The 65,731-nt window shown below is 43.7% G+C and overlaps 1 protein-coding gene across 1 annotated transcript; it reads left to right on the forward strand.

Annotated features, from left to right (window-relative positions):
- The first annotated feature begins 36,728 nt into the window (after nucleotides 1-36,728).
- Nucleotides 36,729-58,014, forward strand: Echdc3 (enoyl-CoA hydratase domain containing 3). The gene is made up of 5 exons (XM_027944804.2): nucleotides 36,729-37,068; nucleotides 41,019-41,140; nucleotides 43,034-43,131; nucleotides 49,246-49,446; nucleotides 57,183-58,014. The coding sequence occupies exons 1-5, from the start codon at nucleotides 36,899-36,901 to the stop codon at nucleotides 57,492-57,494; spliced, it is 903 nt and encodes a 300-aa protein (XP_027800605.1). The 5' UTR covers nucleotides 36,729-36,898; the 3' UTR covers nucleotides 57,495-58,014.
- Nucleotides 58,015-65,731: the final 7,717 nt, after the last annotated feature.

Below are 65,731 nucleotides of genomic sequence, written 5' to 3' on the forward strand. Positions count from 1 at the left end.
TCTCTGGTCTCATCTACTCTTCTTCCCGGATAACTCTGCTCTATCCACAATGGCCTGTTTGCCTCGCTCAAACACGTGACACCATGATCACCCCAGGGCCTTTGCACTGGCTCTTCCTTCTGCCCGGAGCATTATTCCTCTGGACAACAATATGACTCAAACCTCCTGATGTCTGTCCAGGTATCACCTCACTGAATTCTCCCCTGATCACCCTATATGATGTCATAACACCCCCCCCCACACACACACACACACTCTACTCCCTAACTTCTTCTCCTATTTAATTTTTCCCAGGCTCTCACCATTAAGAAAGTACATAACATACTATGTGTTCCGTATTTCCTTTATTGAATATCTTTCTCTAGATTTTAGTGGCAGGGGACTTTGTGTGATATATTCAGTGTTCTAACCCAGAGCTCAGAACTTTGCCTAGCACACAGAGGCCAGAAGCAGGATGGACCACATGGTTTCATCCCTCATTGTTTCTGGTATAAAATATTGAGAAGCAGTTGTTGCCCCTAGCAGGCTGGATGGCTCTCAACCCTCGCTGCACACTGCAACCACTGGGGGGATTTTTTTATTAACACTTATTAATTTTACAAATCAACGAATCCGTGACACAGTGATAAAAGTCACTGTGACATTTCCATACATCCATGATACATTGAAAATGTCCGTCTCCCATCCATGGGGAATTTTTAAAAATACCGTTGTCCAGTTTCCCTCTGAAATAGCAACAAGAAAATCAAGTGAGACACCATATTTTTTTTTCTTTAAGTGTCTTAGATTATTGTAACGTGCAGCTAGGGTTGAAACCATGTTTTAGACATAGAGAGAGACAGACACACAGAGACACACAGAGACACTCACATCACTCAACGACAAATATTAATTCTCAAAAAATATATTCTAAACCCACGAGGAGGAAAAGTGACATTTTCCTAGTTGCTGCTATACTTTGCAATGTTGCCTTGCACTGTACAGAGTAGGATTTCTACTGTCTCTTTGAGCCAAAAATTCCCTCTCCTCCCCACTCTCATTTCAATCAGGCTCCTTGTATCCTGCTGGAAATAAAGGACCGCCTGATGGCTACTGGATTAAATATAGCAAAACTGGGATAGTCTGCTAAAACCTTAAAAATACTTCTTTGTGTGGGTCAGACTAATTGGAGCATCAATGTCCGTCTTCCATCCGGGCCTCTCTCCAGAAGGGGAGCTGATCAAGAAGGACTTTTATTCCTCTGGTTATTTAGCTTAATTCTTAACACAACTTTTCAAAATTGGTGCATCCGCTCCTTGTGCTGATGAGGAGAAAGGCTCAGAGAGAAACTCTCCAGTCTTGTAACTAGTGAACACTGGGACCGGACACACTCACACACTCACTGCTGACCTCCAGGGCTTGTTCCATTTTAACTACACACCCTTGGCCTCTGGGACGCTGGGCAGCAGGTAACACAGGATTGGGGTGCCCAGGAGCCAAAGCTGAGTGGCCAGAAGCAGGATGGACCACAGGGTTTCATCCCTCACCTCTTAGAAGTCTTTGCTGACAGATAAGAACAAGCTGTACCCAGAGGACGCAGCGCCACAGTGGCGGATGCAGAATTTCATCATCAAATCTAAGTTGCAAGAATGAGAGAAATTCCAAAATGGCCAGAAGCCCTAGGGACACAAACAGGGAGTGAAGGGAGAGGATCAAAGAGCAAAGAGCTATTACGAGATGAATTGTGTCTCTGGAAAATGAATATGTCAAAGTCCTCAGAAGTTGATACTATTTGGAGATAAGGCCTTTAAAGAGGTGATGGAGTTAAAATGAGGCCCCTGATGGTGTGCCCTGATCCAATAGTGTGGGTATTTTTATAGGGAGAGGATACATGTGCAGAGGAAAGACCCTGTGGGGACACAGGAAGAAGGCAGCCATCTGCAAGCCGAGGAAGGAGGCCTCAGAAACCAACCCTGCCATCACCTTGGTCTGCCAGCTTCCAGGGTCAGGAGATTCCTGTTGCTTAAGCCACCCACCTGTGATATTTGGTTATGGCAGCTAAACCTACTGATGCAGAGGTCAAGATGGTGCCTGAGAACAGGTTGGCAGAACCTGAGCCAACTTCTCCAGACCCTGCTTTCTGATCGCTGGCTGGGCAGGCCCACCAACTTCAAAGGCCCATGTGGAGTGGGTAAGTTTGGAGCACGTGGAAAGCTCCAGATTGACTTCCTAGAAATTACCTTATACCATCATTACAACAGAGGTCATGACAGCAGGTGTTCCCTTCCCAAGACGGTGGGTGACTTAGGATCTGGGGTTTCTGTCCCATTTCCCATCAATGGCAGGCAAAACCTGGTGCTTCTAAGTGAACACCCCACTGCACTAATGCTCCCCAGCTAAGGGGCCTTAGAGGCTCATGGCCTCCACTTCTCAGCTGGCTAGAGTCAGGTTTACTGCATTAGATAAATCGCAGGACCATGCATGGAGCTCTAAGTGGAGAGTGGGCTCCCATCCTGGCCCCCCGAGAGCTGCACAACGTTGCAGCCCAGAAACCAGCCCTTTCGTAGGCTCCCCCCTATCATTTTATTCCCCTTCTATCGGTTGGTTCCTCTCCTAGACTTGGCCCTGGGGGTAACTGCCCTGTCTTCTTAGTTCAAAGATTCTGCCATCCAATGTGAGATACAACATCCTGTTGCCTTTCATTCTTTTTTTTTTTTGGTCCCTGGAAGAACAAAGCCCTATTTGGTCTGAGCACCAGCTCTCAGTTCTCACAGCTTCACATTTAAAACCATTTTCTCCTTAAGCAACAGATTCCTTCCCTCCTTATTTCCTAGGTTGTTATTAGGGAACAACACCCTGCTCAGCATCCCCAGCTCAGGTTTCCAACTTGGATTTGATATCCTTTGACTTCTTAGTGAGCCGTATTCTCCTGGGCCACAGAAAGCTCTATGAAGCTCTCCATACCCCATCCTCTTTTCCTCCCTAGTACAGGCCCCCAGAGCGGCCTAAACTCCCAACCTCCCACCTGGGGCTACCATCACCCCTCTCTCTGCCCGTGTGTCCAGATCATCCACTCTGTACCGCTTTGTTATAGTTAATGTTTGTGTTGAACAGTAGCACACCTGAGCCTCGATCACATCTCAGTTTCTCTAGCCAGACGGGACATAACCCCAGATTGTTGTGGATGGAAACAGAGACTTTTGATTGGCTGCATGTTCAGGGACCAGGAGCGGTTGCCATTCTCTTTTTGAGTTCTGGCCATGGTTTGCAATTCCAGTTTGCCCAGACTCTCTTCTTCAATGGGAAGGACCACAGCTGGAGCGCAGTTAATGCTGCTGATGGGGCGGGGGACCATCCAGAAGGTTCCTTCTAGTGCACATATTCCCGAATCCTCCACTCTGACAGGATCCCATGAATGAGGGATCCCATGAATGAGTGGAGGAAGAAAAACAAGTTTTTTCTCGTTTTCATTTTACAGAGCAACTCTCATTTCAATAGCTTCCAATAACTGAAGTCACAGGCCACAGGATGAAGTACTATCTTATGGAAACCACAGTGAGTGCTGACTTCAGGTCTTAATCCCACATCAGTTTTCTAGGACAACATTGACTTGGTCACTAAATGTTTTAGAAGGATATAAAGAAAGGCTATGGCTAATTATTGAACACACAGAGAAAAAAAACAAAATGCGTGCATGGGTACACTTTCTTATCATCGTAAAGTCAAAAAATCTTAACTTGAACAGCGCAAGTTGGGAGCATCTATATTTACATATGTTTTTTAAAAATCATGACCATGGGTTACAAGCACAAGAATAGATCATACGGAGAGGGAGAGAAATGGAATTGGAGATGAGAAATAAAGGGTGAATAAAATTAAATAGAACACAATGGTAGCTAATAATAAAAGCTCATAATCGGAGACAGCTACACCGCTGTGCTGGGCACTGTTCTGGGATATTTTTATACAAAAATTCATTTAGTTTTCACTGTGAGGTGGGTACTGTTAGATACGTTTTTTCCAAAGAAGGAAACTAAGGCACAGAGAAGGTAAGGGACTTGCAAAAGGTGGCACAGCAGGTGGTGAGAGTACCAGTTCTCCAAGCCAGGAAGTCTGGCTCCAGACCTGCACTCATAACCATTACACCATCCTGGGAGGGAAATATTGACGCAGCAACACACCCATTTCCCAAGTTTGCAGATGGAGTGGGCAGGTTTCTTTGAAGTAAGAAGTCATTAGTGGAAACTAACCCAGGATTTCACAAGGTGCCTCACAGATCTCATCTGTCAACGCCATGAGTGCTAAGCTCAAAGGCGAGGCTTGCTCTCTTGATTTTCAGGAGAGTCAACAGCCTCTGAGACCTTTATGATAAAGTTTCTTCTTGTTTTCATTTAGCATATTTAGTGGCAGAAATGAACTAATCTGGTTTGGGCATTAGATGGATGCAGAGACTAACAGTAGTAACTAATATCTCTGGTCCCCTTCCTGTCCTAGGCACTGTGCTACGTGCCTTTTACAAACATGGCTGGACTCTGTCCTTACAGTAGCCCTCTGACCTGGACAGAAGCTAGAAAGCCCAGCTTCGTAGAGGCCAAGTGAGGTCTGGTCAAGGTTAAGCAGACGTCAAGTAGCAGAGCTGGGCCTTGAACACCAAAACCTGACCCATCACATCATCTACCTGCCCGGGGATTGAGGCAATGACCAAGTGCCTTTTTAATAAGCCACCAGGCAAGCTATAGGAACACTGAGGTTTAAGACTTACTGACCTGAGTTTTGTACTCCCAAAATTCATATGATAAAATCCTACCCTCCAATGCCTTTGAAGCTGCACTTATTTGGAGAGAGGGTGTTTGAGAGGTAATCAAATTAAAATAAGGTCATCAGAGTGGGCCTTAATCCAATCCAACCAGTGTCCTTACAAAAGGGTGCAGTTTGGACACAGTGACATGCACAGAGGGAAGACTGTGTGAAGAGACTAAGGAGAAGATGACCTTGACAAGCCAAGGAACACACCCTTCCTCACAGCCCTGACAACACCCTGACCTTGGACCCTGCCAACATCCTGACCTTGGACTCTGACCTCCAGAACTGTGAGACAGTACATTTCTGTTGTTCAAGGGGCTCTGTTTGTTACAGCAGCCAGAGTTGACTGATACACTGGCCCCACAGGGTGATAGATCTACCATGGGGCTGGTGTGGGTACACTCAAAATATCCATGACTCAAAGATAGAAATAATGTTCCACTTTCCACAAGCAAGGGAGGAAGCGGCTCACACCAAGTTCTTCCAGTGAAGTAATCAGAGAGCAGCAGAAAACCAACCAGGGTGACACTGTCTGTCTCCTGGGGCAGAGAAGGAGAAATGGAACAAAAGGCTCTGGCCCAAGGAGCTGAAAATACTGGGAGAGAAAGAGAGGGATTAAATGTCAAAAAAAAAAAAAGGCAGAAACCAGATGCTGGGAGATCATAGTTCTCATTCATTATTTGTTTCTGACTTGCCCTCTGATGCAGTCGGGGGTCTTCTTTTCTCTACCTGCAGGAGTTTGAAAAATAGGGCTCTTCACTGGTTTTCTAAGCAAGCATGTTACTTTATAAAATAAATGCTCCTCTAAAAGTCTCCTGCATTTGAGCAAACATTTTCAGGGTTCCCCAAGATGCAAGATTGCTTAACCTAACTATTGTCCCTATTTCAGGGACAACACCAGGACGGGGGCAGCAGTGGCAGGAAGTGGTGACATCTGTTACAGGACTATCCCTCTGGCCTCCCCAATGGCTGTGAGAGCTCTTTGTCCTCACTACAGAGTCCTTGAGGCTTTGTGCCCTGGAAATCCTGCCTTTGAAAAAAGTACTGTCTTTAGGTTTCACTCCCGACTCAGGGCAGGGCCCATCTCCCCTTCAACAACACTTAGCAATTAGCAGCTAATCAATAAATTTGTGTAGATGTGAAGTCCCAGTGAGCTCATGACTTCTTACTTGGGCACTGTATTTGTCTGTTTTTCTGTTACTATCATGAAATACCTGAGGCTGCATGACTTATAAAAAAAAAGAGGTTCATTTTGACTCACAGCTCTGGTTCAAGGTTGGGGACCACATTTGGTGATGGCCTTCCTGTTGGCAGAGTGCCATGGTGATATAGGGCATGATATGGCAAGAGACAGGGAGCATGCATGTCTGTCTCCTCTGGTCGTGCTTCCTCTATTTATAAAGCCACCATCTTTATTCATAGATTCTCCACCCTGCTGATCTTATCTGATCCTAATCACTGCCCAGAGGCCACACCTCTAACACCAGAGTTGGATGACGGTCTTCTTACTCCCTCACAGAGATTAAAAACGTCAACACATGTTGCCTTAAACCACATCCAAACCACAGCGGCTCCCCTAAGACTTAAGGATGGCGACCACATCACATGTATTTATCCCACTCTCCAGGAGCTGAATGATTACTTTGTTATTTATTTATAACTAATAATATTATATTTGTTATAGTTTATATATTTATTGTTTCCTCTCCAGCCTAGAACTTCCCCCATTTATAATTAGTTCTACTTCCCTTTTCTCTGTACCCTAAAAAATGGAAGAGCATTCCCAGGAAGTCACGAATGCCAGGCCGGAAGGAATCTTAGCAATCGCATTGTCCACCCCTAATTTTATGGGTAACAAAAGCAAAGCTCAGCAAAGTTAGGTCCATCGTCTCCCAAGCAATTCACGGCAGTGTGTCAACCCCAGCCCAGCCTCTGGACTCCCTGCCAGGCATCTTTCTCTGCCACCAAAGCCCAAATCCAGTCCATGCCATGCTGGAGGCTGGGAAGGGGTGGGCTAAGTGGGTCCCTGGTCAGATTTGTTTTCAAAACATTGTGGACACCTGTAATCCCAGCAGCTCGGGAGGCTGAGGCAGGAGGATCTTGAGTTCAAAGCCAGCCTCAGCAACTTAGCAAGGCACTGAGCAACCCAGTGAGACCCTGCCTCTAAATAAAATACAAAAAAGGGCTGGGGATGTGGCTCAGGGGTCAAGTGCCCCTGAGTTCAATCCCAGGTACCAAAAAAAAAAAGGTGGATTCCAAGCACTTTGTACTCAGGGCCTCTGTGTAAACAATCCCCTGCCTCAAAAACCCTGCACGGCTCTCTTCCACCTTGGAAACAGCTTTTTTCCTTCTTCAGATCTTAACTTGAACATCAGTCCCCCAGAAAAACCTTTTCCGAATCCCCAGACTAAAGGAGCACCTGAGGACCAATGTCTTGTCAACACCCTCTTTCCTCCTTTGTAGCTCCTGTAATTGCATAATTAGTGGGTGGGTCCTTGTGTAGTACCTGTCTGCTGCCTGCTCATAAACTGCGTGGAGACAGGAGCCCTGCCTTTCTCACGTTTCTGCCCCTGGCACCTCCCACACACGTGTTGGGCAGGAGGCTGGCATGGGCTGATTTCATGGTGTCATTAGCACATGAAGAACTCTGAAAAGTTCTGCAGTTTTAATGGAGCATTTCCCAGACTTATTGGACCGTAGGACATTTTTCTTGAGAAACAACGTTCCATCTGAGATCCAGACCTATTCCTATAATGACGCCCTTTGGGAAATCCCATGCCGGACTATTCAGATTGTAATAAAAAGAAAAACCAAACCAGAGACAGAAAAAAAAAAAATGCTGATGTTCTCTGCCCCCCCCCACACACACACACACTCCCCAGAGAGCTGCTTGTGGCTTCTATATTAGAGATGGAATCAAGTTCAAACCATGGTCCCCAAGGCCATCCAATAAAATAAAGCACACGGCCATCATCCCTCATCTCCACTGTCAGATCCTACAGATCTGCAGAATCTAGGACTCTCTAAAATCACAAGTGCCATGGTCGGGTTCTCACGGCAATAAAAGGGGTCTTAAGTGCCTCTCCATCCGCCACTCTTTCAAAAAGGGCAGAATGTTTTTCCACTTCACAGGAAATTAGCACTGACTGGGAGTTCTTCAAAACCAGGGCAGAACCTGACTCGCAATCAACAAGGAGGAGAAAGGCAGACAGTTCAGACGATAATGCCTGCTTGAGGGAACCATGTGCTCTCAGTGGGTCGCCACCCGGATTCAGTTCTGCACAGGATTCAAACAGCACCCATAGGGTGGGCCTCAGTGTCCCAGCCCGCAGTGCCATGAAACCAGGAGGGACAAGGCAGGAGCCAGGCAGAGGTCAGAGGGAAGGACCAGAAGCAATAGACATCTCCCAGGGGTCTTGGAGATCAGAGCCAGCTGAAGGGCCACAGGTGTGGCAGGAAGTGCCAGTGGGGACCTGGCCCCGCAGGTGGCTTGTCTCTGTCCAGTGGTGCCTGGAGAAAGAGAGGACATGGTAGGATGCCAAAAGAACCTTGGTGCAGACAAGAAGAAGCTCATGAAAGCTGGGCTGTCCCAGGAGGAGGGAAAACCACCCAAGAGAGGAGGGGATGACGCTGCCCATGACCTTGGTAAAGGGCAGCTCCCTGATGCAGAGTGTGGAGATGGAGGGAGGCTGGGAGACTCGGGGAAAGCGCAGAGAGATGAGCGTGGCTGATGTGGACCACTCCATTGATGAGTCCAGCACAGAAAATACAGTGTGGAGGTCAAAGAGGCAGCAGGTTCAAGTTCAGGTTGCTCTGATATTATGGAAAGCCTCAATGTTTTCCAGCTGAGTGACTGTGGACCTACCAGGTTTCCTGTAGGTCCTGCTCTTCTACCCAAGTGCAGGGGTTAAAAACATCTGTCACTGGATTTAAAGCCTACCCTCCCCACCCCAGGCTGATGTCATCAGACCTGCAGCTTAACTACATCTCCAAAGACCCTATTTCCACATAAAGTCAGAGTCACAGGTTCCAGGAGTTAGGACGTAGACAATATTTTGTGGGACTCAATTCAAGCCACTACTCAACACCCACTAATGGGAGAGTCTCAAACAATGACCTTATGGTTTATTAATAATAATCTGAGTAACAACATTTGAGTAATACCATAAAAGCCTGAAAGTTTTCTCTCCATGAAGAAGAAACTCAATGTTAGCAATTCATACTGCAGAAAGGATTAGAGACTACCTGGGAGTTCCAGTCAGTGCATTAAATAATAGGTCTTGTGAAATAATTCCCTGTGCAAAGATCCCCATTTCCAAAAGAGGTCACATTTGTAGGTCCTGGGAGTCGGGACTTGGACATCTTTGGGGACCTTTGAGCCACTACGCTAGCCCCAGGCAACTGCACAAACAGGTGAGCCTCAATTTCCTCCCCTGTAGAATGTGAACCTTAACTCAAAGGCTGCTGTGGAGGTTTAAGAAAAGATTAGGCTGTCATGGGACAGGGCGGATGAGTGCTAGAGGACATGCTCAGTGGAAGAAGCCAGTCACAGCAAGACAGGTACCGCAGGATTCCACCCATGGGAGACATCTAAGTAGTTCAATTCCTAGACACAGGAAGTGGACTGCTGGTTACCAGGGGGCTGGGGTGTGGGAGGAATGGAATGGAGAGTTGTTGTGTAAGAAGTACTGACTTTCAGTTTTGCAAGATGAAAATATCCTAGACATTGCTTATACAACCCTGTGAACGTATTTGACACGACTGAAGAGAACACTTAAAAAAAAGTTTGTAAACGGCAAAGCATTTTGCATCTGCCAGAACTTCTGCCTGGCATACCCCTCATCTGAACAGTGCCTGATACATAATAGATGCTCAGTAAATACAGATTCCATGAATGGTTATTGTTATCATGTTTATTTATCAAAGAAAGAGAAAAGAGAATGTGAGAAAGGGGAAATCGGCAGCCAATCTTGCCCTGGGGAACAGAATATAAGATAAAACCTGCTGTGGCCTTCAGGTAGGACTCATTGCCCAAACTTGAGCCAAATGGAAGAAAAGTGATTTGTGGTGTGATAATATATTGGAAGTACTGCCGAGTCCTGCAATACCCAAGAAGAAAGCCTTGAAATCCTGTGGTCACCACCCCTGGAGGTGGAGGTGGAGGTGAGGGGGAGAGGGAGGAGCAGTTTCTGAAATCCCAAGGAAGAAAGGCAGATGCTGGGCAGAGGGGACTGCTTGGGGACCAGCAGGTTACATTCTGGTTTAAGTCTGGAGAGACCCTCAGGAACATCTATCTCTGGACATAGCAACTAGGATTCAAAGACCACTGTACCCTCCACGCAGCACCCAGAACCATGCAGCATCCAGAGACAGACTGGAGTTGGTCCTATAAGAGGGAAGCATTTGTTCCCAGGACCTCCCAGCTCTCCCAGGGCAGCCCCACTTTCCCATCCACTTTCACACACCCCTGCCAAGGCCTGTGAGACACAGGGCACGGATGGTGTCTGGGTATTCCTTTTACTTTGCATAGAAGCCTCCGTGACATCGAATCACTACCAACACCAACTTGCATTTTTGCTCTTTACCAAAAAGGCCCTTTAAGCCAGGCACGGTGGGGCACACCTGTAATCCCATCCACTCAGGAGGCTGAGGCAGGAGGATCACAGGTTCAAGGCCAGCCTCAGGTGAAGCCTTAAGCAACTTAGGGAGACTCTGTCTCAAAATAAAAACTAAAAAGGGCTAGTGCCAGGTGCGGTGGCATACACCTATAATCCCAGCGGCTCTGGAAGCTGTGGCAGGAGAATGGAGAGTTCAAAGTCAGCTTCAGCAAAAGCAAGGCACTAAGCAACTCAGTGAGACCCTGTCTCTAAATAAAGTACAAAATAGGGCTGGGGATGTGGCTCCGTGGTTAAGCACCTCTAGGTTCAATCTCGGGTACCAAAGAAAAGGGAGGAGGGTCCTTAAAATCACCAAATCCTGATTATATTTGTTGACTTGGGGCATCCCCAGACCCATAGCTGCTAAAGATATTCTCCCTTTGCTATTCCCCCTGGGAAGTCTACACGGGGAAGGTGTCCACGTTTCCAGGGCTCAAGGGACCAGAAGCCCACTCTGCACCATGTGCAGGTGAAACCACAAGGAGCAGAAGTGAAATCTGCACGAAGCCTAAGCCAGGAGCAGGTCTGTCCTAGCTCTCGCCCCTCTGAGCACACAAACACCCTTGACCTGAAACCCGCGGAGTCACTGCCATCCAGACAGGAGCCACCCCCACCCCCCCACCACCCCCTCCCCCCACCCCTCCCCCCCACCACCCCCTCCCCCCACCCCTCCCCCCACCACCCCCTCCCCCCACCCCTCCCCCCCACCCCCCACCACCCCCTCCCCCCACCCCTCCCCCCCACCCCACCACCCCCTCCCCCCCACCACCCCCACCACCCCCTCCCCCCCACCACCCCTCCCCCCACCACCCCCACCACCCCACCTCCCCCCACACACCCCCTCCTCCCCCCACATACCCCTCCCCCTCGCACCAGCATCCACATGTGTGTGCTGTCAATAATCCGCCGGAGGGAAAGGAAGGCCAGAGAGTCTCAGTAGAGGAATGTTTGTAAAGGTGTGGACATTTTTGAAAGATCTGAAGATCTTGATTGAAAAAAAATCTGGCTGGGCCTTAGGGGGACATTCAATCCAAAGGAACTTTGGAAAGAGGCAGATGTAACAGGGGCCCCATGTCCCAGTATCTGAAAGGTGGTGCAGAGATTTTTTCCCTGGCAATGATGGGCCTGGGAAGTCTGAGAACCTTCTCTGGAATTCTAAGCAGAGGGGCTGGGAAGGCTGGCCTCAGCCCAACTCCGAGCTTTAATCCCTAAGTAAGAAATGTCAGTCAAAGGACAAAAGCCAAGCAGAATCCTGGGCTCTGTTCCTGCTCTGCCATGTAAATTTGCTTTAAAATTCACCCCAAACCACAGGGATGATTACTTTGCCCCAGAGACATGGCCTAGACTGAGAAGCACCTCTGGGGGGGGGGGCGGTGGAGGCTACATTTGGCCCTGAATATAGAACTGTCCTTTCATACATGGAGCTGGCATCGTGGGACAGAGGGGGAAGGTCCAGCAGGCACTGGGAAGAAGGAGGGCAGTCTGTACCCCAGCACTGCCCAGAAAGCAATCCCAGGGAGGCCGGGGAACAGAGAGGCTGTCTTTGTGGAGGCCTCCCCTTTGGGCCGCATGCCCCTCCCCTTGTCAGAACAAACTGACCAGGAGCCAGAGACCAGTAGGAGCCACAAGGAGAAGACTGTTGAGCTTCTTGACTCATCCAAAGCCCCAGTGGAAATGCACTGTCTCCATTTCAACTCCAAAGACCATCCAGTCTGCCTGAGTGCAGCAGGTCCCATGGGGAGGGGTGTGGGACAGACAGAAAAGGAATGTATACTAATGTATACTAATGTATACTTTATTTTTTTTTTCTCTGAAACTGGTTTAGAAGGAAGTTGGGGGAGAGGGGGTTGGAACAACAACAACAACAACAAAAAAGGTAGCTGGAGAGAAGTTAATAAAATGAGTGTAGCTTAAGAAAGGGAAACTACTGACCCCTGAGCCAGAAAAGGGCCTCCAGAAGCGAGAGGGGGTGTCACGCACAGAACAGTCCCATCTAGTGCTGAGAAGACCCAGGAGAGCTAGTTAGAGAGGGCGGAGGGAGACAGGGTCAGAGCCACCTGGGGCCCCAGCAGGAGCTGGGCAGGAAGCACAACAGGACCCACCCCTTGGGTCCAGGATAGGGAGTGCAGCTTCTCTCTGCAGGGTGCCTGGATCCACCTACCTCCCAAAGATGGAAGGAAAGTTCCCGCTAGGCTGGGAAACTGGCAGGAGGCCCTATCCAAGTGGGCCAGAGCTGGCTTCCTCCCTGTGATTCCTACAAGGGGAGAAAGTTGAGCCCAGAAGGAGAGCAGGTCAGGACAATTCAAGGGCAGGCTGTTTCCTGCCTCAAAGAACCCTGATGGGCAAGGAATAACCAACCTCACTGTAGGCCGCTCCTGACCGGGTGCTTTTCTATGTCAGGCTCTCTCACCTGAACTGTGCTTTAGGGGAGCGGAGCAAGGCAAGAGACTGTGCCAGCTGTGGGGTGAAAGGCCTGGAATCCTGTGTTCCAGAATCCGTGGGAGGCACTCCCAGGAAGGGGAGGGAGCTGTGGCCGGCAGTGACCCAGGTACACCACCAATACATGCGGGAGGGAAGCCCAGCGGTGAGCCTCAGCCAGGATGGGCTTGTGGGATTTGTTGGCATCCTTGGAGAGTCCCAGAAATGCTCCGGAGGATACCCAAGGAAAGCAAGTCTTTTAGTAAGGCAAGATGTAAAATGTGCCCATATTGCAGGGTAGGTGTGAACGTGAATGTATGCGTGACCTCACCTGTTGGTGATGTTTGGGAAACCTACCAGTTGCAATAACAAAAGTGACAATCCGTTTCAGAAGGAACAGGAGAGGGGAAATCATGTTAAAAATAATGGGTGTAACTTAAGAAAGGGGAAACAAATTTTAAAAAAATGTTTTTCAAACATGATTTTTTTTTTTTAATTTGTTATGCTCTGGGAAAAGTATTTTTAAAAAAATCAAAAATTCTACCAGGATCAGTTGCAAATACATCTACATCTCCTGAACCCCGCAAAATGGCAAAGGGTCTGCAGACCCAGAATATAATTTGCACTTGGCTCCTTTTTACCTGTCTGCTCTCAGGAGGAACTGGGGCTGGGTGAGACCAGGAGAAGGAAAGGAAGTGGGGGACAGACACTCTTCCAGTAGTGGCCAGATGGTTGAGCAGGTGCCAGCAGGCAAGAGCACCCGGGTGCCGGGGAAGCCCAGCGGAGTCCCTTTACTTCTGGAATATAAGTCTTATGGGCACAAACTTCAAGTATGCAGATGGAGGTTTTCTATATTTTCCCATTATAACTTCATTTCTGCCTTGAAAGCAGAAATTACTCTTATCATTTCCAGACAACCCAAGTCATTTTGGTGACATCCCATTGGTGTTGAGTCAGATCAAGGCCATCCATGGAGGTGGGCCATCTTTTGTGCTCCTGGCCTCTCTCTGCCAAGGTGCCACTTGCTCTGGCCGAGGTGACTTCTCTCCCAGACTTGCTCCTTCTTGGGTTTTCCCCAGAAACCAAGTCCTTTCTGTTTCAGATCCCCCCCAAACCTATCTTGATGTTTTTTTAATCTTGTGTGTTGAATATTTTTAAATTAGGATAAAATATATACAACATAAAATTTAGTACCCCAAAGTGACGGTTCAGTGGCCTTAAGTACAAACACACCATCAACACCATCCATCTCCCGAACATTTTCCTCTTGCAAAACTGAAATTCTGCACCAATTAAACAACCCCTGTCTCCCCCTCCCCCAGTCCCTGGCAACTACGATTCTACTTTCTATCTCTATGTTCGGACAACTCTAGGTCCAGCATTGGTCCCTTTTGTGTCTGGTTTATTTCACTTAGTGCAATGCCGTCAAATTTCATCTATGTTGCAGGACTTGGCAGAATTTCTTTTTACTTTAAGGCTGAAAAAGATTCCATTGTATGTTGATACCACGTTTTGTGTTTCCATTTATCCATCGATGCCCACCGGGATGGCTTTCCCCTTTGGGCTTTTGCAAATAATGCTGTTGTGAACATTGAGGTACAAATGTCTTGCTTTGTGATTCTTTTAGGTATAGAACCGGAAGTGGAATTGCTGAATCATGCAGTCATATTCTCTCTGTTCAATTTTCTGGGGAAGAGCTGTACTGTTTTTCACAGTGCTGTGCCATTTTTCATTCCCATTAATGGTGCACCGGGTTCCAATTTCTCCACATCCTTACCAACCTGTGTTTTCTATTTTCCTAATGCTTGTTTTTTGATGGTAAGTCATCCTGATGGCTGTGAGGTGGTTTCTTATTGTGGTTCTATCTTGAATTTTTAAAAACAGACTTCTTGTCCCAAGACCTTGCTAGAGGAAAAAACCGTTTTCGGGGTGCCCACATCACAGTCTATTTATTCTGTGTTGTGTAGATACTGTTTTTATTTCTTCCTGATGGGAAACATGGCACTCACATCATGGATCCTTCCAATTCTGGGGTTTATTTGGCAGGACTTCCATGTTAGGCAGCAATAAGAATGCCTTCAGCCCTTAGATGGTCGTCAGGTAAGGCCTAAGGTGGACAGGCCCCCTGGCTTGGGGGCCAGTGGTGTTATTGCTCTGCAAATAGAGCATCATCATTTTCTATGTGTTCCACAGATGGAAAATGTGGGGAAGCTCAACCTGATGGCATAAACCCTGTGGCCTTTGCCTCTTAGCATTCAAAGTTAACCTTTGGAACTCCAAAATCCTTTCCTTTTCGAAACAGTTTAACTCTTGCAAATGAAATGGCCTGGCCTCTCAAATCATGGACTTTGCTATGAGTTTAAATGTTATTTTGAAACTCAACCAACTGTTTGGTTCCCTCTGCATTATTCTGCCGTCCTCCTTTGGCTGTGCTGTGGCATATGAATATCCCTAAGACAAGAAGAGGGGCAGGCTCAATGTGACAGAAGTCAGGTGGCAAGGGCAGTGCTCAATGCCTGACTCCTCATTTTCTCCAGCCACACAGGAAGGATGTCCTGGCCCTCCTGCACAGAGCAGGTGCGTCTGACTCGGAGGTCCCTCCTTTCCAAGGCCCGGAAGGCTACCTCCTTGGCCAGCAGCCAAATGGTGATGGGCTAGTTTCCCAGAAGAAGAAAATAAGAAGAGAAAGAAGCAGCCTCCGCGTCGTCAAGAAATCAGAAAAGAGAACAAAATTTCTGGGTGGCAGGGTAGCATTTAGCAGGGAGGAACCTGTTTGGGGAAGCTCTCATCCTGATTCACCCCCTCTGACAGACAGCGTGTGCCATCTGAGGCCGGTGGCTCATCCTTTCTGTGTCCCAGTTTCCTCTTCTGCAGAGCAGACACTAATCACCTAGCAGCATGTGTAGTGAGACTGGATGAATAATCAGGCCTCCCACAGAGGATGGATGCCTGAGAGTGCAGAGTCAGGAGTGAGAACTTCTCCCTGAGAAGTGGGGCAGCCGTATCAGAACAGTGTCAGCGCCGGCTGTGGGTGTGTGCCCAAGCTCACCCTGGAAGGACGCACTTCCGAGAAAGAAAGAGGCGCACTGAGCTCAGTAAGTCTCTGTCATTCATAAAAAGCCTCCCTCCTCCTCGTGGGAAGTCTCCTGGGATGTCCTTGAGGAAGACAACACAGCCCTTTGCTTTTCCTAGGCTGACTCAAAATCCTCAAAATGTTCTATCCTGAAGAGCCTCATACATCTTCTGGTTTAACCATCTTTAGAGTTGGCTTGTATTAAATCAGTAGAACCCAATCCTCAAATTTTGGCTAGAACCTAATTTATAAGACAGATAGGGTAGAACTGTTCAGGTTGAGATGAGCATGAGACTTTCTACCTGGGCCTCAGCACATGACCCCTTGCAATGGGCAGTACTAAGCCTCCTCCTCAAAAGCCCTGGGACTTCCCAGTGGAAAGATCCTGATTAACTTGACTGTCCCATTTGACGGGTGAGCAGACATGTGTAGCTTACCAAACGGGGTGTCTGGATTCCAGGCTCTGCTCATGTCCCTTTATACCACACCAAGAAGAGTGGAAGTCATTGATAATGGTGGTGCCAAGAGGCAGAGAGTGAACAGACAGGACACAAAAGTCAATATAAGCAATGTTTTGGGAACAAATTAATCAAGCATTTTGGACTAAAGGAAGTTAGAGGCATTTTTTTTTTTTTAAGACACTGAAAAAGAAGAAGAGGAGGAGGAGGAGGAGGAGGAGGAGGAGAAATTTTGTCCCATCAATTGGGAAGAAAAGGAAGATGATGCTCTGTTCTATTTTGGTCCCTTGGGCAAGAAGACAACACTTCTTATGTTTCAGAGGGGAGTAAATTACTGAGATTGCCTGATATTGAAATAGGCACTTGGTAAATACTTTCAGTGGTGATCTGAGATTTCCCTGTTCTTCCTCTTCCTGTCCCATCTCCACCACTGTGATAGTTAATTTTACATGTCAACTGACTGGGCTACAAGGTGCCTAGGCTGAACATTATTTCAGGATATGTCTATGAGGGTATTTCTGGAAGAAACTAGCATTGAAATCAGTGGACTCAGTAAAGTAGTCCGCCCTTTTCAATGAGGACCAGAACAGAACAAAAGGTGAAAAAAAGAGGAATTTGTCCTTTTTTCTTCCTATCCCATTGCTTGATCTGGGACATCCCATTTCATCCTTTCCTGTCCTCAGACTGAGGTTTTCACCACTGGCTTCTTTGGTTCTCTGGCTTCCAGACTGGGTCCTAATTACTCCACCAGCTCTCCTGGGTCTCCAGGTTGCATATGGCAGACAGTGGGGCTTCTCAGCCTCTATAATCACATGGGCCGATTCTTATAATGAATCTCCATATGTATTTTTAAAATATTTTATACATACATCTCCTATTGGTTCCGTTTCTCTTGAGAACCCTGACTAATACAGCCACATTTCCACCAACTTGTCATTGTGAGTACAGAGGAAGTCTTCAAAATACCTGAAAAACTGTTTACTCTGCAAGGCTCTATGTGCATGTGCAGTGTCAGGTAACCAATGGCATTTTAATCTTTGTGGAGCAAAGTCAATCACACCAAGAGATGAGTTCTAAGCCTGATCCATCATCACACCCTTTCTCTTAAAAACTCCAAGAGGAGGAGAAGCCATGTTTCTGGAGATAATTTGGTAACAGGTATCAGAGGCCATCAAAGATATTCCTAGCTTTTGAACTATCTCCTTTACTTCTAGGAAATTATCCCAGAGAAATGTCAGAACTGTGCAGTAAGAATTTATGCAAAACTTTGTTCACTATAGTATTGTGTATAATATTAAAAATTGGGAATAATTTAAATGTCTATCAAGAGAGATTGGTTAAATAAATTATGGTAAAGCTAAATGATAAGATAGCATGATGCTATTAAGGTCATTTGAAGGAAAATATTTGGTCATGAAAGTGTTTAGAATTTATTAAGAGAAAGGATATATTATAAAACATCACACTATTCTTCCCTAAGTGTATATTATCTGCTATAAAATATATATTTAGAAAATATGGGTAACTTAAATATAAACTACAGCCTATTTCTCAAGATCTAGTTATAATTGATTTCATCACCAATTTGATTTTGATCACTAATAATTGATTCAATCACCAATTTTATGGACTGTGGAAGTTCAAACCTCTCCCAAGATTCCTGTGATTCTTATGGATAGGGATAAGGGAGAATATGTTGATGTTATTATGGCTGTACCAGGTTGACCCAGAAGCGAAAATCAGCCCATCTTAAATTTATACAAATATACAATTATATACACACACCCACAGAGAGGGACAGATAGACACAAGCATTAGCATAAAGCATTTGGGTAGGTAGGGGGTGAGTGGAGGGGTAGAGAAAGAGAAAAGGGAGTTTATGTGTTAACCCTGTAAACCACTGTTGTTGTATTGAAGTGCTTGCAATTGAACCCAGGGTCTTGTGCAAGTACTCTACCAATGAGCCACATCTCCAGACCATTTTAAAAATTTTATTGTAAGGCAGTCTCACAATATCTTCTCAGGGTCTCACTAAATATTTTTATACAAATGACCTTCATCACATCATGCTATCTTATCATTTAGCTTTACCATAATTTGTTTAACCAGTCTCTCTTAATAGACATTTAAATTACCCAAGTTGCCCAAGCTGTCCTCAAACTTGGGATCCTCCTGCCTCAGCCTCCTGAGTAGCTGGGATTCCCAGCATGCACCTTGGCAACCAGCATAAACCATTTTTACTTCCATCTTAAACTTTACTTTGATGCATATTAATTCTGACAATTCTTTTCAATTTATTGAAGTTTGGTTTATTCAAATAAACATGAATTTTAAAAGGCAAAGTTCTTACAGAAGCATAGGAAAGCAAAGCAGTATCAGAAAAAAAGGGTGTGGCAGATCCGGGGAGGCCCAAGCGCCCCACGTGGCAGTAGATGTGGGTGCTATTGTGCAGACCCCCCCATCAATTCCATTCAACACTTGGCACATTTGAACCAATACTAGAAAAAGAAAAATAATAATCACTTTAGCCCAGGTGACAGCTGTCACAGTCCATTTGCCATATCATGTACCACCATTATGAGTGGAAGGAATTCAAAGACAGAAATGAAACCCTTGTCCAAACAATGAAAGAGAGATGCCATGAACGTGTGTTGCTTTAAGAAGAAAATGCTAGTGTTTTTATTACATGAAAGAGAGGTCTTCAAAAACACCACAAAAACCAGAGGATCTGATGGGGAAGTTGAAACCCCACTGTCTGTTCCTGACTTAGGTTGCAGCATTTCTGTCCTCTAAATAGCAACTTCTCCATGACAGAGGGACCAGCTTGAGAGGCAGCCCCACCCACACACCAACCCTGCTTCACCTGAAGGCCCTGGATGCCCACGTCACATCCAGGACTGGGATTGCAGGGCCCCTTCTCCAGAGAAGGCAGGTGTTGCTTGTCTCTGCACAGGTGCTGTCTTCGGATTTGATTTTCTAACTCTTTCTTTTTGCCCATTAAACTGTCCTTTACATGATTTTCCTGTCATCCACAGCTGGTCAATATGACCAGGAAGACACATATCATAAGGAGCCCCCATTATCTTCAAAATCACTTAGAAATGAACCCATCGACGTTCAATCCATGCAACTCTGCTTGGTTAGGCCACCCCCGTGTGTCTCTAGAGGGAACTACCATTTAAGTTCTTTGGAACCTGGTAATCATTTTGAATCAATAGCCCATGCTAATTTTTTTTTTTTTTTTTTTTTTTGGTCTGCTGATATTATTTTTTGGTCTGCTGATTACAGCTAAAGCATCAGGGCAGCAGATACAAAAGTCATTAGGTCATGGACTTCACCCTTGAGAGACTTGCAACTTCACAGGGAAGAGCAGACATATAGAAAGAAACTCTACAAAAAGAGAACTAAAGCAATAAATGCTTTAAATGCTATAGCAAATGTGGTCTCAAGGCTGGGAGAAGGCAAAGTTAATATGGGCTGGAGTCACCTGAAAGGCGTCAGGGAAGTGACATTTGATATGGGCCTTGAAGACAGGGCATGCCGTAGGACCATTCATTCATTCATTTCTTCATGTGACATTTGAAGCAGCAGTAAAGTCAAATCATCAAGGTAGAAAAGCACAGGAACTATAGAAGGAAGGGCAAGGAGTTTTGTTTCTGAAGCACTGTGAATTAAGATTTGAAAGGTAATCAACTGCCACCTGGGCTAAAGCGATTACTTTTTTTTAGCTTGCATAGCAAGCTAAAAAAACTCATATTTCAGCAGGGCACAGTGGCACATACCTGTAATCCCAGCGGCTCAGGAGGCTGAAGCAGGAGAATTGCTAGTTCAGAGCCAGCCTCAGCAACTCAGCGAGGTCCTAAGCAACTCAGTGAAACCCTGTCTCTAATAAAATGTAAAAAAGGGCTGAGGATGTGGCTCAGTGGTTAAGTGCCCCTGGGTTCAATCCCGAGTACCAGGAAAAAATTTTTAAAAATGAGTAGGCAAATGAAGAAAAGGAATGGGATTCAATTAGAGAATACAGGGCTTGGGGAACATAATCAAGATTAAGGGTCAGAGAAGTCCTCTCTCAGAAAGTGGCATCTTTGGAACTGAGACCTGAGGGATGTGTGGGTGATGGCCAAGTGAGGATTTGAGGGATGAACCTCCCACGATCTGTAAAGGCCCTGGAATGAGGAGGATGTTTGTGGAGCACTAGAGACTGGAAATCAAACTCATCCAAGTAGAGAGGGGGATGGTTGCCCATGTCCAGGGTGGGAGGTTAGGTGAAAAGCTCCTAACCAGGAAGAATGTAAAGCATTATAGGTAATAGTACAGTATTACATACATCAAATTTGCTAAGAGAATAGATCTTCAATGTCCTCATAACACATAAACATGCACAAAATGGTGATAACTACATGAAGTGACAGATGTGTTAATTAGCTTGATTGTGATGATCATTTTATAATGTGTACAGTTATCAAAAATATCACATTGAATAGGACACAGTGGCACACATCTGTAATTCCAGCAACTTGGGAGGCTGAGGCAGGAGGATGGCAAGTTCAAGGCCAGCCTCGGCAACTTAGCAAGACCCTGTCTCACAATTTAAAAACAAAATAAAAAAGGACTGGGGATGTAACTCAGCGGTAAAGTGTCCCTGGGTTCAATGTCCAGTAGCCCCTCAAAAATATCACATTGTAGACCCTGAACATATACAATTTTGTGTTGTCAATTGTATCTCAATAAATCTGGAAAGACAGAACAGGCCCAGCGGCCCGCTGGCATGGTAGACAGATCACCCCAATTGGAGGAGGGGCCCAGCCGCCGCCCGCAAAGTGGCAGACCTCGCGACCCGGAGAAGGGGCCCAGCGGCCCGCCGGCCTAGTTGAAAGATCACCCCAATTGGAGGAGGGGCACAGCCGCCACCTGTGCCTGCAAGGTAGGCAGAACTGCAACCTGGAGAACAGGCCCAGCAGCCCGCCAGCGTGGTAGACAGATCACCCCTATTGGAGGAGGGGCCCAGCGGCCACCTGCAAGGTAGGCAGGCTGCGTGTCCCAGAGAAGGGGCCCATTGGCCCGCTGGCATGGTAGACAGAACACCCCAATTGGAGGAGGGGCCCAGCCGCCGCCTGCGCCTGCACAGTAGGCAGACCTGCGACCTGGAGAACAGGCCCAGTGACTCTCCTGAGCAGTAGACAGACCTCCCCAGTTGGAGGAGCCCAGCCTCCCGCCGGTGAGGTAGACAGACCACTCCAACTGGAGGAGGGGCCCTGCCGACCACCCGTGCGGTCACCTGACCGAGCTCTTGACAAACATAAGGTTTCCCCAACACCCCCACCTCATCAAACACCTTATGAGAAAAACTGATGGAACTCATCTTGGAAAATCCCACCAACCCTTAAAACCCACCAACCGGTTGACTGTAGTGGCTACCAGTGCAGTTCTGCAGCGGATCAGACACCTGGTTTACATCTCAGAGAATAAGAGTAGAGAGGCCACAGGTGGAAGCTCAAGTCCTCTCACACTGACTACCACCACCATCCTGAATCCAGAGACTCAAGCTAGGAATAGACAACGCCACCAACTGGAAGAAATGAAACAGAGTTCTGAGAGACATTTTTTTTTTCTTTTTTTCTTTCTTTTTCTCTCTTCTCTCTCTCTTTTCAGCCATTCACCCAGTCTCCTCTACCCTTCCCCCTCGGGTCTTCGCAACCTCAACATATGTGAAACCAAAAATTGTACACAAAAAAGGTCTTTAACAACTGAATCACCAGAATAATATACTATAGAGGAATTGCATATGCCCCACCTCCCTTCCCCCCTTTCTATTCCTTTTCTTTTTTCTCGTATTTTCTTTTTTCCCGCTCTCTTTTTTCTCTCCCTTTCCTTGTTATCTGTTTTCCTCCCTCTTACTCCCTCTATCCCACTTGCAACCCCCTAAATTTTACTATTCATAAGTAGGGTAATCTTATAAATACAGATAGGAATTTGAATCTATACATTCTTCCATAAATTACCCATCTATTGGTTAAAGCTCTCCAAAGTTACTAAGGTAGATAAACCCCATACCCTCACTCCTTTCCCCATAAACATAATATCCTACACCTGAAATCCAGTTTTCTTCGAGCTACCAAAAATGGTATGCCTTTCATGAAACTAATGACTATATTTGTAAACGATAATCAAAACCAACATTTGTAGACATAGAGTCTAGCTATAAATGTAGTAATCAGGAAAACGTGTGCTTAGATGATGTACTATTGATATTGAGAACTGTTAACATTGTCTTTCTCCACAAAAGGGAGACTTTGCAACTATACAAGAGCAATATAAATATAGGGGGAAAATTAAATAACACAACAGTTTCACCAAGCAGAAAGAAACGTGAGCAGTATGAAAAGACAAGGGAAGAAAGGACCACAAGCAATGCAGGTCAACTCAACTTTAGAAGAGGTAATATCTGCACCAGATGGAATGTCAGATAAAGAATTCAGGATATACATGCTTCAGATGATCTGGAGTCTCAAGGAAGACATTAGACAGCAAAATCAGACAATGAAAGATCACTTCGACAAATGAATTACATAAACAAATCAAAGAAGCAAAAGATCAACTATACAGGGAGATAGAGGTAATAAAAAACAAACAGAAATCCTAGAAATGCAGGAAGCAATAAACCAAATTAAAAACTCAAATGAGAATACGACCAGCAGAGTAGAACACTTAGAAGATAGAACATCAGACAATGAAGACAAAGTATTTCAACTTGAAAAGAACATAGACAGCTCAGCGAGACTGTTAAGAAACCATGAGCAGAGATCCAACATGGTGGCGGGCGCAGAGAGATCAAGTCTCTGACCTCTTTAGCTGCACGGGCATAGGGAGCCATAAATTGACTAAATGCTGTTTGCTCAGGATCACTAGGCAATGCTGAGCTGATGTGGATCTGGGGCGAACAGTCTGGGCCCCTCAGAACACACACACAGAGCCCGGATCGGCTGCATTCAAGCTCCGGTTCGCCTGCTTCTCGTGACTCAGCACTAACGATCCCGCTGAAATAACTGGTCGCCCCGTCTGAACTTACAGAGGTAAAAGCCAACCGAGCCTTCATAGGCAGTGGCCACAGGATTGAAACGGGGATTGGGAGAGATAGTCAGGACCCACCCGTTGCATTGGTCACCCGGCAAAGGGAACGAACGGTCACCATTTGCATGGGATACCACCTTGGCAGAGAACTGACGTCACAGGCGGAGGACATAACTTCATTGAAACCAGCGCGACAGGTGTGTAATCCCCTAGCCATCTCTCTCCACACAGCGGGGAAACCTTAAGGGCCCCTCCCAGCTCTCCCGTAAGGGCCCCTCCCAGCTCTACTGTGAGCACAATAGCCAGACCGAGGAAATCAGGAGTGGCGCGGGACTCGCGGCGCGGAACTCCCGGCTACCGCTCCAACCAGTGCTGACAACTGAGGTCTCTTGCACCAGCTACCGGGGGTGTGGCTACTGGAGGGCAAGCAAATTCACTGGGGGTTCTCAGCCCCAAGCTCTACAAACTTAGGGTCTGAGGGAGGCAAACAGGGAGAGTGTGCCCAGGCGTTCATGAAAGCAGGGCTCCCAGGAGCAGCAGACCTGGCGTGTAGCCAGCATTGTGGTGAGCGTCACAGGTGAGTGGGGCCTGGCTTGAGGAAACACAACAGAAGGCCCTAGACACTCAGGATTGGAGACCTGCCCAGTCTGGGAGGAAGAGCTGCTGCACAGTGATTGGTTCCCACCTATTGAGAGGAGAAGCTTAGCCCAGTGGGCACAGCTCCACCTACTGGAAGAGAAGTTAATCGAACTCTATGACTGCATTTATTATTTTTTTTTTCTTTTTCTTTCATTTTCATTTTTTTGTTGTTGTTCTTTAACTTTTTTTAATGTTTTTAATTTTTAAAAAAATTTTTTTATTTTATTATTATTTTTTTAAAAAAATTTTAATTTTCATTTTTTTATTATCATTATTATATTTGTAAAAAAATTTTTCTTTCTTTCTTTCTTTATTTTCAATTTTTTTTGTTTCTTTTGTCTTTTCATTTCTTTTCAATTTTCTTATTCCCCCTTCCTTGAATTCTACCTGCCTACTCTCATTCTCTTTAGTGACTTCTTCCCTTCCCTTCTAATATCTTTCCTCCCAAGCATCAAATAAATTTATAAGAGTAAACAGTAACTCAGCAGTCAAACAGAACAAGAAGTAACATGAGCAGCATAAAAAAGCAAGGAAGAAAAAGAGTACAAACAATGAAGGACAGCCTAAATATTCAGGAGGACCTAGAGTTAGCAGAAAAATGGTCATATAAAGAACTCAAGGAATACCTTAGACAGATGGAATGGAACCTTAAAGAGGATACGAGACAGCAAATCCAAACAGTGAAAGAACACATTGAAAATGAATTACATAAACAGATAAAAGAAGAAGTTAAGCATCTTTATCAGGAGATAGAGATTATAAAAAAATCAAACAATAATTCTAGAAATGAAGGAAACGATAAACCAAATTAAAAACTCAATTGAGAGTATCACTAACAGAGTGGAGCAAGTAGAAGCCAGAACGTCAGAAAATGAAGACAAAATATATCATCTTGAAAAGAGCCTAGCCAACTCAGAAAGGCTGGTAAAAAATCACGAGAAAAACATCCAAGAGATATGGGATAACATAAAAAAACCAAACCTACGAGTCATCGGGATAGAGGAAGGTACAGAGATTCAAACCAAGGGAATGAGTAACCTGCTGAATTAAATAATTACAGAAAACTTTCCAGAAATAAAAAAAGGAAATGGATATATAAATTGTAGATGCATACAGGGCACCGAGCACACAAAATCACAGTAGACCAACACCAAGACACATTGTTATGAAGATATCCAATATACAGAACAAAGAGAAAATATTAAAAGCTACAAGAGAAAGGAGGCAGATTACATTCAGGGGTAAACCAATAAGGTTAACAACGGATTTTTCATCACAGACGCTGAAAGCGAGAAGATCCTGGAACAACGTATTTCAAACACTGAAAGACAATGGATGCCAACCAAGAATTCTGTATCCAGCAAAATTAAGATTCAGGTACAACAACAAAATAAAAATCTTTCATGATAAACAAAAGCTAAAAGAATTTGCAGCCAGAAAACCAGCATTGCAAAGCATCTTGAGCAAAACACTACACGAGGAAGAAATGAAAAACAATAACAAAAACCAACAGTGGGAAGTGCCTCTGTAAAGACAGAGGGCGGGGGGAAAGCTAATCATGGAGAAACAAACTAAATTTTAAAAAAAAAAGAAGATAAATAATCAAACATGGCTGGAAGTACAAACCATATATCAATAGTAACTCTAAACGTTAGTGGCTTAAACTCTCCAATAAAACGACATAGGCTGGTAACATGGATTAAAAAAACAAATCCAACAATATGCTGCCTCCAGGAGACACATCTGATTGGAAAAGACATACACAGGCTGAAGGTGAAAGGTTGGGAAAAAATATACCACGCACACGGTCCTCGTAAGCAAGCAGGGGTGGCCATCCTCATATCAAATAAAATCGACTTCAAGACTAAGTTAATCAAAAGGGATAAGGAAGGACATTATATACTGTTAAAAGGAACCATTCACCAACAAGACATAACAATTATCAATATTTATGCACCAAATAATGGTGCTGCGACGTTCATAAAACAAATTCTCCTCAAGTTCAAGAATCAAATAGACCACAATACAATAATTATGGGTGACTTCAACACACCTCTCTCACCATTGGACAGATCCTCCAAACAAAAGTTGAATAAAGAAACTATAGAACTCAATATCACAATCAATAAACTAGACTTAACTGACATATATAAAATATATCAACCATCATCAAGTGGATATACTTTTTTCTCAGCAGCACATGGATCCTTCTCAAAAATAGACCATATATTATGCCATAGGGCAACCCTCAGTAAATATAAAGGGGTGGAGATAATACCATGCATTTTATCTGATCATAATGGAATGAAACTGGAAATCAATGATAAAAGAAGGAAGGAAAAATCCTACATCACATGGAAAATGAACAATATGTTACTGAATGATCAATGGGTTACAGAAGACATAAAAGAGGAAATCAAAAAATTCTTAGAGATAAATGAAAATACAGACACAACATATCAGAATCTATGGGACACAATGAAAGCAGTTTTAAGAGGGAAATTCATCGCCTGGAGGTCATTCCTCAAAAAAAGGAAAAACCAACAAATAAATGAGCTCACACTTCATCTCAAAGCCCTAGAAAAGGAAGAGCAAAACAACAGCAAATGTAGCAGAAGGCAAGAAATAATTAAAATCAGAGCGGAAATCAACGAAATTGAAACAAAAGAAACAATTGAAAAAATTAACAAAACTAAAAGTTGGTTAAAAAAAAAGAAACCATGAGCAGAACATCCAAGAAATATGGGATAACATAAAGAGACCAAACTTAAGAGTCATTGGGATACAGGAAGGTATAGAGGTCCAAACCAAAGGAATGAGCAATCTGTTCAACGAAATAATATGAGAAAACTTCCCAGACTTGAAGAATGAGACAGAATCCCAAATCCTAGAAGCCTACAGGACGCCGAATGTGCAAAATCATAAGAGATCCACACCTAGACACATTATAATGAAGATGCCCAACATACAGAATAAGGAGAGAATTTTAAAAGCTACAAGAGAAAGGAAGCAGATTACATTTAGGGGTAAACCAATCAGGATAACAGCTGATCTTTCAACACAGACTCTGAAAGCTAGAAGATCCTGAAACAACATATTTCAAATACTGAAAGAAAATGGGTTCCAACCAAGAATTGTGTATCCAGCGAAATTAAGCTTCAGGATGGAAGATGAAATTAAAACCTTCCACGATAAACAAAAGTTAAAAGAATTTGCAGCTAGAAAACCATCTCTTCAAAACATCCTTGGCAAAACATTACAGGAAGAGGAAATGGAAAATAACAATGAAAACCAATAGTGGGAGGTAGTACAGTAAAAGGAAAAAATAATCAAAGAGGAAAAACAAACCATGTTAAGTAACATAAATAAACAAATATGGCTGGAAGAACAATCCATATCTCAATAATAACCCTAAATGTTAATGGCTTAAACTCACCAATTAAGAGACACAGGCTAGTAGAATGGATCAAAAAAAAAAAAGATCCAACAATATGCTGCCTACAGTAGACGCATTTGATAGGAAAAGACATACATAGACTGAAGATGAAAGGTTGGGAAAAATCATATCACTCATATGGACTTCGGAAACAAGCAGGAGTGTCCATACTCATATCAAATAAAATAGATTTCAAGCCAAAGTTAATCAAAAGGGATAAAGAGGGACACTACATACTGCTCAAGGGAACCATACACCAACAAGACATAACAAGAATAAATATATATGCCCCAAACAATGGTGCAGCTATGCTCATCAAACAAACTCTTCTCAAATTCAAGAGTCTAATAGACCACCATACAATAATTATGGGAGACTTTAACACATCTCTCTCACCACTGGACAGATCTTCCAAACAAAAGTTGGATAAAGAAACTATAGAACTCAATAATACAATTCATAACCTAGACTTAATTGACATATATAGAATATACCACCCAACATCAAGCAGTTACACGTTTTTCTCAGCAGCACATGGATCCTTCTCAAAAAATAGATCATATATTATGTCACAGGGCAACTCTTAGACATTATAAAGGAGTAGAGATAATACCATGCATCTTATCTAATCATAATGGAATGAAACTGGAAATCAACGATAAAAGAAGGAAGGAAAAATCATGCATCACTTGGAGAATGAACAATAGGTTACTGAATGATCAATGGGTTATAGAAGACATCAAGGAGGAAATTAAAAAATTCTTAGAGATAAATGAAAACACAGACACAACATATCGGAATCTATGGGACACAAGGAAAGCAGTTCTAAGAGGAAAATTCATTGCTTGGAGTTCATTCCTTAAAAAAAAGAAAAAAACAAAAAATAAATGATCTCACACTTCATCTCAAAATCCTAGAAAAAGAAGAGCAAATCAACAGCAAAAGAAGTAGAAGGCAAGAAATAATTAAAATCAGAGCTGAAATCAATGAAATTGAAACAAAAGAAACCATGGAAAAAATTGACAAAACTAAAAGTTGGTGCTTTGAAAAAATAAATAAGATCGACAGACCCTTAGCCATGCTAACGAAGAGAAGAAGAGAGAGAACTCAAATTACTAGCATACGGGATGAAAAAGGCAATATCACAACAGACACTTCAGAAATACAGAAGATAATTAGAAATTATTTTGAATCCTTATACTCCAATAAAATAGAAGATAGTGAAGGCATCGATAAATTTCTTAAGTCATATGATCTGCCCAGATTGAGTCAGGAGGATATAGACAACCTAAACAGACCAATATCAATTTAGGAAATAGAAGAAGCCATCAAAAGACTACCAACTAAGAAAAGCCCAGGACCGGATGGGTATACAGCAGAGTTTTACAAAACCTTTAAAGAAGAACTAATACCAATACTTTTCAAGCTATTTCACGAAATAGAAAAAGAGGGAGAACTTCCAAATTCATTCTACAAGGCCAACATCACCCTGATTCCTAAACCAGACAAAGACACTTCAAAGAAAGAAAACTACAGACCAATATCTCTAATGAACCTAGATGCAAAAATCCTCAATAAAATTCTGGCGAATCGGATACAAAAACATATCAAAAAAATTGTGCACCATGATCAAGTAGGATTCATCCCTGGGATGCAAGGATGGTTCAATATACGGAAATCAATAAATGTTATTCACCACATCAATAGACTTAAAAATAAGAACCATATGATCATCTCGATAGATGCGGAAAAAGCATTCGACAAAGTACAGCATCCCTTTATGTTCAAAACTCTAGAAAAACTAGGGAAAACAGGAACATACCTCAATATTGTAAAAGCTATCTATGCTAAGCCTCAGGCTAGCATCATTCTGAATGGAGAAAAATTGAAGACATTCCCTCTAAAACCTGGAACAAGACAGGGATGCCCTCTCTCACCACTTCTGTTCAACATAGTTCTCGAAACACTGGCCAGAGCAATTAGACAGATGAAAGAAATTAAAGGCATAAAAATAGGAAAAGAAGAACTTAAATTATCACTATTTGCAGGTGACATGATTCTATACCTAGCAGACCCAAAAGTGTCTACAAAGAAACTATTAGAGCTAATAAATGAATTCAGCAAAGTGGCAGGATATAAAATCAACACGCATAAATCAAAGGCATTCCTGTATATCAGTGACAAATCTTCTGGAAATGGAAATGAGGACAACCACTCCATTCACAATATCCTCAAAAAAAATAAAATACTTGGGAATCAACCTAACAAAAGAGGTGAAAGACTTACACAATGAAAACTACAGAACCCTAAAGAGAGAAATAGAAGAAGATCTTAGAAGATGGAAAAATATACCCTGTTCATGGATAGGCAAAACTAACATCATCAAAATGGCGATATTACCAAAAGTTCTCTATAGGTTTAATGCAATGCCAATCAAAATCCCAACGGCATTTCTTGTAGAAATAGATAAAGCAATCATGAAATTCATATGGAAAAATAAAAGACCCAGAATAGCAAAAACAACTCTAAGCAGGAAGTGTGAATCAGGCGGTATAGCGATACCAGATTTCAAACTGTACTACAGAGCAATGGTAACAAAAACAGCATGGTACTGGTACCAAAACAGGCGGGTGGACAAATGGTACAGAATAGAGGACACAGAGACCAATCCACAAAATTACAACTATCTTATATTTGATAAAGGGGCTAAAAGCATGCAATGGAGGAAGGATAGCATCTTCAACAAATGGTGCTGGGAAAACTGGAAATCCATATGCAACAAAATGAAACTGAATCCCTTTCTCTCACCATGCACCAAAGTTAACTCAAAATGGATCAAGGAGCTTGATATCAAATCAGAGACACTGCGTCTGATAGAAGAAAAAGTTGGCTCTGATCTACATACTGTGGGGTCAGGCTCCAAATTCCTCAATAGGACACCCATAGCACAAGAGTTAATAACTAGAATCAACAAATGGGACTTACTCAAACTAAAAAGTTTTTTTCTCAGCAAGAGAAACAATAAGAGAGGTAAATAGGGAGCCTACATCCTGGGAACAAATCTTTACTCCTCACACTTCAGATAGAGCCCTAATATCCAGAGTATACAAAGAACTCAAAAAGTTAAACAATAAGGAAACAAATAACCCAATCAACAAATGGGCCAAGGACCTGAACAGACACTTCTCAGAGGAGGACATACAATCAATCAACAAGTATATGAAAAAATGCTCACCTTCTCTAGCAGTCAGAGAAATGCAAATCAAAACCACCCTAAGATACCATCTCACTCCAGTAAGATTGGCAGCCATTGTGAAGTCAAACAACAACAAGTGCTGGCGAGGATGTGGGGAAAAGGGTACACTTGTACATTGCTGGTGGGACTGCAAATTGGTGTGGCCAATTTGGAAAGCAGTATGGAGATTTCTTGGAAAGCTGGGAATGGAACCACCATTTGACCCAGCTATTCCCCTTCTCGGTCTATTCCCTAAAGACCTAAAAAGAGCATACTACAGGGACACTGCTACATCGATGTTCATAGCAGCACAATTCACAATAGCAAGACTGTGGAACCAACCTAGATGCCCTTCAATAGACGAATAGATAAAAAAAATGTGGCATTTATACACAATGGAGTATTATTCTGCATTAAAAAATGACAAAATCATGGAATTTGCAGGGAAATGGATGGCATTAGAGCAGATTATGCTAAGTGAAGCTAGCCAATCCCTAAAAAACAAATGCCAAATGTCTTCTTTGATATAAGGAGAGCAACTAAAAACAGAGCAGGGAGGAAGAGAATGAGAAAAAGATTAACATTAAACAGGGACGAGAGGTGGGAGGGAAAGGGAGAGAGAAGGGAAATTGCATGGAAATGGAAGGAGACGCTCATTGTTATACAAAATTACATATAAGAGGATGTGAGGGGAAAGGGAAAAAAATCAAGGGAGAGAAATGAATTACAGTAGATGGGGTAGAGAGAGAAGATGGGAGGGGAGGGAAGGGGGGATAGTAGAGGATAGGAAAGGCAGCAGAATACAACAGACACTAGTATGGCAATATGTAAAAACGTGGATGTATAACCGATGTGATTCTGCAATCTATACGGGGTAAAAATGGGAGTTCATAACCCACTTGAATCAACGTGTGAAATATGATATGTCAAGAGCTATGTAATGTTTTGAACAACCAACAATAAAAATTAAAAAAAAATCTGGAAAGAAAGAAACTGGAAAAAGGGCCGGTGTGAGTGGTGTGTAGGGGGAAATTGGCACTAGCTTCCGCACCCTTATAAGCCATGGCAGTGAGCCTGGATTTTAAGCACCATGGAAAGCTGCTAACAACTTGATCCCATTTGCAATTTAGAAGTATCACTCTGGGAACAGCGTAGATAGTGTATCAGAGGGGGTGTGGGCCCCTGTTATCTCTGACCACCATGCTGTGAAACACAGCATTAGCAGTTTATATCCACTCTTCCACATCTCTCACCAGAAGCTACTGAGTTTGTTTTCTTCAGGGCAAATGAGCCAACTCCATAATCTGTGCTAAGGTAAATGGGAATAAAGGAACTTGATTTCAGCTGTTTAGTTTCTTTCTTTCTTTTTTTTTTTTGAGCCACATTCCCAGCCCTCTTTGATGTTTTATTTTGAGACAGGGTCACTAAGTTGCCTAGGGCCTTGCTAAATTGCTGAGGCTGGCTTTGAACTCGAAATCCTCCTGCCTCAGCCTTCCAAACTGCTGAGATTACAGGTGTGCACCATCGCACATGGCTCAGCCTGTTAGTTTCTAAACTAATTTCCCCTCAACTTGAAGCATGGGTCCCTCAAAATAAATTTAAGTTTGCCAAAGACATTTGGGTAACGGCTGCTGGGTTACAAGTAAAATAAAATATAGTAAATAGAGTATAGAGCACTGAAAAGCATCCGCAGCTGTATGAAGCCATGAAAGTATGAAAGCTTTCTGTGTGCTTGACCTTCCTTTGGGCTTTGGGAGACAGACACAGGAAGGAGGATGAGAGTAAAGTCCAGAACTAGAGCTCTAGCCAGGTGCCAGAGGGATGCTCACCAGAGCCAAGTCCAACATCTCTCCCACTGTACCTCTGAACCAGCCGTCACATGTCTGACTTAGAAAAGCCTGAAATAAAAAGTTCAAACACCACTCCATAAGAAGCTAAAATCTACCCTTCACTTTATTTTCTCTACACCCTGAGGAGGTCTAACTCTTCCTTCATGCCCACATCAAACCTGAGACGGCAGGCTCCCTAGAACTGCCTTTTTATTCTGTGTGATTTCTGCGACTTTCTGCTAAGCATCTGTGGGTCTTTAAAGGAAATAGGGAAAGGTAGCAAAGACACACATCTGCACAGCAAAGCCACGTGGCCCAGGGAAGGAGCACATCAATCAAAGCCAGAGAAAAGATTGCTAGCAACCTGGGTATCAAATTGTGTCGGGGAGAAGGGCCAGCTGGAAAATAGATTAGAAGGACACTGAACAAGAGAGAAAAAAGACAAGCAGTACCTATGAAAATTAAAAAGGCAGAAGTGGCCTAGGGAAGTGGCCCGAATTTGAAGAGTCTTGCTCCTTATAAGAATGTTCTAGCAAGTTATATCAATTCGTGGATAATGCATTCGCCACTTCCTTGTTGTTTTTGTCACTCTCAAACCAGGACTACAGCTCTGAAAGAAATTAGGAGAAGTGGGGAACAGACAAAGAAATTTATATGAGGACAGGAGCCTCCATCTGCAGCACATCTTCAGCCAACCTCTGGTCCAGCACCAACTCTACATCTGTTGCACGTGGTGCTAACATGGCTGCTGAACCTCTCTCAACTGGGCTAATGCTACCCATGAGTTATTCTGAATGTTGAAAGAGATGGCAGGGGTTAAAGCACCAAGTATTGACACTGGCACAGAGCAGGGGATTCCATAACAAGGCACTGTTCTGTTATCAAATAAAATTTGGAATTGAAAGTTGTTTCTGAAACTTTAAATTCCATCTATGATGTTCAGGCTCTGAATGCACTCGTAGTTTCTTCCTTTTCTCAAAACCCTAGACATTCTGTCTATAAGTTCCACACTAAGGAGTCTACTAACTATGAATTGAAAGTACCTGGCAGGGGCCAGGGGGATGGCAGGAATTTCCAAAAAGCCAAAGGATTTGTCTCATGCAGTGTTCTACATAATCCAGGTGAATGAAGTGACGTGTGGGTCTTAGTTATAGTCTAAGTAGAGATGATTAAAAGTATTTGAGAGCCTATGAGTAGCTTAGATGCAGATATATAGCATTTTATACTAAGAGACTTGAGCTTTCTGTATATTTGGTATCTGCACAAGTCCTGAAACCAAACCCTGAAGACACCAAGTACACCATTTCTCTCTTTACCCCAACTCTTATTATTGTCTCAACTAAGTGTGCAGTCCTCCCAGCAAAACAAACCTTAGTAAGAAGGTGAGAGATATCTTTGGCTCCCAGAAGTGATCATTTTGATTGTGCTTTTTGATCTTGCATGAGCTGCATCATTGCTGGCACTTGGCATAACTAAGAGGACACATACAAATCCCAGCACAAATTCAGGTGTTGTAAAAACTTGACTTGGGCTGAGGATGTAGTTCACAGGCAGAGTGCTTACCTAGCATGCTCAAGATCCTGAGTTTGATTCCCAGCAACACACACACACACACACACACAAATCATTTTATGTGTGCACTTAATTTCTATTTCAAATTCCCATTCTGCCTAGTAGCAGAAACTTAAGAGGCTTCATCTAAGCCAATTGGGAACTATATCCCTGCTCCCTGAAAAATAAGTTATTTTATAACACCCAGGTGCCGTGCTTGCTGGTCATGGTAGTCATTTAGGGTTGTCTGCAAAGCCTCTGGTTCCCTTCTTCCAAACACACAGGAGGGGTGTGTTTCCCCACAAACCTGAAGTTCAGTGGATCATGGGACTTGCTTTGGCAAATAAAACTTGAAAGCAAGTGGCATTTCCAGAAGGGAGTTTTTAAGTGCCAGTTCATGCTTTTCCTCATTCTATTTTTTTTCCTCCTCTGCCATTGATATTGGCAACTTTCTCCCAAGTTCCCAGGTGAGGACAGTGCTGACATGACACACAGAGCTTTAGCTAATCTGCAGTAGACATGTAGCTTAAATAAGAGTCTTTGTTGTTTGAACCACTGAGATTTACTTTTGTGGCTATTGTTTTTGTTACCTCAGCTTATTCTAGCACAATTGAAGGACACAGATCGTGTGAGCTTTGTGTTATTATAACAGAATACCTGAGATAATCAACTTAATAAGGGAAAAGGTTTGTTTTGGCTCATGGTTTCAGAACTTTTGAGTCCATGGTCAGTTGCTTTGAGCCTATGGTAGCATAGTACATCATGGCAGGAAAGTGTAGCAGAAGAGGCCTGTTCACCTCATGGCTTCAGGAAGCAAAGATAGAAGAAGAGGTCAGTTCTCACTATCCTCTTCAAGGGCATGCCCCCAAATGACCTAATTCTTAAAGATTACGCCACCTCCTAAGAGCACCACAGACTGGAAACAAAGCCTTTAACATATGGATCTTTGGGGAACATTTCAGATCCAAATTATAGCACAGATGATGTCATCCGTGTGAGATGTCCTTATTTCTACCTTGTCTTCAACATGTCACTCAGAGGACAGGGACCATTCTATCGTTACATCATCACATTGAGCCATGAGAAACTATGTGGCATTCAGGCCCATCTACCCAGACAGCCCATTCCACTTGGAATCTCTCTGATTTCTCTGAGGTTCTACCAAAGGAAAGACTGCCTTCCTCCTATCTGGGGCTTCCCACTACTTCAATTCTCCAGGGGGCTTTGGCCCAGCACCTTTCCCCAACCCCCACAACAGGTACCCTCTTCCTGCTTTTCCTACAAGTTCTACCTGACCCCCTCCTGCTAACATGGGAAATCTTAATCTTGCTTCAGACTGGAGGTTGTGTTCTGAATTATTAGATGCTTCCCCAAAACCATTACCCCTTCTTTGTGTTCTTTCCAACTCCCAAGTGCTGAGCTTTGAGAACTCAGAAGCCAAGAATTGCCCCCACTTTAGGCCCCTGAGTTCTGCTGGATCCAGGCAATGAATGAGGAATGAGCCTGTTTCCTGATTGGAGCAAAAACCAAGGAAATGGAGTGGAGAGCAGCCGAGGTGACAGAGATCTCAACTGACATTTCAAAATATTGTCCCATATACAGTATTTGTCCAATCATGAAGCCAAGAATCAAAAGGAGTCTCGCTCAAAGGAATCAACTGTGACCATTTTAAGCCATTACTTAACCTCGGTGGCCGTTTGAGGAGTATGTCCTTTGTATAATTTATCATTGCAAAACTCCGAGGGAAAGCGTGAATCTTCCTTAGAGCCAGTACCATACCGAGGGCCAAGGCCATGTTTTCCATGACTTCCACGAATCCCCATACTTTGGGAATTTGACACTTGCAGGAAGCAACTACCAAACAGCAAAGAAGATACTCTCACCCTCCCTAAGCTTTCCACCGCAGGATGTGTGTTTGGCACCAGGCACCAGCGACGGAGATCCCTGAAAAGAGTTCTCTTTCTGTTCTGAGTGCTGAAAAATAAAACACAAGCTGTAAATGTGGATCCCCAGTAGGCTTCACCTCAGTTGTGATCTGCGATTGCCCAAAAGGCCAGGCAGTGTTTCCTGTGGACGATGTGGGCGAAGCAATCTGTAACCGGCTCACGCCACTCTCCACCTGATGACACTAATTTTTCTAATCTAGGCATCGGCACATACCTGGTGTTTGTGCAAAAAGAAACAAGCTGACCCAGTCTTCTCCTGCCTTAAACGCTTTCTCAACCTTGCTAAACCAAACAGCGGAGCTAGTCTACGGGGTACTTCACCCGCAGCGCTGCAGCCAGAGCAGAGCCCGGAGACCTAGGATCAGGAACACTGGTGCACAGGGTGTTCTGGGGGCGGGGCTTCAGGAGGACGGAACGACCTGGGCAGGGCATCCTGGGGAGGGGCCACCTGGGGCGGGGCATTCCGGGGGTGGGGCGTCCCGGGGCTGGGCATCCTGGGGGCGGGGCGGCCTGGGGCGGGGCATCCTGGGGCGGGGCGGGAGGGACTACGGGCGCCTGGAGGCGGGGCATTCCGGGGCGGGGCATCCTGGGGGCCCAGTGATAGGGGTGGCAGGCGCGGCGGGGGCCAGAGGGCGGGCGGCCTGGGGCGGGACGGTGCAGAGTCCAGCCTGAGAGTGGAATAACGGCAAGGCCTGGGCCTAGCCTGTTGGTCCCGCTAGGGTCTCGCCCGTCGCCTGCCGAGTCGCAGCTTGCACCCCTGGACACGTATCTTCTGTGGCCTCTCAGGCCGCTCTCTGGCTGCCATGGCCCTCGTCGCCGGCCTATGGGCCTTCGGGGTGAAGGGGCCCGGCTGGCTCCTGCGCCGCGCGTGGACCCTGCACGCTGCTGGCTTCTGCAGCCGGGGGCTGGCGGCAACCGGGCCGCCAGAGTCCGAGCCGCGGCTCACCAGCGCGCGGCAGCGGGACGGCATCAGGTCAGCCCGCGGGCCGTGCACGGGGCTCTCCCGGGGGGCTGGGGGCCAGGACTCCGGAGAGCAGAGCAGAGCAGGCACCCGCTGAGTCCGCCGAGCGCTGGGCAGGCAGCCAGGTCTACCCTCGCCGCCACTGACCCGGCGATTGTCCGTCACCGCCGAATCTGGCCGATAAATCTCCTTGGGGGAGGAATCCCTGCTTACATACTGAGTTTATTACTGTCCCTTGCCTGGGCACACTAGCAAGACACACGCGGGAGTGACGTAAATGGACAGCCCGGGACGGCCTCGCCACGCTAGGGCTGATTTGCCAGCTCTGAGTGCGCCCACCGCTGCCAGGGCCTTCGAGAAAGCCCTTCACAAGAGGGCTCGGGACCCTCACAAGCTTGGCCTGGCTCCGGGGTGACGGTAGACTAAGCTGAGTGGCTCCTGAGCCCTCGCCCATAAGTGCTGAGGCGAAAGCAGGCCAAAGAGTATAAAGGATACACCGGTCTGAGCGCTGCCCTTTTGAGCAACAAGCCTAAAAACCTTACCAACATTTCTGTGCACAAACTGCCAACTAGACAGTGGAGTAGTACAGATTGTGCAGTCCTGACCCTAAACAAAAGGAGGCAAGTTTCAAAATTTTAAAGTTTCAAATCAAGCTGTTTAAGTGTTTTTATTCTCCCACCCTGACAAGTATCCCTTCAGACATGGACGGCAGTGTTTGAATTTATAATCCTCATACTCCTAGGTGTTCCCCCCTCGGAGTGGAGAGTCACCGCTGGCCTGTGGCTTTTTCTAGTTCTTCCCAGCTCCTTGCACCCCTACATTTCCTCCATCCCTGCCCTGCTGCCCTGCCAGGGGTCTCAGATCTCTGGGGCCAGCATGCCCATATTCCCTCCATCCCCTCACTTCCTGCACATGATTGTTCTTGATCATCCTTGGGCTTAGGGGAACCCAGCACAGGGGCAGGGAATTCTAGAATCTCTATAACTGTTGGGGGGCTTGGAAGGGGAGTGACCCCATGCCCTGTGGACTCCTTGTCCCTTAGTAGGGACAAATAGGAACATTGCCAGAAGAAGACCAGAGCAGTGTTCCAAAGTGCAAGGCCCACACAGGATCTTTTTTCCTGTTTCTAAGGGCAGTCCTGCTGCTATACATCTGGAGATATCTGATCAGGAGCCTGACTTCTGTAATGGCAACCAGTTAACAAGAAAGTACTGATTGAGTTCTCCAGAATTAAACATGAATCTGAAAGGGAAGTGATTAGAGCAATCTATCATAATTTCTAGGAATCATATATTAGGAAGGAAACCCCAAATCAAGTGTCAAAGCGGTAGTGTTAGGTACTGTTAGTGGGCCCAACCAACTTGGTCACCTCAACGGCCCCTTTTCAAAACTGTGCCTCACGGCAATACTGCCATCAGGTAGTAAGAGCCAACTATGAATGGAGTGTTGTACCAGGCACTCTGCATTCCTTATCCCTAATTTTTACAAGGGTCTGCAAGGTAGATAACATTACAACTGTTTAACAGTGAAGTCAACTTTCAGAGAGGTGACTGCTTGTTCAAGGCCACTTGCCAGGAGGTTGGATCACCAGGAATCAGACAGAATTCCCTCTGCTGCTTCTGTGTTCCCAACATTTTTACATATCTAATGGAGAAATGGCACTGAGCCAATGTGTTGTCAGTCCACTGTGATTGATGGAATTGCTATGAAAGCCATACACGCAGTTTTGTCACTAATTCATTTGACATTTATTGAGTGTCTCCTATGTGTGGACATGACTGTTCCTCACTTCACAGATCTTCCTGTGGTTTATAGCAATGATCTTCAGCAGATCATCCAGACATTTATAGCTCTTGCCTCTACATTTATGTTGCATGTCCTGGTGGTGACTCATTCTGAAAGAAATTTCCTTGTAGATTTGGTGGTGTAGGTGACGCTTTTTATGTGAGGCATCAGATGCTTTGAACCAAGACAGCCACTGGGAGAGTTTGGAATGGTAAGATTTTTAGGAGATATTATGAACAGGGTTTGATGGCTGGTAGAGTAAGGAAAGGATAGAAGTCTAGAATGACTTTCAGGTTCTGGCTTGGGCAATTGAGCAGCAGCACTGAGATAAGAGAAAGAGAAGAGGGGCAAGTCCAGGAGTGAGAGGAAGATGCCCCAGGAATACCTAGGTGGAGCTGTCTAGTAGACATCTGAGTGAACATGCATATCTTGGCTTCTAGAGAGAGGCCTGAACCAGGGCTAATGACTGGGAGCTGTCAGCATAGATGGAGCAGCTGAAGTCAAGGTCATTGATGAAATTGCCTGGCAAGACCCTATAGAACAAGAGGGCAAAGGATGGAACTCAGGATTGCCAGCATTTAGGGGATAACTGAAGGCTAAGTGCTTGTGAAAGTAGTCAACAGGGGTTGGCCAGAGAAGGACCTAATAAAAAAAAATTAGAAATTAAAAACCCACAGAAAAGAAGGAATATTTCCAGGAAGAGAAAGTGATCCAGATGGCCAGCGAGTTTGCTTCTGGCAATTAGGAGATGACCAGTGAGAAGATTTTCAGTGGAGTGGTGGGAACACTTTTCAACTTGGTTGAACTTCACAATTTAGAACACTCTGACAGTGTGTGTAATGTGTGCACAAAGGATTAATGGGACACTCGGGAACCGATACTACGGTGCATACAGCAAGGGCATTCAGACTGGAATCTTTCTGCACAATTTTGCCTAAGGCCTTAGAATTTAATTTAAGCATGTGTCACCAGTGGGATGGCAGCTTTTTGTATGTATTACAGTGAGCACACTCGTTATTCCATTGGAACGTAATAAGCAGCTCTCCGCCACCACTACCCCAAATATAGGTCTGGAAGTCTGTCAGCAGATCAGTTGTAATCTTTGTACATATGGGAGAATATCTTTTTGAGAAAGAAAACAATATCACAGCCACCTGAGAACTGCAGCAAAACTGAAATGGTATTCCAAAGAAAATGGTCACTGCCTTGAAATAAATTCAGTCATCAAAGTTGCTTTCCAAAATGCTATGGCACAGAATGCTATTTCTGGAGAAGCCAAGTTGACTGCATAGCAATGGGAATATCAGATTCAAAACAGAATAAGGAAGGCAGAAAGCATGTGTAGGTGGAGACTGATAGGAAATTTAAAATATGTAACAATAATCTCGTGTTTGATTCATTGCCCGTTTCTTATAAGAGCAAAAAATAAAGACATTTCCATGGAAGGAAATGATACAGGTTGTTTTATTCAGCATGTGCGATATTTTCAAATTGCAAACAGCCCCTCTGAACGCCAGCTTTTTGTGAAGTGAAATGTCCACCCTCTTCTGGTAGGTTTTCTTTTTCCTACATACATTATCCCATTCTCAGACAATGCAAATTATTTTGCAGAATTATGGGACGCCACTGTCAGACAGATTTTTTAAAAATCGCTGTCATTCATATGTGCATATTGGCGGTGGCACCTCAGCTGCCTTTTCTTTGGGATGAGTGGGAGGAGTTTGGGGAGCATTTTCATTCTTGGCTCCTTTCCTAACCTTATTGTGAAGAACAGCACCAGGAAATAAGTTGAAGGTAGGCACTGTTTGTCACATTTCTCGGGCTGCTGTCACTGTCATACCAAACTCACATCCTCCATGGGCGGAGATGAGTTTGGAATTGTTGTGACTTGCCCCTTCTGTGGAGGTGGCAGTCCTGTTTCTGACAGCAAATGTGGGGGAAAGGAGAAACAAATCAAGGGGTGAGGGAGAAAAACCAGCCTGCAATTCAGGAAGTCTTTGTTTTGTTTTGACTTAGCTGTAACTCCAGAGAGCTGACGGACACAAAATTGGCACTAAGCATCAAAACTTCTTTTTTTCCCTTGGATTTTAAAAGCTCCCAAATTAGAAAGGAATCACAGGGGTCCTCACTTGTTCTGACTGGTGCATGACCCAGGGATTATAAAATGTGTTTCACAGGAATATTGTCTTGAGCAATCCAAAGAAGAGGAATGCACTGTCACTTGAAATGCTGAAATCTCTCCAAAATGACATTCTTCATGAAGCTGAAAGCAAAGATCTGAAAGTCATTATCATTTCAGGTATTTGTCTGTCCTTAGTGGCCCACGGTGCCCAGAGGAGGTGCCTTAAGATTTTTTGGTTAACTAGGGCATTCCCTACTTAACTGGAGAATTGTTTTTGAAGTTCCTTTGAAAGATATTTGATGTGGAAAACGCTTGAGTACCTGGGGACTTGGTCCTAACACTATTAGTGTGAAATTTGTAGCAAAGATTCCTGTTCAGTGAAAACAGGTGTTTTTTCCTCTTTAGTAAATACTAAGCATTGTGGGACTTTGCTATGCTGGTCTTCCTATCAAATCAGAACTGGCACTATAGCTCAGTGGTGGACTGTTTACCTAGCATGCATGAGGTCCTGGGTTTCTTCCCTAACAACTAAAAAAAAAAAAAAAATCAGAGAATCAATTTCTTCATGGACTTTACAAAATGAATTTAATCATTAATCCTTCTGGTGAATCACAGTCAGCTAGGACCTGGTTGTTCAAACATTTGATATATTTGTCTTTTCCGTTCTTACCAAGCCTTGTACCCAATATCCACAGGGTCATCTTTAATGGTCCCAGAAAGCATGCTGCAATTTGCTCATCTCTTTCTTCCCTTGCTTTTTTTCCAGTAGGAGTTTTTACAGAGTTATCTTCTTATGTGATGCTGATGGTGGTACAAATAACAGTAATGTCAGCATTTTGAAGAACCCCAAGTCAGGAGCAATGGTGCATGTCTATAATCTCAGCCCTTTGGGAGGCTGAGGCAGGAGGATTGCAAGTTTGAAGCCAGCCTCAACAACTTAGTGAGACCTTGTCTAAAATTTTAAAAAGAGTTGGAGATGTGGCTCAGTGGTTAAGCACCCCTGAGTTCAATCTCTGGTACAAAAAAAAAAAAAATCAAAGGAAGAACTCCAGAAAAATATAACGATAATGCTCTATGATGCTTTGTTTGTCTGTTTTGTAAATCAAGAATCATATTTCTGGAGGCAGATACTCCAAATGTTACCTTCTTAGCAATGGCCAAATAGAAATTTTCAGCTGTTTTATATGGTGAAGGAAAACAAAATTAGAACTAGTAGAATCCAGCACCTGAGTGAGGTATAACCTGGATGCAGAAATGGCCACTAACTTCTTAACTACACTACTTTCTCCCCCATGGAAAGGTGATATATTGCCTGTCCAAATAACCACAACCAAAGGGCAATCAATATGAGAAAGTGTTCACCGCTGACCTGTAGAATGGCATTTTGTTGCAGATGACAGTGGGGGCAGCCACCTCCTCCACTCCCTCCGTAAAACAAAGAGCTTGAGCCAGATGGTTCCCAAGCTTTTTTCACACTCTGACCTTCCTGATTCAACCCCTGTGAGTGTCCTTCACCTGTATGCTAAATGACAAGCACATTTTCTAAGGTATGGTGGTTTTCAAGGACCTGTGTGAGTTGGTTCACTCAGGCGAGACGGAGTCCAAAAACAGAAGCCGGACACTGGAGGGACAGTTATCTCTGTTATAAGTACCTTCCTACCAGGCACTGTGGTGCACTCCTGTAATTCCAGCCATTCCAGAGGCTAGGGCAGGAGGATCAAAAGTTTGAGGCCAGCCTCAGCAATTTAGCAAGACCCTGCCTCAAAAGAAAAAAAGAAAAAATGGACTGGGGATGTAGCTCAGGGAAAGAGCACCCTTGGGTTCAATCCCCAGTACTGAAAATAAATAAACAAGTGCCTTCCCCTTGGTCACCAAAACCTTTCACTTTGTGTTTCCATCACAGTATTCTGGCTGTAACTTTCCACATGCCCCGAGAGTATTCTTATTAAACTTGTGCCATTTTCTCTGCATAGATATGATTGGTTATTAAAGTTGCTCAGTAGATAAATGAGTGAGTGATCTGCCCCTGCTGTTGACATCTTTTCTTTTCTCACTTGGAAACATTTACAGCTGAGGGCCCTGTGTTTTCCTCTGGTCATGATTTAAGGGAATTAACAGAAGAGCAAGGCCATGATCATCACGTGGAAGTGTTTCGGATCTGTTCTGAGGTAAGCCAGGGTAAGCGTGGACATTGCAAACCTGAGACCCTGGGTCAGCCTCCTTGTTTACAGATCAGATTTTATCTAGGAAACCTGTCCACCACGGTCACCGGTGAATCCTTCATCCCAGCAATTATTTGGATTATACTTTTAAGAAGTGACCATAATTTGCTACTGGTTTTATGTGCCAAAGAAAATAAATTACCCAATGGTTCTCTGTAGCCAGGTCCAGCACCGTGAGCAAGTGCCTTGGTGTCCAGGTTTTGAGCAAGAGGGAAGAATAAGAATGTACATCTTTAGGGAGGAAGGACCTAAAGCAATGATAATTTTAAAATGTTTAAATTAAAACAACCCTGTTAATGGGAAAGAGAATATTTGTAACTAGAAATGATAATAATTGTTTAAATAAATTAACCAATCTTTATAATCACCACTGCCTCGGAGGAAAATTAACCTCTTCAATTTTACTTGTTTTCTGCTCCTTTTACCATATTAAGGAGAAAAATTGCCAATAACTAGAGGAAGAAAAGGGTTTTTAAAAAAAAAAAAACTTTGGTTGATTTATAAATGTGTTAATTCAACCCTTGGATAATAAAAAATTGAATATAGAATCCAACTTTAGATAACACATTGTTTGTTTCATGAGCATTTACTTATGCTACTTCAAGCATAATACTAAGGAAAATATAGAGAGGAAAAGGGTCCTGCCAGACTGACACTGGCAAGTCTACTTGGGAAGCAGGACATGTGAAACATTCCATCACCTGACCCTGAGATAACTTAATCTTTCCTTCACATGTTGGTTTATTTGGTGGTTAATGATTCAACTAATATTTAATGCCAGCTACCATGCAGACAAGACAGAGGCAAAGAGGAAGGAGTTATAGACACGTTCTTGACAACCATTGGTTTTCTTTGTCCTTCCAGAAACCCACAGGCAGATCAGATTATACTTTTCTCATTTCATGGAAGGACAAACTGGAAAAGTGGTTTACCTGAAGCTTCATGGGGAGGCGGAAGCAAGCTAGGGCTCGGACTGAGGCTTTTGTTTGCTATGTTATTAATGTTTATGCAACAGTTTGCCAACACTTGATATCTTGATATTTTCTTTTTCTTTTCTCTCTCTCTTTTTTTTTTTTTTTGGTACTGGGTATTGAACTCAGGGGCACTGGACCACTGAGCTACATCTCCAGTCCTATTTTGCATTTTATTTAAAGACAGGATCTCACTGAGTTGCTTAGGGCCTCACCAAGCTGCTGAGGCTGGCTTTGAACTAGCAATCCTCTTGCCTCAGCCTCCCAAGCCACTGGGATTTCAGGCATGCACCACAGTGCCCAGACTAAAAAGTAGTCTTCTACTAGTACCCTGTGTGTGTGGTTAAAATTAAAACACATTAAGAGAACCAGGAGCACCTCCTGCCCTCCCTAAAGGGACAGCTTTTATCACTCTGCTGCAGTATGTCAATGAGCTGAGATCTGAACAAGTTGGCAAAGGGCCTCATGGGAAGCAGCCAGGGCTTCTTCAGAGGATCAAGTCCAAGACGGTTTCTTGGAAGCTTCCACTCTATGGCTGCCTCTGGCTCACTGGGAAAGACAACACATAAATGGGACCTAGCCCTAAAAGTGAAATAGGAGTTCTATGGAATTGATTTCTTTAACACAATCTCTAAGAAATTCAGATCGTCTTGAATAAATACGAGCACGACGAACTTGTGCAAGTTTTCAATTTCCAAGTGTAATCAACAAGCAGATTGGAACAGAATGAGCTCGATATTTCATTGTTCAATTCATGCACGAGAAAATTTGATTTTAGAAAGGAAGATAGAGGCATCTGAATTAGCTTGCCATCTAAAAACTCTAGGAAATTTGTTACAGACCCCAAGTGCTCTATGATGGTTAATTATTTACAAATTAAGAGGAGGGCAAATTAAGAAGGAGAATAAGAAGAACCTGGTTACAGAATAGCTAAAGTGACCTTCTGGAGCACTGATGGCTCACCCAAGAGGCTTATCATCAGTCTTTCTTCTTATGCCTGTTGAAATTTGACGGAAACTTCATCCTCAGGGAGATGCTTCTCTTTCTTCTTACACACCATCAGTGAAATGACAGTGGGACAAAGTCTCTCATTTTTCCAAATAACTTGGAACTCTTAATAGTGCTTTTAAACGCAGGTGGGCCAGCCTGCACATCATGTCACATTCTAAAGTAGAACCCAAACCAGTACTTACTTCTGGAAGGTGAGAGCAGAGGTATAACTGATGACCAAGAGTTTGATTATCTTTACTTATTATCTAGGTTCCCTTTGCCTTCTAACTTTATTTAAAATATTTCTAATTATAAAAATTATAAGTATTCATTACAGAAAATTTTGGAAAATTTAGAAAAACAAAGAAAAAAAATAAATTACTAATGCCATTTCCAAAATCAAATTTTTTCATGCATGAACTGAACAATGAAATACCGAATTCATTCTGTCCCAATAATCATACTACCTAGAGAAAACTGTAACTAATATTTTATGTGTTTTTCTTTTTTAGTTGGACCTTTATTTTATTCATTTATTTATATGCTGTGCTGAGAATCAAACCCAGTGCCTCACACATGCTAGGCAAGTGCCCTACCACTGAGCCACAACCCCAGCCCCTGTAACTAATATTTTGCTGCATTTATTTTTAATACTTTTCCCTATGTACCTATTTGTCTGAATAATCACATATAGGTGTGATTAGAGTATATAATTGTGTATTGTAATGTTCCAGGGCTGGGGCTGGGGCTCAGTGGTAGAGCACTTGCCTAGCATGTGTGAGGCACTGGGTTGGGTCCTTAGCACTATATAAAAATAAATAATAAAATAAAAGGCATGCTGTCCATCTACAACTACAAAAAAAGAACAGGAAAAAAAAAGAACTGAATGTTTCAGGTAATATTTGGAGTACTCTAGACATATTAATTTATATAATCACCATGTTTCATATGGTTGGTACTGATATTATCCTGATTTTGCAGATGTGAAAATTGAAGGGTTAGGTGATTCATCCAGGATTAGGCAGAAAGTAAGTGACAGATAGATAGGGCCTCCCATTCCAGGAGGCTGCCTCCAGACCACTACATGAGCCCGGATGGCCAAGCTGGTGTTTCCCTTAGAAAATAATTAACCATCACCACCGACAATGCTGCATTCTGTTAAGTGGATTTAGTTGAGTTTACATAGCCAGTGTTTTCGTCACTTTGTAGTACTATAATTGAATACTTAAGGCAATTAACTTATTAAGAGAAAAGGTTTGTTTACCTCCTGGTTCTGGAAATTCAAGTCCATTGCTTTGGGCCTTTGATGAGGACGCTGAGTGGCAGTGGCAGGGAATTTGTGTCAGAACAAACCGATCACATGAGGAGTCATTAAGCAAAGAACGAGAAAGAGACCAGGGTTCTATAGTCCTTTTGAGGGCGTGCCACCAATGACTTCCCACAAGGGCCTCCCTCTCACAGGTCCTCTCCCCTCCCAACGGCACCACCTGAGCACCAAACTGTTTTTTTTTTTTTTTTCTTAAGTTTTCAATGGACTTTTATTTTATGGTTTTTTATATGCAATCCTGAGAATCAAACCCAGTGCCTCACACATGCTAAGCAAGCGCTCTACCACTGAGCCACCACCCCAGCCACAGGACCAAACCTTTAAATAATGGACTCTTGGGGGACACTCATCCCAATGATAGCAGCCATTTACTTATTTTCATATAGTTGTATTATTTAAAAGGTTTTTTTCCTATTGTAAAATAATGATTTGGTGAGCATGTTTGACCTCGGAGCTTTATACCTATTATCTTAGAAGTATAATCCCTAGTTCAAATGTATAAGCATTTTTAATGTTGTTGAATATGGACCATATAACCCAAGTATTTCTCTATCCAGTTTTTGAAATCCTGGTCCTTCACAGATGGCAGACAGGACACGTAGGCTGTTCAACTCTAAACCCAATTGACTGGCTTTTCACAAGTAACTCCTGGACAAGAGAACAACAAAATTCAGAACTAAACAAAACTTCTTTTCTTGGCAGCAAGACTTTAGAAGGTCTTATGAATTCTTTCCTTCATTATTCCAGTTCATGGGAATGAGTTCATCACAAGCCCACCCCCACCCTTTTTCTAAAGTGCACGACCCTGCTCAACTCATGAGCAGTTTTGTGTACAGGTATGTGTGTACGTGCATGCATGCATATTTATGGGAAGATTAGTTATTAGTATCTAGCAGATTCTCTAAAAAATGACCCCCCCAAAAAAAGGTTAAAAAAAGACTACTATGAAATATGATGTGCTAGCCTTAAATATAGTCGTGTATCATTTCATGATGGGGACAGATCTGAGAAATGTGCTGTTAGGTGATCTCACCATTGGACTGACATCGTAGAGTGAACTTGCACAATCCTAGACACATAGCCCACTGTCCACCCAGGCTATGTGGCGTATAGGTATGGTACAGCCCATTGCACCCAAGACCATGAAAAGTAAAATGGCACAAGACTAATCAAGCACAAGAGACGAGATAACCTCAAGGTGCATGAGGCTGCCACCTATGTAACGTAGCATATAGTTTTACTGTAAATTTGCTTTTTAAAAAATAGGAGGAGTGCACTCTAAAATACTAATAAAAGAGTACAACTGGGAGCTGGGGACACACTCAATGGTAGACCACGTGCTTAGCATGCACAAAGCCCCAGGTTCTATCATCAGCACCAAACATAATTTTTAAAGTGTGTATACTGAACATCGAGCAATAGCAGCTGTTTTTTGTCTTTGCCAAGCATTATGTACTGTGCCCAATTCTGTGTGCAGTGCTTCCTTAGCATATGTAGTGCAGTAGGCCAGCTGACCCCAGCATCACCCCAGACTCATGAGCAGTGCTTTGCACTATGGTGTTATGATAGCTACGGGGTCACCAGATGACAGGAATTTCCCAGCTCCATTAATATCTTTTTAAAAATATATATTTTTAGTTGTAGATGGATGCAATACCTTTATTTATTTATTTGTTTGTTTGTTTATATGTGGTGCTGAGGATCAAACCCAATGCCTCACACACACTAGACAAGCGCTCCACCACTGAGCCACAACCCCAGCCCCTCCATTTCTACCTTATGGGACCACCGTCCTATACACAGTCTGTACCTGATCAAAATGTCATTATTCAGCGCCTGTGTCACTGGTTATTTTAGAAAAAAAAGCTATCCAATTTCAAATGTTTATGAATATAAAAAAATAAGTTTCCTAAGCAAAAATCTTCAAATCATGAAGGTCATTTTTCTTTGAATTGCCGCCTTGGGGAAAAACCCAGATTTGGTTCCTCTCTTCCCTTCCTCTCTGCCAAGGTTCAAAGAGCAATGATTTAGAAATTGAAGTTGCCATAGCAACACAATCTGTTTAGAGCATCAAGAAAAAAATAAGCTGCAAAAATAAGTTAAAGTTCTGGCAATTTATGCGGTGAAGGTCACATGAGCACACTTTGGTCTCCCCTCTCGGTGCCAATGGCTGTTTCAAGAATTTTGTTTATTTTGATGACAGCGGGGTGTCCCCTTCTCCCCATTTTAATAGAACTGAGAGAGCATTCATGGTGGTAATTTGAGAAGTAATTACTAAGGAAATTGCCTTCAAGTCCTTTTCCACCTTAATTTTTCAAGGAAGCACCAAATACCAGTTTCAGACTTTTAACACAGGGGCTTCACACAGGCACAGGGAGAACAGAACTATTTGTGAAAGCTTTTGTTTGTTCCCCAGAGACAAAAATCCACACTGCTTTTAGTGGGAGTGCTGGGGAAGAAGGCGGAGGGGACCCCCTCACAGAGCTGGGCTCAGCCCGTGGCTTCCACTCCCCTCACTGGCCTGAGCCAAGTGATTTCCACCCTCTGAGCTTCATGTCCTTGCTACCAAATGGGGTTCCTTCCACATGGAGCTCCCAGAAAGACCAAAAGATGCTTCAGCGTGGATATCTAGTACAAGTTAGTGCTCGCATTCTTTTTTGCATAGAATCATATGAAAATTGTTCTGGAAACAGAAAAGTCATATAAAATAACAGGTATTAACGTGGCTCCTGACTCTGCATGCAAGTGAAGTGGGTGTGTCTCCTTCTGCAGGTCATGATGCTGATCCGGAACCACCCGGTCCCCATCATTGCCATGATCAATGGCTTGGCCACAGCGGCCGGTTGTCAGCTGGTTGCCAGCTGCGACATTGCCGTGGCCAGCGACAAGTCCTCTTTCGCCACTCCAGGGGTGAACGTGGGGCTCTTCTGCTCCACCCCTGGGGTCGCCTTGGGGAGAGCAGTGCCCAGAAAGGTAACTCATCTTCTTGACCTCTTTCTAATTTTTTCTCTAGCCCTGTGAGAATTAGCTTATAAAAAGTACTAATTGTATCAGGATATTCTGCCCAAAGGCTCTTTGGCTGGATGTGCCAAGTGTTCCTTATAATGTCAGAGAGGGAGAGGCGACTGCTTGCTCCTCCGTAGCTTCTCACACTGGATATCAATTTGTGAATTTACCACATTTCAATCTTACATGCCCCTCAGTATGACTAGTTAGGTTTTTCAGTTTGTTTGTTTTCCTTGCACAGACATTATTTTTGTAATTTTATTTGAAATGCAGTGGAGGCTGAGTTTCATTGCACTGAATGGTTGACCATGAAATACCATAGCGTGCCTATATACTTCCAGAATCAAGAGGCTGGAATGGTGTCACTAGTCAGCCACATGTGGACAACCTTTCTTGTTCCAGAAAGGATCCAGTAGATGATTTACTGAGTGTATCTAGTTAACTGTGGTTGCATTTCAGGAACATGAATATCCTGTGCATGGTGTGTTGAATCTGTCTGAGAAGGGGACATGTTATAAAGTTGTCTTTTCTTTGCTGACTACAGTGAAGTCCATTTTCACCTCAAAGCTTTCTTCCTTCCTGAAAATATCATAAAATAATATTTACTGAGCATCCCTTACGTGTATACCCACAATGCCTTTGTTCTAGGAGAAGTGCATCCTCGTTCTCAGTTGGAAATCTATAAAAGGGGGGCAAAGTCATAAATATGGCAAGTAAGGAACTAGATTGCTTTCTAGAATATATTATCTATTCTAGCAACAACTACAAAATTAGCATCTGCTGACATACCTCAGGCTCAAAAGAAATGAGACCCAAGAGGAATCAATCAAATAAGGCCAAGAAAATTAGGGAACACTCCTTTCTTCTATATTGCCTCCTTATGAGTTTTTATAGAGATGTGTGTTTATGAGCAGATTATGAAAACAGACACCCACAAGCATGTACACCTTAGAAAATTACCAGGAAGTGGGATCCACACTGCAAAAGGTGATAGCTTGCTAAAATGTCCTCCAACAATGGGACTTTTTTATTCTGTCAAGATCAATGTTTTCTCTAAATGTATAGATATTCATTCACTAAGTGTTTTTGAGGTTGCTACTTCTTGCCAGTGTGTTAAATTAAGATGTATTGCAAATCTATTGACAGAGCTCACTAATTAACTATATTCTAGCTGCAAATCAAATCATGAAGACTTTGCATACCAAAAAGCAGGTGTACTGCCAGGTAGCTGTGCATCCTCTTCAACACCTGACTTGCTGGAAGGTTCCATGGTAAAGCATTTGAAACCTTTAAATCAGTCATAGTGTCAGGATAAAAACCCATTTTTTCTTAAAATAAACTTTTGAAATCAAGGCTTATTAGAAACTTAACACTGTATCATATTAATGAAATTTTAAATTAGTTTTTGAGAAGATAGAGGGGTAAATGTGACCAAAAAAAAAAAAAAAAAAAAGGTAGGACTTACGATCCAGGAAGCCCAGTTCTCAGAACCTCATTGTACAGTTGTCCAGTGTGACAGATGAAGGTACAGGGAGGTTGTAAGAATCAAGGTGGCTTTTCCCTCCCAGAGACAGTTTGGTCAAAGAGCCAGGCCTCCCAGAGGATGGGGCAAAGAATCTCCTGAATTGTCTAACTCAGATTCTGGGTCTTGTGCTCTGACCCCCAGAAAGCTTCTGAGTCACTTGACTCAAAACCTCAGTTTTTTTGTGTTTTTTTTTTTTCCCTAATCAGCAGCTGAAAACAGTTCATAGTCCTGTCGCAATGGACTCATTAATACTGGACTACTTGGGGGCATGAATCTGGAATATGATTTGGGGTCAACACTAATGAGCAGAAATGGCTCATTAGTGATTATTGCAGCATTGATAGAGGGAATTTTTAGGAGGAACAGTCAGAACGTAAGACCTTTGCCAGGTTTCTGGATCTGCAGAGGTGGCATGTGTGTCCTGCTTTAGGAAGAAACATTTGGGATTCATAAAATATAAGCCTGGGGCTGTGGCTCAGTGGCAGAGAGCTCTCCTAGCATGCATGGGGCATTGGGTTCGATCCTCAGCACCACATAAAAAATAAAATAAAATAAAAGTATGTGTCCACTTACAACTAAAAAATAAATATTAAAAAAAAAAAAACAACTAAGCCTGACCGAAAAAATCTAAACCCAGCGAAAAGCACTATCATCTTTTCTTGATTACACTCATGCTAGCACATTACACACAGGTCTGTGGAGCAAGTGTGTAAGTCCCTCTGTTCCTTCTCAGGTAGGGAGCAGGTGCTTTTGCAAATTGGACTGGACTGGAAGTCCCAACCCTTTTCACACAGGCTGAGGACATGTGTGGTTGACTAGTGCCCTCTGCTGGTCACTCTGGGAACCTGCTTGGCTGTGTCCTAGACTGTGAACTAACTGCCCTTGTGGTCAAACCAGACTGAGTCTGGGCATGAATGATCTTGCTCATTTGTGAAGTGCTTCTCTCCTTTGGCATGAGTTAAATAATGCCTCTTCATTGAGCCATATGGGTACCCAGCCTGGTACAGCTGTTGCCCTCCCCAGTCAGGGCAGGCCTCATTCATAAATACACAGTCAGTTATCCCCGGAGAGCAAGAGAAAAACTAAAAATCACTTCCCAAACCAGTCCTTTCACCATGGTAGGAGCCCTTGCTTCCAACCGTTTATGCATTTTAATTTCATGTGTCTGTGTGAATCTGATTTCCTAAGAGTCTAATGGGAACAGGGTAGAATTTCCAAGCAGGAAAGAGTGTTGGCTCTCTGCCGCTGTCTGTTACTGCTCAGCAGAAAGCCTGAGGTAGGCAGCATCTCAGGCCTGCTGCAGACGGACTGCAGATTAGCAGTGACTGGTAGGGACATCAGGGCTTGGGAGGTACAGCCTTAGAGAACATGCAGCTCAAGAGCTCCTAGAAGAGTTTCAGGAACGCTTCTTGTGTTCCCAGTTGGGTTAGGCCCATGACCCTCCACTGGGAATGCTTCTTCTCTGGAGCTTGCCTCCTGGTGGCTCCTATGCACTGGCACTGCCAGTGCTGTGGGTGAGCGGGAACACGTGTGCACACCTGTGGGTTCTGCTCTGTTTCCCCTCCCCTTTCCTCCAGTGCTCACTTCCTCCCTGCCACCTTGCATCCTGGGAGACAAGCGCTATGGTCTGAATGCTCCTGTTCCCCCAACTTCTTACGATGAAACCTGATCGCCAAAGTGATGATCGCCTTAGAAGGTGAGGCTTTGGGAGGTGTTGAGGTCACGATGGTGGGGCCCTCATGAATGGGGTTAGTGCCCTTATAAAAGGGGCCCCACACAGCTGTCCTGCCCATTTTCCCCATGAGGACATAGGGAGAAAATATCAGTCTATGAACCTGGAAGGTTCTCACAGGACCCCAAGTCTGATTTTAACTTGATCTTGGATTTTCCAGCTTCCAGAATTGTGAAAAATAAATTTCTGTGGCTGATGAACTTCCCAGTTGATGGTATTCTGTCTTATAACAGCCTGAATGGACTAGGACACCATGCACATTCAAAGGGCACAGTGTGAGGAGAGATAACCCAGGGTGCTATAGTACACAATCCTGTCAGCTGTGTTACTTAAGGGAGCCCTGTGACACCCCTGCTTCAAACAATCATCCCCTTTCCAGGACTTCAGTGCCTAGAAGCCAACGTCAGAGAGTCATAGGAATATTAGCTGCTGCATTTATTGGGCACTGACTGAGCACCCAGCACTGCATCATGAGTTTTACATCTGTTACCTTTAATCATCACAATACTGCAGGCTGGCAGAAGTCTGTATGTCTGGCTGCTTGTCCTTCTCTAATTGGCTAATTGAAGGGTGAGGGAAAATCGTTTTTCTATTTAGTTGAAATCCCTCATGTAATAGCTCAAGTTCATTTCCTGCTTGTTTACTTTTAGAGGTCCTATAATAACATTAGGATCTTTAATGCAGAAAAGAATGTAAGAGATTGTTGAATTCTTGCTTCTACTGTAAGCAGAACTTTCTCTGCCTGACAAATGAGGGTTCTGCACTATTCCTGCATCTCCAGGAGGTAGAATTCCACTTTCTCTGGAAGTGATTCAACTTAGAGATTTATTAGCTATTTTCGCTTTTTTATTTTTATTTTTAGTTGTCAATGGATCTTTATTTATTTATATGCAGTGCTGAGAATCGAACCCTGTGCCTCACACATGCTAGACAAGTGCTCTACCCCTGAGCCATGACCCCAGCCCTATTTTCACTGTTTTAAGCAAGTTTTTGGAGTCGCTCCAGAATTAAGATATATATATATATATAGTATTCCTGTGGATTAGCTCTGGCTGCCATAACAAACACCACCTTCACACTGTGCCCCCCATATGGTGGAGAGTGAGTGAGCTTTGGTGTCTCTTCTCATAAGGACACCAATCCCATCATATAGGGACCCCTTCCTTCCTTATGACCTCGTTTAACCTGTATTACCTCCTTTTAGACCAAATTTCCAAATACCATCATGCTGGGACATAGGGCTTCAACTTATAAACTTGGCAGGGGGCCACCTCTCAGTCCATAGCACAGCACTTGACTACAGTAGGTTCTCTATACAGATATTGTTGAAGGAATGAACCAGAGGACGTGTGATTCGAGTTCCCCCTCACAGAAGCCGGTCACCTTCCTTCATATACATGGTTCATGCCAAGTCCGTTGCACTTGTCTCCTGCAAGCAAATCATCACGATTTCTTCTGATCCATGTTTTGCCCAAATGAACCATTTTTCCTAGCATCTCCATTGCACTTGATGTGACAGTATGCCCTGTCAACATCAGTTAGCTCTTCTTCACAACAATCCTAGGAGACAGTCATTTGTACCCACGGGTTCCTGTTGAGGAAGTGCGAGGTGACAAGCAATTTGCCCCAGGGTCTTTCAGAGGCTGGGCACCCAGCAGGTGTGGACCCCTGCCTGCAGCCTGCCCCATGCTTGAACTCCAAAGGTTTGCACTGAAACTGTCTTGGCACACCTGGAATCCTGTCGATCTCCAATATCTGAGGCTGCCAGGTGATTTAAAATGGCACAGTGGGGCCCTGGACAAGGTGAACAGAGAGAAAGGGAGACTCAGGGGAGGCAGAGCAACATGAAAGGAAAAAGAGTCACTGAGAAGGGCATCTGCCAGAAGGTGCCTGATAAGGGGACAGTGCCCACGGACAAATCATCAGCCCAAACTGCCATTCCCACTGCATGGGAAGGAATAAATGCCCTCTGCTGAGCCAGCCAGGAAGGGGCACTGCTACCATTTTCTCTCCCAGCTCTGATCCCATTCTCAACTACTCTTTGAAACTCATTTGAGATCTTGGTCATGCCAAGTGATGAAGGACTCAGGGCCTGACCGGCTCTTGTTCTTTGTTGTTTGGTTAGTTTTTTCCAATGTGGCATGCATTTTTCAGGTGGCCACTTCCCATTACGTGGTGCCCATGAATTCCTCAAGAGCCACATGTGTCGATGAAGGAAAAAGGCCACTTAGCTATGCAGTGACAATTTTCTACTTTGACTTCTACTCTGGGTCCCAGCTGACTTAAGGATCTGGGGCAGAGATGGAGCAGAATGTTGTCCTGCTCCTGCTGCTGTGACCCCCTGGGTGTCTTCAGCAGGGTCAAGTTCAGTAGCCATTAATAGCAGGACCCAGTTTTTAGCTCCATGTTCAGCCAGGGGTTCAGACAGGCATCCCTGATGGTGCTCTTTCTGGTCGTCTGCCCGAAGCAACGTACGGTGTCACATTCCCACTCCCTCCAACAGATTACTTCTCTGAAAGAGTAGAAGTTGGGATTTAGTCCACGGCCTTAACTTTACACCAACATCACCTGTCCCTGACTGCCAGTCCAGTGGGTGGGGATTCCACGGGCACTGAATAGAGAAGAGGCCCTCTGGCCAGGTTTCTGGCCTCTCCTCTCCATCAAATCTTGATCCCTAGGTGATCCAATATAGTCTCATGACAGAGAGACCATCTAGATCAGTGGTTCTAAACCAGGAGCAGTTCTGGTCTCAGGGACACATGGCAATATCTGGAGACATTTTTTTTTTTTTTAATTGTCACAACTAGCAGGCAAATGTCAGGGATGTTGCTGAACTGCCTACATACCCAGAACAGTTCCACACAACAAAAACTTCTCTGGCCCACAATGTCATTATCACCAAGGTTGCTCTAAAGGCCAATGGTTCCTAAATTCATATAGCAAGCAATTCTAGTTATCTATTACTGCACAACAAGCCACCCACAACTTCGTAGCTCAAAACAACAATAACTTGGTTAGCTCATGAATTGGCAATTTGGACGGGCTCAGCCACCAAGGCTTATCTCTGCTCCACAGTGCCATGGCCTCTGCTGGGGGACTCATCTGAAGGTGCTATTGAGGCGGCCCCTCAGCTGAGCCTCAGTGGGGGTTGTCAGCTGGCTCATTTAGCACAACCCCTCTGTGTGGCCAGGTTCCCAGACTAAGCAGCCTAAGAGAAAGAGCCAGGTGGAAGTGGTAGCACCTTTTTGGCGTGTCCTCGGTGCCACCAATAGCCAACTCTTGCCTGGCTGCCTGCCTTCACAAGTATTTAGAACACTATGAAATAAATAAGTACATTTCCTGTTCTAGCAAAGTTTACATGCTAGCAAATCAACAAATAAACCATCAACAAATAAGCATGTAAAATATACAGTGTGCTAAATGATGAGAAGCAGGAAAGATAAAAATAGAGCCAGAAAGGGGGACAGTGTTGGGGGTTATCTGACAATTCTAATGTTGCGATCCTGGAGGGTCATGGATAAGGCGATACACGAGCAGAGACTGAGATGAAGATTCAGGCCATGAGGACACCTGGGAGAGGACGTCCAGGCACAGGGAACAGCAAAAACAGGACCCTGAGGTGACCGCACACTTGGCGAGTTTAAGGAACAACAAAGATGCTACCAGAGAGGGAGTGAAAAGTGTGGGGAGGGGAAGGTTCCCCTGCGCTGTGCCCCCTGCACCTGGGGACTCCTCTTTATGGAGGACTTACAGATCCAGGTCCAGTTTGTGACAGGCTGTTGAATAGAAGACCAGGCAGAGAGTGAGGGGTACTCCCTCTTTCCACAGCCTTGACATCTGTGGAAAGGGCTGTGGGAGGGCAGAGCCATCCTGTCCCTGTCACCTCTTACCTGATTGCAAGTTAAGGACATGCTAGGTTCTACATCTGATCCTGGAAGACGTTTTCTTTAAATGTCCTTCCCTCTTCTCCCCGACTGGAGGGTGTTCTTTTGGGTCATATAGAGGTAACAGTACCTGTGGATTGTCTCCGGGTGGAGACCGCCCCCTGCATTGGTTTGTGGCAGGTAATGGGCCTCTCTGCAGCATGTTTGCAGTGGACTCCCATCAGATGGGCCACTGTCCTGTGCTTGGCTCTTGAAAGAGGCAGGTGGAATCTCCTGACTCCGAGAGAGTCAGTGGTCTGATCTGTGCAGGACCGGAGTCCTTTCCCCTCCCTGGCTACTTTTCTTTGCTCTTGGAAAGATCTGATCTCGTCCCTGGCAGGAGTCAGGGTATTGACAACATCAGGGGTGGTGGATGACATGTCATTTGAGAAGCAGATAACTGGCTGAGGTGTAGTTTAAGCGAGGAGAGCAACAGCCTCAAGAGAGTGGAATGGAAAGGGGGCCTGAAGTGGCAGCAGGGTACCAAGGGTGCCTTCGTGACCTCGCCTGCTTCCTCCCTCAGGTCGCCTTGGAGATGCTTTGCACTGGGGAGCCCATCTCTGCTCAGCAGGCCTTGCTCCATGGGCTGCTCAGCAAAGTCGTGCCAGAAGAGCAGCTGGAGGAAGAGACCATGCGAATAGCCAGGAAGATCGCCTCCTTGAGCCGCCCCGTGATGTCTCTGGGCAAGGCCATGTTCTACAAGCAGCTGACCCAGGATCTTGGTACAGCCTACCACCTCACCTCCCAGGCCATGGTGGACAACCTGGCCCTGGGGGATGCACAGGAGGGAATCAAGGCCTTTATCCAGAAAAGAAAACCCACCTGGACACACTGAGCCAGCATGAACAGAGGAATGGCGGGAGAGTGAGCCCAGTGGGCAGCACTCAGAAGCCCCCTAGCCCTCACCCCCACCCCTGACCACCACTGCTGCCTCTTGGTTGTAACAGAAGACAGGCTGCTTTTACGACACTAATAGTGGTTTCACTGCGTGAGCTTGTACTAAAAGTCATGTTCCACAGGGAAAGGGTCAAAGGCAAGTAAATGCTGTGCTGACTTAGTAGCAGGTTAGTGAGTGCCCAGGTGGACCATCCCTCTGGATGGGGTGCTGTTCAGGAGCGTGTCCACCATCCAGAGGGATGGTCAGCTGAGACATGGAGGAGGGATGCACAACCCATGCTTAGCTGCAATGTCCTCTAAGGCTGAGTCAATTCTGGTTGCTTATGACAGGTGAAACATTTCAAATCTCCGTGAGATGTTTTCTACACTGAAAATCTTCTTGATTCTATTGGGAAATAATCATGCCTATGGCTTTGGAATACTTTTATGTGATTTAAATAAATTAAAGATTTTAGAGACTAGTTGTTTTATCTTTCCAATCAGCTAAGAAAAATTAAAAAAAAAAAAAAAAACAACTCTTTGGGTGTTCCTTCTGATGGACTCAGAGTTGGGCCTCATATTCTATACTGCATGTCCTTGCCCTCCAGGTCACTATGAAACCCACACTCTGGGCTCCAGCATGAAGATAAAAGCAGCGGAGGGAGCAGGCTCATCACTGCTCTGGCACATTTCTGAGCTCTGTCAGCTTCTGGTAAAGAATCCAGATAGCATCAGGCATTTGAGTTCCCAGTTGAGCGGGTGTTTGGGGAACGTATTCCTAAACACGTTACTTTTTGGTTTCTTGTCTAATGTGACTCAAGAAATGTTCCAAATCTCTTGTCTTCCAGTTTGTACAAAAAGCTGATTTTTTTTTTCCAGTGCTAGGGATCAACCCAGGGACTCACACATGCTAGGCAAGTGCTCTACCATAGAGGTAAATCCCTAGCTCAGTTTGCTTTTTTTTTTTTTTTTTTAATTTGTTTGTAGTTGTAGATGGACAGAATGCCTTTATTTTATTTGTTTATTTGTATGTGGTGCTGAGGATCAAACCCAGTGCCTCACACAGGCTAGGCAAGCACTCGACCACTGAGCTACAGCGCCAGCCCTATGTTTGCTTTTTAAGCCAATTTATTACACCTAAGAAATAGAGTGTGTGGCTATAACTTTGATTAGTGCCACTACTGGAGATAAAGGACCATACAGGTCTAACCTGTGGTCTCTCTTCTGTTTCTGAGGTAAGAACCTCATGGCATGGATGGCCCTAGACACGGGTTTCTGTTGAGATTGGCAGTTGTTTTCTTCCCCAGACTTTAGAAACTTAGGAAAGAGGGTGTTCTTGAAAAGGAGAAGTTTAAGAAGATACTTATGAGCAGAAAAAGCATCAGAGCTGCATTACCTGGGCACACAGAATGTGCCACATGCCCCTATACTCTTTCACTTAGTCCCCACAAGAATAGAGTGCAATGGGGACTCACAGATGAGTATTTGAGACCCGGTTACACACTTGGCCCAAAGTCAGACGGCTAGGACTTCATTTGCTTCCTGATACAGCTGTAGGTATTTGCCCCCCCCCCCCCCCCCGGCCACACTGCCCCATGGGAAATGTTACCAGTCATTAAACCAGAAGCAGGAAAGTGGTGTGTTTCCAAACACTCAACTGGGAAACTCAGGTATCTAATGCTAGCCTGGATTCTTTTTGAGTTGTACATGGACACAATCCCTTTATCTCATTTAATTGTATGTGGTGCTGAGGATCAAACCCAGTGCCTCACACAGGCTAGGCAAGAGCACTACCACTGAGCCATAACCTCAGCCAAAGGAGGCGACTCTTAATGGGTAGAATACGTGTTCTGCCTCCCTCTCCCCTCTCCCTGGGCTGGTGTGAGGCTGCCCTGCCTCCCTGGGATCAGCAGGTCTGGAAAAATGGCTGTCCTGCTCCAAGCCAGTGTAACAAAAGAAGGGAATGGACCAAGTACCCATGCTTCAAGACCTGGCCCACACAGTAGACGCCGGATCTGAGAATCAGCAGAGCCCTGCTGCTGTTTTTACTACTGGCTAACAAACAGCTGGCTGAAGTTTCTAAGCTAGGCCATGAGGGACTAGTTGCCATGATCAGCTCGAAAGGAACCCAGCTCAGCAAGGCCACCTACTCTCCGTGCCTCTTCAGGTGACCCCACAGTGGAGATTACTGCCTGAGGTGGCTGGATCACACAATGTAGAGACAGAGTGACAGCGCCTTCTCACACCATTGACAAATGAAAATCAAAGTTGACTTCCTGTTTCTGTGTGAGCGCACATCGCTCCCTCAAACCATGAAATCCACAGGCCTCTGGGCTGGCTCCCCAGGCTGTGAGCTGATGGGCACTTGGGGACTAGCTGTACATTTTAGTAGTCACCTGTGCAGAAAATAATCCAGGAAGAAAAGCTGCTATGCACCCGCTAATGTCATATAATTTATCCCAAGGAAAAATATAAATTCCAGATTTATTTGTATCTCTGCTTCCTTCCACCAGGATGCTGAATGAAATATTTTTCTGATAACCACACATGGTGATTGCTTTTGGAAAGCTGAGCATATTCGTCTTTCCCTCCGTACCATTTGTTTCTGAGGAGCTGAGCTGAGCTCAGCCCAGCCAGCCATACCCCAGCAGGTTCAGGGGCTATAAAGTAAGTGGAATGGGTATCAATTCTGCCCACCCAGGGTGAGAGACCATTCCGAGGCTGGCTTGGCCCCTGTAGAATATATAAACAAATTGGGTGAATGACAGAGTCTGAAAACATACCAGGCAGCCCCATGAAATAGGCTGCCTTCTCCCCCATGTTACATGAGCTCAAAGAAGCTAAGACATTTGCCCTTGACTGAGCCCGGGTATTGATTTGGAGCTATATGATCATGAACATGACCCCCAACATACCGGAAAGGTTACTCCCCAGCCCCAAGAGACAAACTGGCAATGAGCTCAAAGGAAGCAACCGTAAATGGCAGAGCAAAGGGAACATGGACTCACCTCCCAATGGAGGCCCTGGGAAAAGCGCTCAGTTGACCACAGAACATGCCAGGTGCTGGTCCCAGCCATGCCAACACATGTGGGTGAGCTGGCCTCTCGCATGCTGCTTCCCTTCCTGTAAAGGTGTCACCCTTGCACACACTTGTCTTTCTAGCACCAATATTTGGATGTTACAGCACTAGAATTTGCAAACAAAATGTGAAACAGGTAATTTTTGTTCAAAAGAAATGCTTGTTTGCAAAAGGAGAAGATGGTCATTGGTCAACATTGGAAGCAGCTGATTACATTTGAGAATGAGAAATCCATTGACAATGGCTCCGAGATTTGGAGCCACTTTTTTTTTTTCCCTTGAATTGGCTTTATTGAGGTATAATTCACATACAATGCCTGTGCATAATTAAAATGTACAATTTGATAAATAATGACATGTATATCCATGAAAGCATGACTACAGTCAAAGCAATGAAGACAAATCCTCTTCCCCTTCAAAACTTCCCCCTTTTTTATATCCAGTGAACCCATCCAGGTTTCTAGTTAACTTTGTTGAAAGTTTTTAACAAGAAACACGATCCCTTTAACAGAAATAGAGCCTCAGGATGTGGGTTCTCTAATCACCTCACTGATTGTTTCTTTTGCCGAGAAGATTTAATTTACCCCTCACACATCAGATAGAGCACTAAACTCTAGGGTATATAAAGAACTCAAGAAGCTAAACACCAAAAAAAGCAAATAGCCCAATCAATAAATGGGCCAAGGACCTGAACAGACACTTCTCAGAAGATGATGTACAATCAATCAACAAATATATCAAAAAATGTTCATCATCTCTAGAAATTAGAGAAATGCAAATCAAAACTATTCTAAGATTTCATCTCACTCCAGTCAGAATGGCAGCTATTATGAAGACAAACAACAATAAGTGTTGGTGAGGATGTGGGGGGAAAGGCACACTCATACATTGCTGGTGGGACTGCAAATTGGTGTAGCCAATATGGAAAGCAGTATGGAGATTTCCTTGGAAAGCTGGGAATGGAGCCACCATTTGACCCAGCTATCCCTCTCCTTGGTCTATACCCAAAGGACTTAAAAACAGCATACTACAAGGACACAGAATGTTTATAGCAGCACAATTCACAATAACTAAACTGTGGAACCAACCTAGATGCCCTTCAGTAGATTAATGGATAAAGAAAATGTGGTATGTATACACAATGGAATATTACTCACAATAAAAGAGAATAAAATCATGGCATTTGCAGGTAAATGGATGGAGTTGGAGAAGATAATGCTAAGTGAAGTTAGCCAATCCCAAAAAACCAAATGCCAAATGTTTTCTCCGATATAAGGAGGCTGATTCATAGTGAGGTTGGGAGGGGGAGCATGGGAGGATTAGATGAACTCTAGATAGGGTAGAGTGGTAGGAAGGGAAGGGAGGGAGGATGGGGGTAAAAAAAGATGATGAAATGAGGTGGACATCATTACCCTAAGTACATGTATGAAGACACAAATGGTGTGAATATACTTTGTGTACAACCAGAGATAGGAAAAATTGTGCTCTATATGTGTAATATGAATCGTAATGCATTCTGCTGTCATATATAATAAATTAGAATAAAAATAAGTAAATAAATAATAAATAAATAGAGCCACTCAGGATAAATATTTGTTGGGTATTATTTAGTAGTTTTTGCCTCTGAAGAAATTTTTCATTTTTTTTTATATTATCCAATTTATGGATATGAAGTAGTATTTCATTCTCCCCGTATTTTTATTGGTGCATTTTAATTATGCATATTGGTGGGATTTGTGGTTACATATTCATACATGCACACAATATAACAATACAATCTGATCAATATCATACCCCAGTATTTCCCCTTCCCTCCCTCCTCCTACCTCTTGGTTCCTTTCCGCTATACTACTGATCTCCCTTGGATTTTCATGAAATCTGCCCCCACCTTTCTTTTCTTTTTTCCTCTCTAGCTTCTACCTATGAGAGAAAACATATGACCTTTGACTTTCAGAGTTTGGCTTATTTCACTTAATATATGATCTCAAGTTTCATCCATTTTTCCACAAATGACATAATTTTATTCTTCTTTATGACCAAATAAAACTCCATTATGTATAACTACCACTTCTTGATCCATTATCCATTGATGGACACCCAGACTGGTTCCATAATTTAGCTATTGTGAATTGTGCTGCTATAAACATGGGTATGCATGTATCACTGTAGTATGCTGACTTGAATTCTTTAGGGTAAATATTAAGGAGTGGTATAACTGGGTTGTATGGTGGTTCCATTCTTAGTTCCAATCAAATCTTGGCTGATTTCCGTAGTGTTTGTAATAATTTACTAACTCATCGGCAGCGTAAAAGGGTTCCTTTTTCTCCCCATCCTCTCCGGTATTTATTATCATTTGTATTCTTGATGGTCGCCATTCTAACTGGAATGAGATAAAATCTCAGTATGGTTTTGCTTTGCATTTCCCTAAACACTAAAGATGTTGAACATATTTTTCTGTATATTTATTGTCCATTTACATTTCTTCTCTTGAGAAGTGTCTGTTTATTTCATTTGTCCATTTATTAATTGGGTTATTTGTGGTTTTTTTATTTGGTTTTTGGTGTTAAGTTTTTTGAGTTCTTTATATTTTCTAGATATTAATCCTCTGTCACAAGAGTAGCAAAGATTCTCTCCTATTCTGTAGGTTCTCTCTTCACATTCTTTGTTTTAAATCTCTTTTTTGTTAGAGCTTAATTGTTCTCTTCACATTCTTTTGCTGTACAAAAGCTTTTTAATTTGATGCCATCCCACTTATTAACTCTTGCCTGCTCCTATATGTTGAAGTGTTGATCCTATGTTTTCTTCAATAATTTGTAGAGTTTCTGGCCTAATTCCCAGGTCTTTGAGCCATTTTGAGTTGAATTTTGTGTTGAGCAGGAGATAAAGGTCTAGTCTCATTCTTTTACCTCTGCTTAACCAGTTTTCCCAGCACCATGTGTTAAAAATGCTATGTCAAGAAATTTGTAATGTTTTGAACAACCAACAATAAAAAATAAAAAAAAAAATGCTGTCTTTTCTCCAATGTATGTGTTTGCCACCTTAGTCAAGGATCAGATGACTATGTCCATGTGGGTTTGTCTGTATGTTCTATTCTGTTCCATTGGTCTATGTGTCTGTTTCTATATCAGTACCATGCAGTTTTTGTTACTATAGCTCTGTAGTATAGTTTGAAGTCAGGTATTATGATGCCTCCAGCACTGCTTTTCGGCTTATGATTGCTTTTGGCCATTCTGGTCTTTTATTATTCCAAATGAATTTTAGGACTCTTTTTTCTATTTCTGTGAAGAATGTCATTGGAATTTTGATGGGGATCACATCGAATCTGTATATTGCTTTTGGTAGTTTGGCCATTTTAATAGTTTTAATTCTGCCTATCCATGAACATGGGAGGTCTTTCCATCTTATGTCTTCTTCAATTTCTTGCTTCAGTGTTCTATAGTTTTTATTGTTGATTCTTTCACCTCCTTGCTTATGTTTATTCCTAAGTAGTTGGGTCTTTTGTTTGTTTGTTTGTTTTAGGCTATCCAAAATGAGATTGTTTTCCTGATTTCTTTCTCAGCAGATCCATTATTGTTGTGCAGGAAAGCCATTCAATTGTGTATTTTGATTTTGTAACCTGCTCCTTGGCTGAAATTGTTTACTAGCTCTAGCAGTCTTTTGCCACACCAGAACCTTTTGAAGATGTCTTCAGATAGGTAGACCCTACATGAGGCTGACCTCCATCAAACTTGGTCATTATTCTTGATTTGTCTTGGTGCTTCCAGAAATCCTTCCATTATCCAATCAGCTTCTTTCCCCTTTCCTTGCTCTGAAAACCCATTTTACAGAGTAGTGTTGCAAAATGGGGCTCATGGATCACTGGTCTCTAACTGCTTGGACTGTTAAAATGCAGATTCCTGGGCTTCACACCAAACCAGCTGACTCAGAAATTCTGATTTCTGGAGTCCAAAAAATATGCATTAAATAAAAATAGATTTCCAAATAATTCTGCTGCATGTTCAACTTTGAAAGTTTTCATTAGGCTGAAAGTAACAGATTAAATCCTCCCAGCAGTATTTGCAAGTTAAAAGTAGAAGCAATAGAGCTTTCATGATGAAACATCAGATAATTGCAACTGGCTTGGAGAAGAATGTAAAGACTTAAAGGCACCCAGGACTTTTAAAATCTTACCCTTTAGGAAGGTGTTACCACTTTCATAGGTCCTGGGTGCTCATGCCTTTGGAGGTCCTACCGTATCATTGAAAAACATTGAAAGTATTTTTTACACCCTTAAGAAACCTTTCTTTTTTATGTTGTATGTCTTAAATATTTTCTTTATCAAAATCTATGTTAAATGGTAATTTCTCTTTAGAACTTTCTGGGAATTTAGAAAAAGAGAACAAATGTATTCGTCAAGATGGAATGTGATTTAGATCCTATAAATTCTAAGTTTATGTAGGGATTGCTCTGTGCCTGGTGGTATTTTAAGCCTTCTACACAAAAGCCTTATGATGTAGGCTTAATTAGCACCATCTTACAGATGACAAATTACACAAAGATATTAAATGAGTTTCCCATCAGAACACATGGAAGAAGGGACAAGTCTGGTAGTTCTCTAAGCATGGGCTTATAATCACCATGCTAGGCTATGACCCCCGTCCTCTTATGAGTTTTTAGCTGACCACTAGACTGCTTAACTTTGTAGATCCTTCCATTGCTCCAGAAGCACACAGAATTATTATTTTTAATTCACAATCTAGTGTACATCCTCTCTGTTCTCCAACAGGAATGTATGTTCCTTCAGGACCACAGTGAATCCTTATTCGTGTTTTAGTTCTTAGAACCAAGAAACACCTGGGCAAAGCTGCCCTTCAGCAAGCCGTTTCCCTTCATAGTCCACTTAACACAGACGGGTTTTTAACTTCAGATGACATTTTCTAAGTCAGTTTAGAAAGTCAAACAGCTGGCCAGAACATGAAATAAACTGATGCGGTTTTTTAGATCCAGGGAAGTTGCTAAGATTTTTGTAAATTTAGGAGGATGCACTTTAGGGGTTATATCTCTCGGTCTAGATGAAATCAGACTTAGGGAGATTTTAGAGCTTTCTTAAAATTTAATGCATAGCTAATGCATATTTTT

Source organism: Marmota flaviventris, chromosome 12, assembly GCF_047511675.1.
Source record: "Marmota flaviventris isolate mMarFla1 chromosome 12, mMarFla1.hap1, whole genome shotgun sequence".
In the NCBI taxonomy this organism is placed as follows: domain Eukaryota; kingdom Metazoa; phylum Chordata; class Mammalia; order Rodentia; family Sciuridae; genus Marmota; species Marmota flaviventris.

What these genes read in the sequence shown, in the direction of transcription:
- Echdc3 (XM_027944804.2), top strand. Translation starts at nt 36,899, where the DNA reads ATGGCCCTCGTCGCCGGCCTATGGGCCTTCGGGGTGAAGGGGCCCGGC. An exon ending in GAAAGTCATTATCATTTCAG is followed by an intron (nt 41,141 to 43,033) that starts GTATTTGTCTGT and finishes AAACATTTACAG; the next exon opens with CTGAGGGCCCTGTGTTTTCC. An exon ending in TGTTTCGGATCTGTTCTGAG is followed by an intron (nt 43,132 to 49,245) that starts GTAAGCCAGGGT and finishes CTCCTTCTGCAG; the next exon opens with GTCATGATGCTGATCCGGAA.